The sequence below is a fragment of the Arachis stenosperma genome, chromosome 6 (assembly GCF_014773155.1).
Source record: "Arachis stenosperma cultivar V10309 chromosome 6, arast.V10309.gnm1.PFL2, whole genome shotgun sequence".
Lineage (NCBI taxonomy): Eukaryota > Viridiplantae > Streptophyta > Magnoliopsida > Fabales > Fabaceae > Arachis > Arachis stenosperma.
The window spans coordinates 133,574,856-133,646,944 of record NC_080382.1 but is presented as its reverse complement, the minus strand read 5'-3'; the positions used below and the strand labels follow the sequence as shown (position 1 = coordinate 133,646,944).

Genomic DNA, 72,089 nt, shown 5'->3' with positions numbered 1-72,089 from the left:
CATTTGTGTTTAACACACAGTGTCTGCAGGCATTTGAGACCCTGAAAGCCAAGCTGGTCACAACACCAGTCATCTCTGCGCCAGACTGGACATTACCATTTGAACTAATGTGTGATGCCAGTGACCATGCCATTGGTGCAGTGTTGGGACAGAGGCATGACAAGCTTCTGCATGTCATTTATTATGCCAGCCGTGTTCTAAATGATGCACAGAAGAATTACACAACCACAGAAAAAGAGTTACTTGCAGTGGTCTATGCCATTGACAAGTTTAGATCCTATCTAGTGGGATCAAAGGTGATTGTGTACACTGACCATGCTGCTCTTAAGTACTTACTCACAAAGCAAGATTCAAAACCCAGGCTCATAAGATGGGTGTTGCTTCTGCAAGAGTTTGATATAGAAATAAGAGACAGAAAATGGACAGAGAACCAAGTAGCAAATCATCTGTCCCGAATAGAACCAGTAGCTGGGGCGTCCCTCCCTTCTACTGAGATCTCTAAGACTTTCCCAGATGAGCAACTCTTTGCCATTCAGAAAGTTCCATGGTTTGTAGATATTGCAAATTATAAAGCTGTGAGGTTTATACCCCAGGAGTATAGCAGGGTGCAAAGAAAGAAATTAATTTCAGATGCCAAGTACTACATATGGGATGATCCATATCTCTTTAAGAGATGTGCAGACGGAATGATCCGCAGATGTGTACCCAGAGAGGAAGCACAAAGGATCCTGTGGCATTGCCATGGATCACAGTATGGGGGACATTTTGGAAGTGAGCGAACAGCCACTAAGGTCCTCCAATGTGGCTTCTACTGGCCTACTCTCTATAGAGATGCCCGGGAGTTTGTGCGTAACTGTGACAGTTGCCAAAGAGCTGGTAACTTGCCTCATGGATACGCTATGCCTCAACAAGGGATCCTAGAGATTGAATTGTTTGATGTATGGGGCATTGACTTTATGGGTCCATTCCCACCATCATACTTAAACACTTACATTCTGGTGGCAGTGGACTATGTATCTAAATGGGTAGAAGCAATTGCTACACCCACTAATGATACTAAGACCGTGCTGAAATTCCTCCAGAAACACATCTTCAGCAGGTTTGGTGTTCCCAGAGTACTAATCAGTGATGGGGCACTCATTTCTGCAATAAACAGCTGTACTCTGCTATGGTCCGATATGGAATTAGCCACAAAGTGGCAACCCCATATCATCCACAGACAAATGGGCAAGCTGAAGTCTCTAATAGAGAGCTAAAAAGAATCCTAAAACGGACTGTAATTGCCCGTAGAAAGGATTGGGCAAAGAGCTTGGATGATGCTCTGTGGGCATACAGAACAACATTCAAGACTCCAATAGGAACCTCTCCATTCCAACTTGTGTATGGCAAGGCCTGTCATCTGCCCATGGAACTGGAACATAAAGCCTACTGGGCAACCAGATTCCTAAACCTGGATGCTAAGTTAGCTGGTGAAAAAAGATTGCTCCAGCTAAATGAGCTAGATGAATTTAGACTCAGTGCCTTTGAAAATGCAAAAATTTATAAGGAAAAGGCAAAGAAGTGGCATGACAAGAAGTTATCATCCAGAGTCTTTGAGCCAGGACAAAAAGTTCTGCTCTTCAACTCTAGGCTCAGACTGCTCCCAGGAAAACTTAAATCCCGCTGGAGGGGTCCGTATGTGATTACAGGAGTATCACCATATGGATATGTTGAGCTTCAGGATACTGATTCTGACAAAAAGTTCATTGTTAATGGATAGAGGATCAAGCATTATCTTGAAAGCAATTTTGAGCAGGAATGCTCAAAACTGAGGCTTGAATGATTCTCAGTGAAGGTCCAGCTAAAGACAATAAAAAAGCGCTTGCTGGGAGGCAACCCAGTCATTAGCAGGTTATCTGTTTTGTTTAATCAAAGTTTGATACATATTCTCAAAGGGCAATTATCAAAATTGAAGGAATTCACAGAGTTACAGAAGGATTCAGTGCAAAAAGCAGAGAAAAAGAGCTTGCTGGCGAAAAAACGCCAGTAAGGGGTACTTTGGGCGTTAAACGCCAGAATGGGCACCATTCTGGGCGTTTAACGCCAGTAAAGGTGCCATTTTAGGCGTTAAACGCCAGAATGGGCACCATTCTGGGCGTTTAACGCCAGGTGTGCAGCATCCTGGGCGTTTAGCAAAACGCCCAGTGATGAAGGGAATTCTGGCGTTTAACGCCAGCCAGGGTACCTGGCTGGGCGTTAAACGCCCACAATGGCCAACATTTGGGCGTTAAACGCCAGAATGGATACCATTCTGGGCGTTTAACGCCAAAAAGGTGGGGGACAGAGATTTTGCTTTCTAATTAAAATTTTTTCAAATTTTCCTGTTTTGATCCATATTTTCTACATAAACACATTTCAAACTTTCATCATTCACCTTCAAATTTTTAAAAATTAAAATCATTCTTCAAATCTCTCTCAAATCCTTCCCAAATCTTCTTCAAAAACTCAAATATTTCTCAAATTCTTTCCATATCTTCTCAAATCTCCTTCAAAATTTTCGAAATCTCTCCCCCTCCCTTATAAATACACGTTCGGCCATCCCTTTCTCCCCACCATTCGAATTTGCTCTCCTCCTCTCTCCCCTCTTTCCTTTCTTTTGCTTGAAGGCAAGCAAAACTCTAAGTTTGGTGTGCTTTTCCGTGATCACTAAGCCAAGAATCATCAAGATCATGGCTCCTAAGGGAAAACAAACCAATTCAAGAGGCAAGAAAGAGAATAATCCAAAGAGTCTTTGGAATCAAGAGAAGTTCTTAACCAAAGAACATGAAGACCATTATCACAAAATAATGGGTCTGAGGTCAGTGATCCCGGAAGTCAAATTCGATCTAAAAGAAGATGAATATCCGGGGATCCAAGAGCAAATTTGAAATAGAGGATGGAAAGTTCTAACCAATCCTGAGATAAAGGTTGGAAGAAATATGGTTCAGGAATTCTACTCAAATCTGTGGCTGACAGATAAGCAGAGAATGACTGGAGCCGCTTTCCATACTTACAGAACCATGGTCAGAGGGAAAGTTATCTACTTCCATCTGGACAAAATAAGAGAGATCTTCAAATTGCCTCAACTGCAATATGATCCTGAATAGGAGAATGGTGAGAGCAGATAAGGGGTTGGATCAAGTTCTAGAGGACATATGCCTCCCTGGAACTAAGTGGACAACCAATTCAAAAGGTGTCCCAAACCAACTCAAGAGGGGAGACCTCAAACCAATTACAAGAGGCTGGCTAGACTTTATTGGGCGTTCCATATTGCCCACTAGAAACCGTTCTGAGGTTACTATCAAGAGAGCAGTGATGATTCATTGTATTATGCCGGGAAGAGAAATGGAGGTTCATCATCTGATTGCTTGTGAGATCTACACAATTGCAAACAAGAATTCCACTGAAGCCAAACTGGCTTACCCAAGCTTAATCTCTTTGCTATGTAAAGATGCTGGGGTGAGGATGGGAGTAGATGAATTCATCCCAATTGAGCACCCAATCACCAAGAGGTCAATGGAAGGACAAATGCAAGATAACTCTATCAAAAGGAGGGCGCAGGAGTTCCTCCCTGAATTTCCTGAAATTGACTACTGGACTCGTCTAGAAGCATCTGTTTCCAAGCTGCAAGAAGCTATGGAACAAATTAAGGAAGAACAGCAGAATCAAAACTGCATGCTCTGCAAATTGCTGAAGGAACAAGAGAAGCAGGGGTGTGAGCTACAGGAGTTGAAGCGCCAAAAGCTCTCCTTTGAAGGGTCAGATACCCCACAAGTTGAGGGAGCATCCACTTCTCAAAATCAAGGTTGTTGAGTCCTAACTCTGTGATAACCTCTATCATTAGGAGTCCATTTAAATTTTCGGTTTCTATTACTATTAGTCTTATCTTATATCTATTTTTGAGTCTTGTTCTTAATTCATGATTAATAAAATTTAAGGTTCATGTCTTAAAGCAATGAATGTCTTATTAGTCCATCACCTCTCTTAAATGAAAAATGCTCTAATCACAAAAGAACAAGAAGTACAGGATTTCGAATTCATCTTTGAAACTAGTTGAATTAGTTTGATGTGGTGACAATACTTTTTGTTTTCTGAATGAATGCTTGAACAGTGCATATGTCTTTTGAATTTGTTGTTTTAAGAATGTTAAAATTGTTGGCTCTTGAAAGAATGATGGAAAAGGAGAAATGTTATTGAGGATATAAAAAATTATCAAATTGATTCTTGAAGCAAGAAAAAGTAGTGAATACAAAAAAAAAAAACAACGAAAAAAAATAATAAAGTTGTGATCTAAGGCAAAAAGAGTGTGCTTAAGAACCCTGGACACCTCTAATTGGGGATTTTAGCAAAGCTAAGTCACAATCTGAAAAGGTTCACCCAGGTATGTGTTTGTGGCATGAATGTATCCGGTGGTAATACTGGAAGACAAAGTGCTTTGGGCTACAGCCAAGACTCATAAAGTAGCTATGTTCAAGAATCATCATACTTAACTAGGAGAATCAATAACACTATCTGAGTTCTGAGTTCCTATAGATGCCAATCATTCTAAACTTCAAAGGATAAAGTGAGATGCCAAAACTGTTCAGAAGCAAAAAGCTACTAGTCCCGCTTATCTAATTGGAGCTAAGTTTCTTTGATATTTTGGAGTATATAGTATATTCTCTTCTTTTTATTCTATTTTGATTTTCAGTTGCTTGGGGACAAGGAACAATTTAAGTTTGGTGTTGTGATGAGCGGATAATTTATACGCTTTTTGGCATTGTTTTTAGTATGTTTTTAGTATATTTTAGTTAGTTTTTATTATATTCTTATTAGTTTTTAGTTAAAATTCACTTTTCTGGACTTTACTATGAGTTTGTGTGTTTTTCTGTGATTTCAGGTATTTTCTGGCTGAAATTGAGGGTCCTGAGCAAAAATCTGATTCAGAGACTGAAAAGGACTGCAGATGCTGTTGGATTCTGACCTCCCTGCACTCGAAATGGATTTTCTGGAGCTACAGAAGCCCAATTGGCGCGCCCTCAACGGCGTTGGAATGTAGACATTCTGGGCTTTCCAAAAATGTATAATAGTCTATACTTTGCCCGAGATTTGATGGCCCAAACTGGCATTGCAAATCAGCTTCAGAATTCCCGGCGTTTAACGCCGGAACTGGCACAAAAATTGGAGTTAAACACCCAAACTGGCATAAAAGCTGGCGTTTAACTGCAGAAAAAGTCTCTACACATGAAAGCTTCAATGCTCAGCCCAAGCACACACCAAGTGGACCCCGAAAGTGGATTTTTACGTCATTTACTCATTTCTGTATACCCTAGGTTACTAGTTCACTATTAATAGGACCTTTTGATATTGTATCTCTACCTCATGACACTTTACACGTTTCTCATTGTATCTTCTACAGCATGAGTCTCTAAACCCATGGTTGGGGGTGAGGAGCTCTGCTGTGTCTTGATAGATTAATGCAATTACTACTGTTTTTCATTCAATCATGCTTGCTTCCATTCTAAGATATCACTTGTTCCTAAACCTGATGAATGTGATGATCCGTGACACTCATCATCATTCTCAACTATGAACGTGTGCCTAACAACCACCTCCGTTTAACCTTAGATTGAGTAGATATCTGTTGGATTCCTTAATCAGAATCTTCGTGGTATAAGCTAGAATTGATGGCGGCATTCAAGAGAATCCGGAAGGTCTAAACCTTGTCTGTGGTATTCTGAGTAGGATTCAAGGATTGAATGACTGTGACGAGCTTCAAACTCCTGAAGGCTGGGCGTTAGTGACAGACGCAAAAGAATCACTGGATTCTATTCCAACCCGATTGAGAACCGACAGATGATTAGCCGTGCTGTGACAGAGCGCGTTGAACATTTTCATTGAGAGGATGGGAGGTAGCCATTGACAACGGTGAAATCCTACATACAGCTTGCCATGGAAGGAGTCTTGCGTGCATGAAGAAGAAGACAGTAGGAAAGCAGAGATTCAGAAGATAGAGCATCTCCAAAACCTCAACCTGTTCTCCATTACTGCAAAACAAGTATTTATTTCATGTCCTTTTACTTTTTACAATCAACCCTGATAATTATTGATATCCTGACTAAGAGTTACAAGATAACCATAGCTTGCTTCAAGCCGACAATCTCCGTGGGATCGACCCTTACTCACGTAAGGTATTACTTGGACGACCCAATGCACTTGCTGGTTAGTTGTGCAGAATTGCAAAAGTGTGATTGCAATTTCGTGCACCAGAGGGGTCTCAACAACTTTGGATCGAGAGGAATTTGAATTGGTGGTGTTAGCGGCTTTAGAAGCAGAATCGGAGTCTGAAACCGCTTGGTTTTTTTCAATTAAGGCAGCTTGATTGTTTGGTGAAGATGATTCAAGTCTATGAGTCTCTTCTAGAGAATGCTGTAGGGGATTTTCTATCATATCAATCACTTGTGTTGTGTGAAGAAGAGGTGGATGAGCAGCAGAAATTGATTGCAAGGATCCTGTGAATTGAATTGAATCATGTGATGTAGAGTGCTCTGGGTCATTTTGTTACTGAGGAATTAGTTTATCGGGAGCTCCAGTGGAAGAAGCCGTCTGGGCAACATTAATGGGCTAATATAAAAGGTACACATTTATGAGATTAAGATTCATTTTTAAACCAAGTAAGAGGTGGATAGTGATGAATGTATTACTTGAGGAATTCTAGATCTTAGTATTAGCTGAGTACTGGGATCAGAATCAGCTGCATCTTTCGATTGAGGGGAAGCAGCAAGAGAATTCTTGTTGGTTGGTTCACTTTCATCAGCGCTTTCGCTTGATGATTGCAAAACCAACTATTAAAAATCTAGGATCAATTATGTTTTAAAAATGTATAATAGTGATATTCGAAGGATATTTCGAATTTGAAAGTAGAGTTATGAATAGAAGAATTACTCTGCGAGAAGTTCTAGTAGGAGTCCTTCTGATCTTATGTGGTGGTGGCTGAACAGATTCAGTTCTCTTTTTGTGTGTCATTTTTGGAGAGCTTTTAGTAACAGCTGCTCGAATAACAGTTTGCTGGATGTCTTCAAAGGTACGGGTATACCTTGAGTAGTAAGCAGTCCACCATTCAAGGCAGGATTTGGTGATAAATGAACTGCGCTCATAAATCAAGAATTTGAAGCAATCTCTTCATTTTTTATTTTTTAAGAGACAAGTGTTGAAATCTTCTTGAGAGGTCAGAATAATCTGACAGAACTGTTTACTGTGTCGAGGTTGAGGAGTTGGGATAGGCTGAGAGAATCCCAATTGCCTTGCAATCAAATTAGGAGCATACAAGGTTATTTTAAACCTTTCCTTCTTGTATTGTGGCATCCCTATTGGTATTACTTGAACATCCAATAGATGTGTCCAAGTTTGATTTGCAAGTTCGCTTTCCTCATTAGTGTTTGGAAAGAGCAAATGATCAAGCCAGGCAGGACCACAGTTGCGGCGCAAAAAAGGAGTGAAATTGAGTTGATCATTATCAAAATTTTTGCAATAATGAAAAAGAGAAAAAACAGCCCAAATTTTGTCTTTATTTGATTGGGCATTTGGAAAATTGGATTTGTAATTAGACAAACGAAAACGCTCGATGTGTTGTTTATCAGTGTTGCCTCCTACATGTTTTATCATGTAGTTTTCAAAAGTGGCATTCAGCCATAATTGAAGAAGCCAAAGTGGATCTCCTGTGTTGATTATTTTGTTGTCCCGGAGGTCACAGACAAGTAGGCTAAGTTCTTCAAAAATATGTCCAAGAAGAAGCTTGGCCAAGTTGAGAATTTTCCCCTCATGTAAAAGAGCGGCTAGGGGAAGGAAGAGTTTTGACATCTGTACGCTGTGGGAACAGAACAGGACTGCATTTAACCAGTAAAACATGAAGGCAACATGTTTATTATTGGTGATTTCTGTACCATCTGCACCCATATTATGGATAATAAAGTCACTGTATGAGGTGTTGAAGGTGATATTGTATTGGCGCTGGGATTGCATGTCAGGGGTGCAATCTCGAAAATTTATAGGGAGTCCTGTAATAGCAGCTACGTCGAGGAGAAACATCCCGATCATTCCACAAGAAAAGTGGAAGTTATTGGTAGTTCTGTTCTAGAAATAGGTCACTGCTCCAATTATTCAAGGGTGTGTAGTGAGTGAAAAGTAGGAAAGCCTTAACAGTTCTTGTATTCCTAGGGCTCCCCAGCTAGCACCCTTTGTGGGTTCGAGGCGTTGGTACCAAGTTGTAAAATCAAACCCTCGATGTTTAATTTTTGGATTATTTTGGAAGGATTTTTGGTTGATGAAGTGAGAGATGTTAAAAACTTGATTTATTAATAGATCTTCTCCTTCAGCATTAGGTAAAAAAGAAAGCTTTTGTTGTCCCTTTCAAGAGTTTCAATCGGCCCAAAGAAGTAATATGTATCTACATCGATTGTAAAAGTGATAAGAATCCTGGTATCATTGACTGGTAGATGGGGGTCATCAATGATGTCATCATTGATTTGATTAAGGATGCGAAGAGCTAGTGGAGATGGTGGTGCCGTTGCATGGCCTTTACCCTTATCTTGAGTAGTGGCACGAGAGGAAGAACCAGCCATTATTAAGAAAATTGAAGGTTGGGAATTTTTTAGAAAGTTCTTGATGCGAAGGGAGTTCAGAGAATGATGAGTTCAAGAGATTCAGATAAAGAAGGGAGAGTGAAATTTAAAAGTGTCACTATAGCCGTTACTGTGAAAGGAACGCAAATAGAGGTAACTTCGTGAAGAAGATGAAGTGGTAGAAAGAGAAAGCGCAAGTCTCAGGAGACGTGTTGAGTGGCTTGGTAGTAATGGGGAGTCTTAAATGACAATTATTACTGGTTTGAAAACTGACGTCTTTTGGATTAAATGTTTTATTGTTCGACAATAATATCGAAGACAACCACATTAATCCAAGGGGGCAATTTGTTGATCGAAAAATATTTTTTGATAACAGTGAGTTAAATCGAAATGAGTTGAGTATGGTTCTCAAAAGGGTATGCTTGTAAACCTGAAGTTGGAGGTAATCGGTGCTGATGTGTATTTTGATTGTGTTGTTGATCGAGTGAGACAAATCGAATAGAAGATTTGATTCAAAGAATTGAGCAAAACCTTCGAAAGAGTTGATCGATTAGTTGTAGAAATGGAAAGTTAATAGTTTTTATTGCACGAGGAGATTATGGAGAATATCTACAATCACGCGGCGTGAACGATTACCAAGAGAGACTGCATTTCAAATTTGAAATGCCGAATTTAATTGTAATTAATTGTAAATTAATGAGCAGTTATGTAAGATTAGCCTATAAATACTAGGAAATCTTAGTGAATAGGGGTTGGAACTTTTACTCAGAAAACAACACTCTTGCACTCTCACATCCCAAGAAATTCCTGTGTTTGCACTCGAGTTATATTTTCTGTAGGGTTCCTTCCACCTTCCTATTTCTTTCAATTTATTTTCTGTGTACACTTAACATTCCAATTAATCTTATCTGTTAAATGTTCTTTATTTCCTTTGTTTGAATTTATCCTTTTGCATTTTAACATGATTTTAATAGTATTTTGATCTCTTTAAAGGCATTTTTATTGTTTCTTTCTAATTCTGATACAAACTTTTTCATTTGCCATGTACTTAGTTTTTTTCTTTGAAAACTTTAATTTTCGAATCTTTAATTTTTGAATCTTATTTATTAGTTCATAAATTTCTCTTGTTTTCTATTTTCAATAATTTGTCTAATCGGAGACGTTTTGATGTACTTCTAAAAATTGGTACTCGCACAGAGGAGTAGGTTTCACTCCCAGACCATTAGATATCGAACCACCATCGATTTACTAAAAATTGATAAAACATATATATATATATATATATATATATATATATATTTGAGTAATTGATATTTTTAATTTAAAAATAGAGTTTAGTTAACAATATTATTATCGAGTTCGATATCTCTCGAATGTGTAAACCCCGTAAAATTAGCGAATAATTAATTAATAAATCAAATTTTAATAAAGAAAATTAGAATGTAAATTTTATAGTAAAATAAGATAGAGCTAATTAAAATAAGAATTTTGACACTAATTTAAAAAAAATTGGCCCAATATTGAGTCGAATGGGTTGAACCAGTCGAATTGGGCCCGAAATGGGCCCAAGGCCCAACCTTTCAGCCCAAAAAATTTAAAGAAAATGTCCCTCTTCTTCCCCATTCAGGCAAGAACACTGAAATAAGCCACGTGGGAGAGAAGAGAAGGGTTCCAACCCTAACATTCAATCAAACCTCCATAACTTTTCGCTCTGAGTTTCGATCGCCGCACCATTTACGGTCGCGCGACCACCGCATCGAACTCTACGAAATTATCAGAACAATTTTATAGATATGCCACACTCTCACTCCAGTTTCTCTACCCCCTTGAATTTCAAAAATTGTGAGTATATATGTTGAGATTTTGTTGATTTGGGTTATTTAGGTTCGATTTAGCTTGCGAGACTTGTTGGGCCTGGTTCGTTTGGTCCATGGGTACGGTAAGGATCATTAACTCTAGTCAATTATTTGACTTTGTGTGTTGGAGATTAAATTTGGCTATGTATATGCAAAAGTTGTCCTAGGTATATGTATATATGTGATAAGAAGCAAAATTGAAAACATTAGAGGCTTGGTTGGAAGCTTGGGAAGCTAAATTGTGGTGTTGAAGGCTTGTGGGCTTGCTTTTCGCCTAAGTGGGTTGCCTTGAAAAATAAGTGAAAATCGACCAAGGTATGGTTTAGGTTTCTCGTATTTAATATATAATGTTCTGTGAAAAGTTAGGTTAGATGACCATAAGATAGGTTGGAATGCTTGATTGTGCTTAATGCTTAGTAAAATTTGTGAAGGATGTTGAATGAGTATGAGAATGGGTTGATGGTTAATGCTTGTGGTTGAAGATGTTGTAGTGAGGAGTTATGCATATGAATCATTATTATTGTTTCATTGATGTTTAATGCTATTTTGGATATGGATTGTTAGATTGGAGTGGTTGAAATTATTTGTTGTATGCTATGGAAAGAATGAGGATGTGGAGAAGGTAATTTGAATTGTTTTAATATTGTGTAGAACCTTGGAATTTTTGGGTGAAAATCTTGTTTTGGTAAAAATTGAGGTTTGAAAATTTTGTGTAAAACGGATTTTTGGCCGAACTTTGACGAGTCATAATTCGGCTTCCAGACTCCCAAATTATTTCAAACTTTTTTCATATAAAAATTGGGTCCGTGAAGTTTACGCCGTTTGAAGAACGGATGGAAAATGTTTTAAAACGAAAAAGTTATGCGCGTCGGATATTTGGTCCTAAAAGGTGAAATTCTGCAATTTAAACATTTTTCTGATTTTGCATAACTCGCGTACGCGACCACGGACCACAACATGCGACGCAGCCATTCCATTCGGGTTGGACGTTTCGCGTACGCGGGGTGGTGCATGTGTACGCGAGCAAAGGATTTTAAAGGGGTTGCGTACGCAACCATTTGCACGCGATGCGACCAACCCATTCGGGTTGGGTATCTCGCGTACGCGAGCAAGGGGATGCGTACGCAAGCAAGGAAAAACCAGTCCTTGCATACGCGAGCAAGGTGCTTGCTTACGCGATGCCCCTATTTTCTGCGAATGAGTTTTTATGTTTTAAAACATAATTTGAGCCTCTAAACCTCTGTTTTTACTCTTTTAGCCCTAGATTATAGTAGGAAGCCTAGTAATAAGATGAAGCTAGGAAATGGTGGTAACTTGGGGGTGAAGTAAGGTTGGAAAATTGATGAATTATATAAAGAAATGTGAATACTTGGAGTGCATTTGGTGCTATGACTTTGATGATATGAGTATGTAATGTTTGCAAATGATTATGAATATTTATTGGCTTATGCACTCAATTATCTGAGATACGAGTTTTCCTAGGTAAAGTACCGTGACTGGTCACCATGTGTTTCATGTTGAGACTTGATACTCTGTTGACCCTACGTTGTAAGAGGTGACCGGGCATTTATAAATTCCTGGGAAGTTTGACCCCCCATTGAATAAAGTTATATATATATATATAAATTATGAATGATAAGAGAAAAAGCTATGCATAGACTCATGGGGATGCGCGACGGGGGAGAGTCCAGGGTTTAGCAGCCAGACTTGTCGGGTTGGCTTGATAACTGACAGATGAGACTCATCAGCCATAGGACAAACATACATCATGTGCATATTATTTGCTTTGCTTGTTGTGCATTAATTGGGAATGCCTAACTGATTATAATATGCTACTTGTTATACTTGCTATCTGTATTACTTGTATTCTACTTGTGTTTGTCTTTGTCTGCTTGTATGTTTATGCCAATTTACCAGAGATGGAGGAATTGAGGAAAGGTGGAAAGACTTGGTGTTAAGGTTAAGCTTTAAGCTAGGCTTAAATATCCTTAGAAGACCACTCATTTAAAGGTTTCTGTTTTAGTCCTTTAAGCTTTATAATCTGAGTGTCGGCATTCTAGGATTGCCTCTGGCATTCCCAGGACCTTATATCTTAGGTGCGTGGCACCTTTACCATACTGAGAATCTCCAGGTTCTCATCTCATACTATGTTGTTATTTTCCAAATGTAGGTCGAGAGGTACCCCGGTAGGCGTTTAGAGTTCTACAGCAAAATGGATATTTTGGGCCCTACTTTTGATATTTTGATATATATATATATATGTATAGACTCTCCTCATGTGTATATATATACTTTGCTCTTGTACCTCTTAGAGGTTTTATGGAGAACTAGGATTTTTAAACATACGTTATGGGTTAAAGGTTGTATATTTTATATGTAAATATTATCCGGTCAGCCTTAGCTTCGCAGGCTGAGTTAGGAGTTTGTTATTTTGTATTCTTGACCCTCTATTCCTACTTTCTGTTTAGTTATGCTTATGAACCTTAGTTTTCTTCGTATGCAAGTAATCTTGTTTCCCGAGCATTGTGCTTTTTATTTTGCATTTTCGCTTTGTCCGTTTTTCAAGGCTCCTCGTATACTGTATCATTTTCAATATTATTATATATATACTTTTTATTTTAGAGGTCGTAATACCACACCACCTCTATTTTATGGCTTAAGCGTAAAGCTCTATCTGGTAGGGTGTTACATTATGGTATCTGAGCAGTTTGTTCCTGTAGAGCCTGAGGGACGGACTGACTATGTTTTTGTGCATTCTCTGTGTATGTGTCTATGTGCTATTATGATATCTGATTGATATATGTGGCATAAACGTTCATGAGCATGCATTTGGGACTTGAAGCACTAGACTTGCAATATTGAGACTGATCAACTTGATATCACTTGTTTGGTGTGTATAGGAACCAGATGTTGACACGCAGAGCGGTCGCGGGCGAGGCAGAGGTAGGATAGGAAATGCTAATCCTAAATCGACAGGGAACAACCCTGTAGAGCTGCACTGGGAAACATGACTGCGGCTATGCATGCGACAGTCGAAGCGCTGGGTAACCAAATGAACCATGGGAACAATGGGAATAATGGCAATGAGAGTCCAATAATGCTTGCCTCTTTCCTGAAGGTTCACCTTCCGACCTTCAGGAGAACCTCAAACCCCATTGATGCGGATAACTGGATTCAGGCGATGGAGCGGGCACTGCAGGCTCAGTAGGTTCCCGAGGAGCAATGGGTCAAATTCGGGACGTATCAGCTATAAGGCGAGGCCCAGTACTGGTGGCAGGGAACACGACGTATCCTGCAACCAGACGGTGTTGTAATCTCTTGGGAAGTGTTCCGCACAAAATTATACAGAAAGTATTTTCCAAACTCAGTCAGAAATGCCAAAGAACTTGAATTGCTTCATTTAAAATAAGGCCAAATGACTAATGTTGAGTATACTAACAGATTCAAAGAACTATATTGATTTTCTCACATTTGCCAAGGTGCGCCTGAGAATTTCGCTGAATGGAAATGCATTAAGTACGAGGGAGGCCTTCAGAGTGATATTCTGAGCTCCGTTGCACCGATGGAGATTATAGTGTTTTCGGAACTCGTGAATAAGAGTAGGGTGACTGAGGAGTGTGTGAGGAAGGCGGCAGCAGAAAAGGAAAGTCTGAGGATGCCATTCCAGAGGGCTCAGGGAAGGAACTTTGCACCAAGAGGAAGGAACTTTAAGCGTGAAGGTTTTGTTCCACAGCAGAATCAAGGTCAAGGCAGTTTCAGGAGGCCGAATCACAATGCTAATCAGGGCAGAAGGTTTGAAAAGCAGTCACAGAGTGATCTAAGCTGTCAGAGGTGCGGGAAGCATCACCCAGGGGTCCCGTGCAGAGTAGGACTGGGAGTGTGTTTCTTCTGCGGATTACCCGGGAACTTGGCCTGGAATTGCCCAGAGAAGAAGAAGTATGAGACTGGTAGAGTGCAGCAGCCAGAGAGAGTGTACACCACTTCTGCAGTAGGTACCGAGGGATCCGAGACCTTGATCAGAGGTAACTGTGAAGTAGCTGGTAGAATTTTAAGTACTTTATTTGATTTGGGAGCAACACATTCATTCATTGCATTTGAAATGGCTAATGAACTAGGATTGAAAATAGAAATCTTGGGTTATGAGTTAAAGGTGCATAGTGCCACTTCTGTTCGGATCACTATTATGATCACTATCATAATGATAAATCACTAAATTTAACCAAGAACCTTATTAAATTAACATTTTAATATAATAACAATAACAAATTATTTGACACATGATTGATTAGATTATGGTCATACTATTTATTCCCAACATAGGGCTCGGACTCCTGTTCAGGAGTCCGTATCTTTTTGATTGGGCAGATTGGGAGTTATACCTCCCTCTCCTGTCATGACCGCCATGCACTTCTTCATAGTGAGGAGATCTTTTCCAAGCTTTGAGGTAATCGTCCTCACACCAGTGACCTCGGGACCTTTCCGGGGTCACTCTTTCTCGACTACGTGGCTGATCTTGGGTCGTACGGCTGTGAGATCGAGTTCTTGGGGACTGCGAACGCTCCTCCAACTTATGCTCTAACTCCATCTTATTTTGTATTTTCTGCATCTCTTACATTTTCTGGCGCATCTCTTGCATCGCATGGTCATAATCTTGTGGTCCCAAGCCGACGATTCAATGTTCCCCAGAGTTATGCTCGATACCTAGGGGCACTTGGTGTTCCTCGACGGAATTAGGATCAGTTTCATGACCATTCCCATGAAGCGTTTCTTTGAGCGGAATATTTGGATTATTGGTTAATTGGATCATCTTGTGTTCAGCCATGTTACGAAACAATTTTAGGGATCCTCACAGATAGCACCAATGTTCGTACTTGTTTTAGTATATGTACTGAAGAGAATCCGAGATCCCGACGTTGATTGTTCACAGACCAAGCCGAGTGGACAACATACAATACCACTCTGAAACTTAAGTCAATAACGTATGACTTTGGATAGCTGGATTCTTATTACTGTTATTGTCTATAATATTATCCAAATTAATTTAATTATTTTTATTTCAAATACTGAAATTGGAGTTAAGCCTCAAAGTGATTCTTGAAGTTACATTCAAGCGTCAAAGTGATCCCTGAAATTAATAGTTATCCAATTTCATCCTTGAACTTGCTTTCTGGGACTCATACTAGTCCTTAAGACACTTTCCGTTTATCGAAATACTAAAACGATGTCGTTTTGTATTAAAAAAAAAACCAGAGCCTCCCCTTCCGGCCCTCCTATTTCCCTTCCTATTTTTCTTCTTTCCCCCTTATTCTTTGTTCCTTGGCTTCTTTGTTGCGGACCACCAGCACAACCCATAGGACCACCGAAGCCAGCCCCTTTTCTCCACAAGCTCGCTATCGGCTGCCACCACCCTGGCGCCGTCGTCGAACCCAAACCGCTGCGACGTTTCCTTCTGTCGTTCCTTCCCAAGCTACCAGCCACTAGCAACCCCAGAGACCACCCCACGACCCCTTCTTCTTAGCTTCTCCTCCTATTCTTCTTCTCAATGTTTTTCTCCTCCCCTTCATGCAAGACCAACCACCACTGCCACCACCCTACACCGCTGGCCCGCCCTTTTCCTTCGGCCTCATCATCACTCACAGAACACGTCCCCCAACCTCTCCCTCTAGATCGCCAAAAAAATGCAGAGATAATGGTTTGACTACACCAGATTCTCGTCATCGAGGTAAAGATGAAGTCTTTTTCAACAAATTCACAATTGTGTTTTCGTTGTTATGTTTTGGGGGGTTAGATCTGTTGACGTGCTTTTCAAGTTCTGATTTTTATTCATCTTTGTTGCTGTGGGAGAAGGAGAAGGGGAAGGGGAAGAGGAAGGAATTTAGGTTAGAAAATGAGGAAGGAAAAGGAGAAGGAAAAGAGAAAGGGGGAGAAAAAGGGAAAGAACCTTAAGTTGGGGAAGGAGAAGGAGAAGGGAAAAGGGAAGAGCCTCGGGTTGGGAAAGAGGAAGGGGAGGGTGTTTTTATTTATTTTTTAATAAATATAAAACGATTCATTTTCAGAATTTCGATGAACGGAAAGTGTCTTAGGGACTAGTACGAGTCCCAAAGTGCAAGTTCAAAAAGTCCGTTTGGAAAACAGAAGCTATTTTTTTTACTTTTGAATTATAAAAAGTCATAATACGCGTGTTTGGCACCATTAAAAAAAAGTTTTTAACTTTTCGAAAAGTAGAAATATATGACTTCTCATTCTCGAGTCATTCTATCACTTTTTTGAAAAAAATTGACTTCAAAACAAAAAGATTTATTTTCATTCTTGGCTCTGTGAAAATATTTTCTACCACTATTTCTACGCAATATTCTATCTGTTAGAGGCACTAGCCTTCTATTGTTATTTTTACACAATGTTTCTTAGAAATATTGATCCTCCACCACCATTTTAAAAAATATTTGTTATGATTGTTATTTTAATTTTTATTTTTATGCGTAAAAAAAATTATATTTTTTTAGTTATTTATCCAAATGTTACAACTTTAAAATAAATATTTTTATAATTAAAAATTTAAATACAAAATAATTTATTTATAAGTTATTATTGGTCTTTTATCCTTTAATTTTTTAAAAAAAAAAATTATTTAAGTTGTTTAGCAAGTGCACCTAAGAATTAAATTCTAATCTTTCCGAACTTAAATATCTATTGGATAAAAGAGGAGGATCTATTTGTCCTTTTTTTTTTGTTTCATAGTTTATATAACCCAGCAAATTTCCGACTCTCGTCTCCTACCGCGTCTGCTGTTGTGGCAGACTTGTGCAAAGAGAAGAAACTGGTCACCTCTCGATTCTCCTCCCTATTATCATAAATTTCTCTCCCCTATAACACGCTCTCTTCGCTCTCACACGCAAAAATGGGCGACAAGAAGAGAAAGCGACCACGAAAATCGAAACCCGCAACTGACGAAGAAACCGCATCCCCAGACCATAACACCACCACCACAAGCAGCAACGCCACCACCTCCAAGAACGACGTCGTTGTCATCCCTGCCCCCGAACCCGCCGAAACCAGTGACCCGGAGTCCCATGGGCTACGCCGTGGCCGGTCCAAGAACAAGAAAAAGAAATCGCCGCCGACCTCCGCGACGGTGCCGGATCGGCGTAGCTCCCGGATTGCAGAACAAAATGGGGACTACGCAGCGACGGGGTCAGTGGCAGAGCCGCCGCTGATGCCAAAGTGGGAGGGCAGCGGGGCCGCAGCGAAGGTGGTGCCGTCAATGGACGCGGTGGTGAAGGTGTTCTGCGTGCACACGGAGCCGAATTTCTCGCTACCGTGGCAGCGGAAGAGGCAGTACAGCTCCAGCAGCAGCGGGTTCATCGTGGCGGGTCGGAGGGTGTTGACCAACGCTCACTCTGTTGAGCACCACACTCAGGTCAAGCTCAAGAAGCGTGGGTCTGATACAAAGTACTTGGCCACCGTGCTGGCCATTGGGACCGAATGCGATATTGGTAACTGAAAATTTTCGGTCTTTGTTTAATGTATTTCTCGATCTGTATTTGAACTCCTTGATAGCATTTAGTTCTTTTGAGGGTTTGCGTTTGTTGAGGTTCCTTCAATATTAGAACTTTTCTGTGTTGCTATCCAAATGGAAAACTTGTAGCACTACAAGGAATTGAATGAAAATGACAGTGACGATCTTTACTTCGTGTTGAATATATAATTGCATTAGGGAGAGGAAAATATTGTGATATGCATGTAAAAGAAGAATTATATATCATGTTACAATTTATCTTTATTTTGAAGCATTCCTTTTTATTTTCAGTTTCTAAAAATTGGAAAAACGTTTATATATCATGGAATGGATCCTCTCAATTGTTGTGTGTGCAATCTTTTACTATTCAACATCTTCTCTAACATGTTTTCGGTTGATCCCACTTAAAGAGTATATGGTAAGAGATCATACTTGACAAAATAATTGAGAGGAAAAAATTAAGAGGATTCATTTCCTGTTATCAGGGTTTTGGATGGTTTCTGCTGTAATGCTGTTAATTCCTCCTACTCTCTTACATTGGGCAGGAAGTGTTAATATACCTTCTAATGGTGTAAGCATTGATTCATTGTAGTCAACCCCACTCAGTTATTTGTACTAATTGTTGTATTATTGTATGTTTGTGGATGATGTTAGGCTACACATACACGTGATTTATTAATTCATCTACACTTCTTTTTTCCTTCTGATAATGTTTCAGCATTATTGACGGTGAGTGATGATGACTTTTGGGAGGGAGTTTCACCTGTTGAGTTTGGAGATTTGCCTGTACTGCAAGATGCTGTGACTGTTGTAGGCTATCCTATTGGAGGAGATACAATATCTGTGACTAGTGGTGTTGTTTCACGCATGGAGATACTCTCGTATGTTCATGGTTCTACCGAACTTCTGGGACTTCAGGTAATGGAAATTCTCAGTTCTTAATTTAACGTTGTATTTCTTGAGTTATCCATATATATGTGTGTGTGCGCGCGCGCGTTACACTGACTATTGCTGGTGACTCCTCAAATACCTCTACAGATAGATGCTGCAATAAATTCTGGGAATTCTGGTGGACCTGCATTTAATGATAAGGGAAAATGTGTGGGGATTGCATTCCAGTCTCTTAAACACGAAGATGTGGAAAATATAGGATACGTAATACCCACTCCCGTTATCCTACATTTTATCAAAGACTATGAAAAGAATGGGGCTTATACAGGTACTGAGAATAATGCTTCACTTGTCAAGCACATCATCCCTCTCTTTTCTTAAATCCTAAAAAAAAAAAAAACACAAATAAAGATCCATCCCTAACTAGAAAACCAATAATATAATAATAATAATAATAATAAAAAAAACTGTAGATGAGAAAGTGATTAGCTGCTTAGCTGGAGAATTCTATTTTCAATTTATTCTTGACTTTTTTTTTTGGGGGTTATACCTTTTGGTGCCCCCTTCCTTCTCCTGGTTGGCCTTCACAATTTAATGCATGTGTGTTTAGTTTTTACCATTTTTTACTGGTTGACCTTAACAATTTAGTGCATTTACTTATTGTGTGTTTGACAGCTAGATCTCACATCTTAACTGAATTTATCTTCAATGAATTGCTTTTCAGGATTTCCCGTTCTTGGAGTTGAGTGGCAGAAAATGGAAAATCCTGATCTGAGAATGTCAATGGGGATGGCATCTGACCAGAAAGGTGTGCGTATTAGAAGAATTGAACCCACAGCTCCAGAATCTCATGTTCTAAAGCCATCTGATGTGATTATTAGCTTTGACGGGGTCAATATTGCCAACGATGGAACAGGTAATCTGCCATGTTTTTACTTGGTTAGCATTCTCAATATCTGTAAAATGTAAATTTGCTCAACTTTCCACATATCATTCCCGTGTTTCCACCTATCATATCATTATATGGATTTGTGCACAACTAGAAAACCTGCTAAGAAATAATGAATGTTTCTGAATTGTTATTTGGTTCCCCCTTCATATGAAATATCTTTTGAAATCTTGAACATTTATTATAAGTTTGGATATGGTTTATCCTTAGTGCTAGTGGAAAAGTATTTGAAAATGTTACTCTGATTTCTTCTTTATTGTGACCATTGATGCTACAAAATGGGATTGAATTTATATATCTATATTATGGAATTCATTTAATGTGTAGAAACCTGATCCTGTTTTGCTTTAAAATTCATTAAATAAGGTTAACTCATTGTTCCATTGGTTTACAGAGCTAACATTCTAATTCTGGGATATATTGTAGTTCCGTTCAGGCATGGGGAGCGCATTGGTTTCAGTTATCTTGTCTCTCAGAAGTATACTGGGGATAGAGCTCTAGTAAAGGTTTTACGTAATTCAGAGATACTTGAATTTAACATAAAACTTGCAACTCATAAGCGGCTTATTCCAGCGCACATCAAAGGCAGGCCTCCTTCCTACTATATAATTGCTGGATTTGTTTTTACTGCCGTTTCAGTCCCATATCTTAGATCTGAGGTTAGTAATTATTGTTGTTGTTGTTGTTGTTGTTATTATTATTATTATTATTATTATTATTATTATTATTATTGGTGTAAAACAAGTATCATTAACAAGAGAAGGATATTACAAAGGTATGAAGGATAAGCAATTATTACAGTCTCCCCGAAAAAGTTCATGCAGCTTGCATCAAGTAGAAGCAAGATGCCTAATCTTATCCCACATGGCTGGCTTGTTTAAATGTCTGTCGTTAAAGATGCTGGAGTTACATTCCAGCCAAATACCCCAAATAGTAGCATAAATAGCATACTGCCACAAATATTTGGCTTTCTTCCTCGTCCTCCCAAAACCAACAAATGCAGTCAACAAGAATTGATTTGAGTATCCGACACTCCCAATACTAAGTACTTAATAATGCATTCCGGAAAACGTTTGTCACTGGATAATGGGAAAACAAAATGATATTTGATTTAGAATTCAACGCAAGTGTTAGCATAGCTAAAATAACCATATCTGATCTGCGAACCTACTAAACATCATTGGTATTTTGGTATTAAACCTGTGAGGTATGGTTTCCAAATGAAGAATTTGATGCTAGCAGGAGCTTTAGATTTCCAAATAGGTTTATTAAGTTGGAAGGAGGATGTATTTGTGGAATGAGTTAAGAATAGAAACAGGAACAGAAAGTAAGATTTACAAGAAAACAATTTAGAGGGATTAATGGTCAACAATGTTTCAGGATGACACTGAATTGTTTGGGATTTGAAAATAATGGAAGTCCAAAGAAAGGTATAGTCCTAAAAATTTTGGATTGGAGAGTTATGTAAAGAAGACAGGTGAGAAAGGAAAGAGGAGCCTCAGAACCAATGATCCTCCCACAAATTAAAGTGAGAACCATTACCTACTTTTAAAGAATGCAAATATCTATGGCCTTTGGGAAATAAATTTCCAATGGCTAGAATGAGCAGCTTAATAGGAAGTGTTAGCATCCCACCCTCCCTTTTCTAAGCCATTCTTGTTCTGGGTAACCTGATGCCACAAAAAGAGTGAGCTTCATAGGATCTAGTTGAAGACTTGAAGGTATGAGACTTGATACCTACATCAAAAGTATGGGATTATAGTGTGGAGTTTATAAGGATTTGGACTTTCAAATAACAGTAGCTAGCTTTTTTGATAGGGAGTTCTCCTCAGATTTTTATCAATTGATATCAGAGTCTTCCACCATGTTATGGCTAAACGGCATGGCTGGTGATGCCAACATTGTAGTGTTTGCTTGTTATTCACAATGGAGGGAGTTGTATCTACAGGGACTTGACACTAGAGTCAGGCATGAGTTGCAAGGGGGTATTAGGTTTAGAACTAATACCTGACACATGCATTATGCATAATATGTGTGGTTAGGCATGGCTTTTAAACCTAATACCTCTTGCAACCCTTGTCAGACTTGAGCATTAGATTTCTTACTGGTACTCTCCATTGGGAATAACGAGATTGGTGCGAGAGGATCTATGATGGTTGTGTCTCCTACCCATCTCTCTCCAGTGTTGTTCAAGTAACTTCGTATACAAACAAATGGGACCATTTCAATGATTTTATACAAACCTGTCAGGTTTTATTCAATATATATTTGTTTTAACCCTAAGCAAGGTATCTATTTTCGGAACAAAAGTGATATATTTGGATTTAATATTCACACCGATGTTATCAATCCTATGAAATTCTTTAAGCATCAATCCTATGGAATTCTTTAAGCATTTCAAAAGGATCAGCTTTGATGATCAGTGGTAAACAAATCAGGACCCACTGCCTTTCCCATATCCATGCTCTAAACTACTTCACTTCATCTTATTCAGGGTTTCTCTTAAGAAAGGATGCTACTTTGTGGGTGGCAGGATACCAATATAACCCTTCAAGCAAAGGTCTAGAAGGTTCCCGTTGAAATAACTGTCCTCATAGAATCTTGTGATGTCTTTCGTGCACACTTTCTGTAATTTCCAATGCCTTTGATTACTAATAGTGTTTTTCCCTTTCTCCATGCCGCCGGATATGTCACTCAGAAAAAAATCAGAACTTATATCTTCTTTAGCCCATTGGATCCTTTTCTTTTGCTTCTAACTTATTTTTCCTTTCAGCAATATAATGTCATAGTCATTAAGCTAAGAGACCTTCTCTCGGTAATCTCTATTCCCTAGTTCTATCCAAATTCAATTTGTTGAAGGGGAGCCTTGGAGCAACCATTGAGTTGTCTTCATGTGAGTTCAAGGTCACGTGTTCAAGTTGTGAAAACAGCCATTGATGTAATTATCAGGTTAGGCTGTGTACATTACACTCTTTGAGTGCGGCCTTTCTCGGACCCTGCGTTAACGTGTGCACCGGGCTGTCCTTTTATATATACTAGTGGCTTAGCAGGCACTATCATGCCTGTTCAGCCGCTTTTCTATTATTTTTAAGAGATTAATTTTTATATTTTTATTTTAAAATTATAAATTTAATAAAATAATTTAAACATTAAGAATAAAAAATTTAGAAGCAAAAATATTGTTTTTAAATTATTTAACTTTTAGAATGTATAAAATTTATAAATTTAAATTAAATAAGATATTAAAAATTTTTATTACGTTGTTATTATGTGTAAAAAAATCAAAATAAAAATTTAGAAATATTATTTACAAATTAACTATTTATAAATTTTATTAAGTATATTTATTTATTTTTAACAGTATTTAATTTGAATTAGAGATAAAAAATTATATTCAAAGTATTTTTTATTTTTATACATAATTTTAATTGATAAAAAATATTTTTTAATTTTATTATTCACTTTTTAAAATTATCTTTAATTTTATTATTTTTTTAAATTATTAATTTATATTTTTATTATTGTCTCAACACCACTGTGATATTACATTGTTTTCCTTTTTCGTCTTCTTCTACTCGATGGTTATTAATTATCACCAAATATCGTTATCAAAACTTTTAATTTTGTCTATCACTTTGATTAATAACCAACTATTCTGTTAGCTTTTATGAGTTGTTGAAGTTTTGCTAAAAGAATTTTTGTGTCTTTTCAATATCTAAATGTATAAAAATTATAATTTTTTCTTGATGTGCGTGTTAGTTGTCTTATTTTGTTCTAGTAAAAAGAAATTTAAGACAAAAAAAATATTCAAAATTTTTGTTATATTATCAAAAATGGATGTCAACAATTCTAAAACATAATATCAAAATATATATTTTTTTTGACTAAATAATAAAAAAATAATACACCATTGTAAGTTTTTTAACTAATAATTATAAATTGAAGTCGCAGTTTAATATAGTACGTCTGTGAATATTTTTAACTTCCTATATAATAAGCCAAAAGAACTATTCATAAAGCATCGCTTCCAATCTCTCACCATGTCAGGTAGTCTTTAAATGAAATCATGAACTTTACAGCAAATGAATGCTTAATGTCTAATCCTATCCCATAAAACTTGCTTGGCAGAAAATTTTTCATTGAATGTACGCGAATTGTGCTCCAACTAAATACTCCAAATTGTAGCATATAAATCATTTTAGATTGTCATGAACTTATATCGTTCCAATCCTTGGACTGCTGTAGTGTTGTCTAGATTTAAACATCTTTCTTAACAGGAACATAACTGCTACAAGAAGTTGCCATATGTTCTCGTATCCAAAGGTGTTTGACACTTTGACCTCATATCATCATGCAGTACTCCAGGTGGAGCACTGGTAGAATCTTATTTCTTTGTTTGAGCATTGTATGTGGATTAAATCCTATATTTAGTGCTTGTGTCGCCAATTAGATTCCCCAATTAGATCTGAATTTTCTTTATGGAAGTTCAAAATTATTCAATGTTATGATTGTTTATCCATCAAGTCCAAAGTGAAAAGGCATCTATCATTTTGCAACAGTGCATATAAAACCAATGTTATTGTGATTTCTGGTTGCAAGTTGTAAAAGTAGTGTTTTAAATATCTTAAATTTGTGTCTATGATTACAGAAAATTTTATTTCTGGAAATTATCTTTTGTTGTTCGAGTTTATATTTGTTACTAACTTTATTATTACTTCTTAATTTGTATGATCCAGTATGGTAAAGATTATGAGTTTGATGCTCCAGTGAAGCTCCTAGAGAAACATCTACATGCTATGGCACAATCTGTTGATGAGCAACTTGTTGTTGTTTCTCAGGTCTTGGCCTATGCTATCCCTTATTTTAATTTTTTCTTTTTTTTTTTTTTTCAATTGGATTTGCTGTTTAACATTTGCTCTTAAACATTACTATATAGGTTCTGGTGTCTGACATTAATATTGGATATGAGGAGATAGTTAACACTCAGGTAAGAGAACATTTATTGATATTAAATTATTAATTGTTATAGATCTTAATCAATGGTTGGTTTGAAATGCTTACCCCTTCTCTTTTTGGATTCATATAGGTTCTTGCTTTCAATGGTAAGCCTGTGAAGAATCTGAAGAGCTTGGCCACGATGGTTGAGAACTGTGATGATGAGTTTCTAAAGTTTGATCTGGAATACCAACAGGTTCCCTCTCATGGACTCAGTCGTGTGAATTTTTTTTGACTTTCTAAAGTTTTCTGAATTAACATTTAATCTATTTCACACCTTCTAAAGTTTTCTGAATTAACATTTAATCTAACTTTCGTGTATCAGTAAGCTGCCCATTCTTCTCTTTACCCATTCTTTACATATTTCGTTTAACCATATATTTTTTCTAGTTTCTTATGTGGAATTTGATTTGTCATATCAATTAGAAGTTGTTTCTTTCTCTATCTTTTACATAACTACACTTTAGTCCTAGGAAAATTTTCATTTAAAAACTTAGCCTGTAAAAGATTAAATGTACTCACTTTAGTCCTTGTAATATTTATGTTTCAACACTTTAGTTTGTAAAAGATTATAGGCTTAAATAAGTTTTTGGTCCCTGTAAAATACTCGATTTTTGGTTTCGGTCTACTAAATTTGAAAAGTTGTCTATTTTAATCCTTCTTGTTAGTTTGCTTTAAAGAGTGGTTTCTATATTGTAGAAAATTTAAGAAATATAAAACTGCTAAGAATGAGACAAAGGTGGCAATAAGAAAGTCAAAACAAGAGTGTATGAGAATCTTTATCAGTCTTTGGGTACGAAGGATGAGAGATTTGGATCAAATTAAGTCATTAAGGACAAGAATGGTGAGATTTTGGTCACTGACGAAAGTATTGACGAAATATAGAAGAGCTACTTTTTCACGAGTTATTTATGGAGGGAGAGGAGACTCTTGTATTTTCAGTTACATACAAGAAAGAAGACCAAAATTTTAATTATTACCGAAGAATTTGAGACGTTGAAGTAAAGGAAGTCCTAAAGCTGATGAAGAATGAGAGGGCAGTAGGCTTAGACAATATTTGGATTGAAGTTTGAAAAGATTTAGGAGGTGTTGGTCAAAATATGCATGCGACAATAGATATCTATAAAAAGTTAAAAACACAAATGTTTAAAATTTTGATCAAATTGCTGCAATATTTTATTTTTGGGTAAGCCAAAGAGAGAGCAAAAAGAAAAGTACACAGGTCTAAACAAGGAAGCCCCGATGAGATAACTACTTTAATTCTCGAATATTTTATAGCTCAATAACTTCATTATGAATCAGATGAATGCTTATTCAAATTTTGAATGTCCCAATTTTGCAGATAGTAGTACTAAAGACCAGCACTGCCAAGGCCGCAACCTTGGATATCCTCACAACACATTGTATACCGTCGGCAATATCTGATGACCTGAAAGCATGAAATGATTTGGCGAGAGCTATTTCAATTTTCACTGTTGCTTTGTGGTACGTTTTTCGAGGGGTACTAAACACGCGTTATCAGATTTTTGTACCATGAGATCTATACAGTAGACGGTGAGCTGAACAATGAAGCACGCAGAGGAGATATTGAAATCTGACGGGGAGTATTTGGGGGAATTTGAAATGCATCAGCTGCTTAGATGCATCTTGTCATTTTCATTGGCGGTTGAATGCTTTCTACTCTATTCATGTCTATCATTTAATATCTTTCCTCATTCAGAAACATTATATTCCTTGTGGAGGAATGGATAGGAGAGGGTAGGGACTAGGGAATATTTTTCCCTATTTAGAGAAATTGTTCCCCCCCAAAAATTTGACATTGTGGTGTATTATTTTTCTTTAGTTAGGACGAGGCATGTAGACTCTTCATATTGAGGATATTAATGTTTGATTTGTAATAAAAGGCAAATAATTTGAAATATTCTGCATTTTTTAAGGTATACATATTTTATTGTCACTTTGGGGTATAGTTTTTGGTGGAGAGACAGAGACGGAAAGACTGAGACTGAGAGACAGGGATTGAAATAAATCTCAGTATTTTGTTTGGTACAAAATGGGAGACAGGAATTGAAACAAAAATAAAATTCTAATTTAATTTGTACAAAGGATAAAATTGAAATTAATTCATTGAAATGAAAATATTTTAGGTATAAAATGTTATTAAAGTTTCAGTCTCCATCTCTATAAATTTCAGTCCTCCTGTGTTCCTACTTTTTGGAGGTACTGAAATACTGAAATTTTAGAGATAGAGACACAAATTCTAGTACCAGTCTTTGAATTAACAAACACAATATTGAGTCTCAGTCTCTCAGTCTCTGTCTCAGTATCTCAAAACAAACGTCTCTGTCTCAGTACCTCAGAACAAACGCTACCTTAGGATTGTATTTCTCTCTATTTTAGGGATTACAACGGTTCTATGGGGATGGGATTTGTCCCCATCCCCAGTCTGTTTTTCAAAACTCTCCGTCCTTATTACTATTCGGTTGGGAAAAGAAAAACTTTCGATTCGCTTGTTAACTACACTCGATACAAATTCATGCCATACATAAGATACAAAATTTTATTGTGGCATCCATTAAAAAAAAGAAAGACACAATGTTACTCTTACTCTTTTTTTTGTATCTCTGCACTCTTTCATTCTGTATCAGAGTAGGCACCACTGGTTATTACTGATTTTCAATTTCTTTTTTTGGTTTATTTAGCAATATTTGCTGACTTAATACAAATTAAGCTGCACAGAAGCTTTTGGAAACCTATCATGGAAAATATGTTACAACAGACACACAAGCTTGCTTTCTTTTCATATCTTCAGAATACACGTTCATATTACTCCCACTTGCTGATAGAATTCTTTCTCTTTAGAAATTTTGGTTTATGTTCCTTGCTTTGTGGTGTAAGTACACTACTCTCATTCAATTGAACTGTTCCTGATGGGATTTTTGATCCTTATATGCTTCTATATTTGTTCTTTCTGATTCTGTCTTCCATCTACTCCGTTTCTTTTCTGGCTTCTCGTTTGGGATATTTTTCATTGCTTAGAGCTTTGAAGAGTAGTTTGGTCAGTTATATAAGTGAATGTTTTTCTTCAGATAAATCACTTTTATAGCTTTGCAAGAGAGGAACATTGTTCTCTGTAGTTGGTAACACCGGGTTTGAGATGTTTTCATCCACCTCTTCTGCTGCCTTACCCCACATTACTGTGTAAAATCCAATTGATATTATTGTTGCTCCAATTAGACTGCAAAGTGGAGAAACAATTTAGTGGCATTTGCAGATGTATACATGTAACCGAGTTTATCCGAAAAGCCAAACACATACCTTCCAAGGTGAAGAGAATCACCAAGAAACATGACCCCCATGGCTACAGCTATGACAATCGAGAGTGGCTTGAACATTGCGACGTAGACAGGTCCCTTTATGCGTAATACCCATGTGTGGACAGCATTGTTCAAGAACGATCCGAAAATTCCCTAAACATGTGAAATGCATCATCAAAATTTTTTTTTTCAGATAAATAGCATACACTATACCATAAAGTTCTCTTCTACTTTGTGTGTATCTTACAGAGCAAAGGACAGATGCCAACGCTGTATCTACTCCTATTTTCCAAGCACCTGGATTTGTCTCTGTAAAAATGCCAACAATTGCGGCCATGATGCTTACGCATAAATTGTAATAGAAGACAACAGTTAGTTCAGCAGGGTACACCTTCATGATTTGCACCTGTAAAATATATTTAGTCCAAAATTAGATAAACTTTATTAGAATTAGCCTCTCTGAAACTTCCTATAGCAGCCGGGAAATTCGTACTTGTACAATGTACCACATAGGAACCAATATATACTCAGCCATCAGTAGAAGGCCGCCGATGGCCCAACTTTGATCCACAGAACTGAGATTGTTAATTGGACGTTGAATTGAGAACGAAGGCGCATGAATAATGATGATCGGTGGTCCTTTGTAAAGAGTTACAACGAATGCTCCTGATATTGATACTATGGTGCCCAAGACTTTAGCTTGGCTGCTTGAACTTTTCAGAGCCACTTTTTCCATCCTTAAAAACATTCAACAGAAAACATGGTGTACAAAGTCAGAATAACAATATGAATCATAAAGAAATCATTCATCTGAGTAGTTTGAACTTTAAACTTAGTCATTAACTATTCTTCAGTAAGGATGTGAACTAATGAATGGGGTGACAGGATCATCAGCTTTTCGGAAGATGAAATTCATTTATTGCATTAATTCAAATAAACCGTTTACATGCAGAAGAGGTGGTTTAAGTAGTATACAGTTAACAACTTGTAACAGAAAACAAATTACTCTGACCAGCAATGTAAGTTGAAGCTAAATAAATACTCCAAGCTGGCTCACACCAAGTTAAACATACGATTTATACTTTTCCAAAATCGAAAACAAAATTTTCTTAGTAGTAATTACATTAATTCTTTGGATAACTGTAGAACTTCAGAGGATCGCTTTGAAAGGTTTTGTCATGAATTTGGTTATAAGAAGCTAGCAAGATCTAATAAACTGTCAAAATAAAGACAAAATTTAAAAATAATAATTACATACAAAGAGATTGTTAAGTTCAAGTGAAGTTGGCACAGTGGTAGGGGCACACTACGATCCCTCTAAGGAAAACTTAAGGGTGCATTTGGTATGCATTTCTATTCTCTGTTTTTATTTTCACTATTTTATGTTTTCAAAATTTTGTAGAAATTTTTTTTTTCTTTTCTATTTTCACATCTAGTTTCCTGTTTTTTCTTCAGAAAATTCTGAAAATAGAAGAAAAAAGGCAAACCAAACACATTCTACTTATCAAGATAGCAAGAGTTAGAAGAGCATGTTTATCTGTAAGTTTTATCAATTCACTCTTTTTTTTTTTCAACAAAAAATGTCATTGTAACTTATAAAAAGTTATGTTTCAATTAAAAACTGCCAAAAATGGAAAGTTATTACTACTTGGGAAATCTAGGAATCAAAGTTGGACATAAAAAAGTAGTTAACCAAACGTAAAAGAAAAACACGTTAACCAAAACTAATGATTGAGAGAAGTCCTTAACCATTGAAAATGCAAGACAGCGAGATTCTTTTGCTATTCATATCAATGGAGGTAAGGAACCTGAAAGCGATGGCGAGCAAGAAGGTAAAAGCCGGCACCAAATTGCTGATCGCCGAAGAAAGAGTTGGCGAACTGAAACTGATTCCTGTGTACCCCATTATCTGAGATGAGCATCTTCAATTTTCAACAATCCATCAGTAAAGACCAAAAGAAGTAACAGAAGAAATCCAAGATCCATCAAATTAAATTACAATTTGCATGTACCCGATGAGACCAAGAAAAGCAATTTTAGTTGCAACTGGCAAAGTAAGAGGAGGAAGCACTCTTGATCTGCAAAACAGAGAAAGTAACACAATATAACATATTTTTGTTTGCAAATGAAATGATTGTAAAAGTCAATAATAACCTTGAGGAGAAGAAGGGAGCAGGAAGAAGCAGAATAGCAGCAACAGCATAAGCATAAACAACAAAGACATGGTAGCTCATGCCTTTCATGGTAGCTGCTTTGAACAGAGTGTTCAATCCAACATTCACGCATTCCATGCTCACCATGGCACCCAAAGGAACCAAATCATTCAACAACTTTCTCGCCATCTTCCTCTTCCCCTCAAAAAACTAACATGCAAATGCAATATTGCGAGACTCAAGTTCAAGTTCGGTAGTCAGGGAGGAAAAGGCTTCTGTCAAATGATGACAACTGACAAGTCGACCATTTTTTTTATTTTATATATATTATTTAATTTATTTTCAATATATATTTTATACAAATAAATTAATTTGGTAAACCTGGATTATTTTTGTCAGACGAAAATTTTAGATATGTGGACAAAATTTTTAGGCAGAGAGAGTAGTAGAGTGGAGTGTTGCTATGAAAATACTCATTTTGGTTTGGTGGCATCACTTTCAAGATAATGCTGAAAAAAGCTTTGATCATTTGGCGTATTTGTGTGTGAGAGTGACTTTGGTTATAATGGGTGACGTAGAACACAAGCAGAAATATTAAATTGTTGGAAGATAAGAAATGTGATGTGAAACGGATCTTCATTGCAATAATTTAGGTGGATATGGCTTGCTGGTCTTCACTACTTCATAGTTCATACTATACTAATAATCAACTTGTGTGCGATCCACAAGACAGCTTTACTTTAATTTTAGTAATTAAAATTTAAAATATTTGGCTAAAAATTTTTTGTGAATTAATTTAAAATATTGCTCTTTAATTTTTGTATCATGCTACTTTAGACCAATTGCCGTTTTGTCAAACTGTATACGACCGTATACAGAGAAAGCCCGCACTTTTCTTTTCTTTTTTTGTTGTATTTTATTCTCTTCCTTTTTAACCTCATTTTTTCCATTCATTATTCTCCTACTCCACAAGTTTTTCTTTTTCTTTTCCTTTTCTATCTCGATCAAACCGACTTGTATAACCAATATGAAGGGACTTTATTAGTGGCCATTGTCCATGATGAATATTAACATGAGAATGTTAATTTAGTATTTTTTTTAAATTATATTTTTATTTTAATATTTTTAATAATTTTATTTTTAATATTATTCTAAAATTCAATGTTTATAATTTTATTATTATTTATAATTAATTTTTATTTAATTTGTCTTTTTTTAATAAGACTATAATTTATATTATAAAAAATACATTAAAATATAATTACACTAAAACATAGTATATGAGAATTACAATTATAAAAGAGAATATTAAAAATAATTAAAAAATTAAATCTTTATTTTAGTAGTGATCAAAACAAATTTAAAAATTTTTTATGATATTTTTTATATATAATTTTTTTAGTATTATTAATATTTTTTTAATACACTATATTTTTTTTATTATTATTTACGGTTAATTTTTTTTTAATTTATTTTACCTGATGAAACCAATAAACTATATTATAAAAAGATAATAGTAAAATAATACAAAAAATTATAATTATAAAAGTGTATAATATCAAATAAACCGTTAACAAAAAATAAAAATAATAAACAATAAAAAGGAGTTTATATAAATAAAAATAATAAAAATTTTATAAATAATACAATAACATGTATAAAAAATAAAATTAGTAAAAAATAAATAAATATTTAATATCAATAGTAAGAATCATTAGTTTCTTATAAACTGTGGTTTTAAGTAGAAAATCACTTCTACCTTTATAAATAAAAAAATTAGTAAAATCGAAAGTTAAAACTTTTAAAAAATTTAAACATATTTTTTTCCTTGTCAAATACATCCTTTTTCTTTTACGGTTAATTTCAGATAACAGAAAAAATGCTACCAACTTTATAAAGCTCTTCAACTTGCTCAATATAACAGGAAAGATGCGAACACAGTCATTATGAAATGAGTGCATGAATTCTAAATTTGTCATTTCTTTTGTTTCATAATTGATACAACAAATCATTAAAGGAACCTTACTGTCCAACAAGGAGTTTTCATCTTGAAACAATTCCTCTTCTTTTGTTTTTCTCCAAATAACAGAATAAAACTCAGTAGACACTATCACTGCTCCAACAACACTAAAGTTCAAGAGAAAAAGATTATTAAGCAACAATGGAAAAGTAAAATTAACTAATTAAGTACATAATTTGAGTTGATCAGAAATTAAATAGTTTTAATTGATAGATAATATACCTTCCAAGATACAAAGCTTCACCAAGGAATATTACAATCATAGCAGTAGCATTGGCAATTGAGAGAAGCTTGAAGATTGACATATATACAGAGCCTTTTCGGTGGAGACACCGAGTGTGAACCACAATGTTTAACAACGTGCTACACAATGCCTGCAACATGTGTATATTATGATAGGATTTTTTTCTACTATAAAATGAGAAAAATATTATTTTTTCAAAAATATTATCCGAACTTTAAAGTGTGGAATACGTTTTTTATTTTATTTTATTTTAAATGAGTTCGTCACATCCTTGAATTTTAGTTTTATATGAATTTCGTTTTATTCCACGGCTAACTTTGAGTTAAATCCTCTGTAAACACCTATAAAAAAAATAAATAGACAATATACAAAAAAATTAAAGATAAAAAAAGATAATATAAATAGATAATACAATAAATATGATTTCTTTAACATTGTTGGTTACAATAGTAACTAATAATATCGTCTCTAATAATATATAGGAGAACACAATAGTACACAAAAATAAAAATCTAGTTTGGTTTAATTTAGATGAGAAGAAAAATTAGAAAATACAATAACCATAATTTTTTTAACATCGTCGGCATCAATGACAACCATTATGAACGTGTCTCAAGAGTACACCAATACGCAAGAGTACACAAATAAACCTTTTTCAACTCGAAAACATAGAAATTTAAGATTTATCGAAAGTGCTGTGAACTTTATGAATTTTAGAAAGTTTGTCGGAGTACGGCAAACTTGCCCCATAAATAAAAAAATTTGTTAAATTTTGGAATATAAAATTGGATTTTTTTTTTAAATTAAGTTTTTTTTTATTGTATAACAGAAAAAAATACTTTTTTCTAACTCTTATAACATTATTTTATGGGAATGCTAAAAAAATATTATTTATATATTAAAATTAATTATTAAAATTAATTATTATATATTATATATAAATATGTGTTATTTAATTTATTTTTAATATATATTTTATATTTTAATATGTATTTTATACGAATAATTAATTTTAACAATTAACTTTAATATACACGTAACTTAATTATTAATCGATGCTAACGAAGCGTTCTTTATTATATTATTTTTTACTAATATATAAAATAGTATTTTATTGCAAATATACAAATATATTATTATTCTGTTCCAATAGATAATTTCTTTTTATGTTTTCTATACTTTCTAAATAGAAATAAAAACTCTAAGTAGAGTTTGTTTTGTTTGTTTTTTTTTTATTTTTTTGTTTTTAAAATTTTATAAAGAACAAGAGAACAGGAGATAAATAAAAAAAATACTAAAAAAATAAAAATATAAATCAAATATATTCTAAGTTTTTATATTTTTATTTTTAGAAATAAAATCTAAACTCAACACAAAAAAATCAATTTTAAAAATAGCTCAAGAGACGTGATAAAAAGTGAATAAATTATTCAAGAGACTACTCGAATATAAGGTGTGTTTGATTTATATTTTTAATTTTAATTTTAATTTTTAGTATTTTTTATTTTTTAAATTTTATAAAAAAATAAAAATAAAAAATAAAAACAAAAAATAAAATTTTATTGTTTTTATTTTTTATAAAGTTTAAAAAAATAAAAATATTAAATATAAAAACAAAAGATAAAAACGCAAACTAAACGGGCTCTCAAGTTTTTGTTTCTATCTCGTTGTGAGAAGATATTTTGATTCCCAAAATTTGTGTCTGGTATATGTCTCACATGAGTAACAAAATGATATCTTAAGAGAATTATGGAGGTGCGTACCGAGTATATAATAGCCACCAATGTTATATCAGGTTTTAGTCTCCAAGCACTCCAATTCCTTTCTGCTGGAAAACAGACTGGGGCAGCAATCATAGTCCCAAACAAGTTGAATAAGAATACCACAGTTCACTTTGCTTGATACAATTTCATGATATGGGTCTGTTCATGAATGCTATACACAATTCAACCTTAGAGTTATCTTTTCCATCCTTCAAAGTTCAAACAAAGAACCACAAAGATATCACATTAACGTGAACTCAGGGATGATACTAATAAAAGTCACATTTAGCAAATGATCCTCTTACTATATATATTGACATCAAGATCCTTTTCTAGTAGTCAATGCAGGCATATGTTAAATATGAACATAAACATTTTTGTAGAAATTCTCTATCGCTAAAATTGGTATCCTAAACTCATCAAATCACACTTACCACATAGAGTCATAGAGTATAGAAAGTTATTTTTTAATTAATTAATTTTATTATAAATTCAAAACTGATTAATTTTAAGAATACTTAGCTTTCGTCCCAATCTTTTTTTCATACAAAACTGTTTCTAAAGTTTAACTTGGTTTTAAAATCGTTCTTATTTAGGGACTAAAATCGTACAAAAATGACGACAGAAGCAGAGACAAAAGTGGATTGTGCCATTGTGGACAGCTTCTTTTTCTTCTTTCCTTGCTCTTGTTCTTTTTTCCTTCTTCTTTGCAGAAGTAGAAATATTCTTTTTTTCTTAATTTTTTATAATTTTTTTTGTTTTGAATAATTTGGTCCAAAATTTTAAGATTTAAGTAAAAAGATCAATTTTAAAAGTTGGTGTTAAATCTTAGGAACGATTTTATATGCGAAAAAAGATTGGAGACGAAAAAAATTTTCGACCTATATCTTAAGGACAAAATTCATATTTAACCCGAATACTTATCAATTGACTTAGTAATATCCCTAGTCTATAAGAAATCTTATATATATAAAGAAGAATACCAAAATAAACTCGAGGATTTTTATTTATGTTTATTTATTTTATTGGTTTTTATAATTTTACCAAATTTTTAATTAGGTTTTTATACTTTTTCTTCTTTTAATTGGGTCCATATACTACTTTTAATTTTATAATTAAATCCTTTCTAGTATAAAAATTATTAAAATTAACTGAATATTTCTTCGTAAATTAAAGGTATTCATAATTAAAAATCTAACTAGATATTTGACCGCATGCATTTTGGGAGAAATATTCGATTAATTTTAACATTTTTTGTATGAAAAGATATAATTATAAAATTAAAAATAATGTAGAAACTTAACTGAAAAAAAAAACATAACACTTAATTAAAAATTTAGTAAAATTATAGAAAATAATAAATTAATTAAATATTTTATTTAATTAATTAATTTATTTTTAGGGGTAATATAAAATAAACTCAACGTTATGCTCGCTCATTATATCCTGCTAAATAGGTTTGATTTCATACACTTAAATTTAAGGCAAAATGATATATATTGCAGAACTAGCTAGCCATTCATGTTGAACTACTGTTGAAGCATCTCTGGTGATAATTAAGGTACTGTTGAATGAGAAGCAGGAGCAAACCTAAAAAGGACAGCAAGTATGAATACACTTAAAATTTTAATTTATATTTTATATAAATAATTAAATTAATAATATATATATATATATATATATATATATATATATATATATATATATATATAACTTAAAATTAATATACTACTATGTTAGTATCTATTTCGATGTCATCTCATGGCCTAACTAAAAATATTTTGAATACAAGTCTGCCCGTCAAGTCCTCAACTTATCTTTATTCTATTCCGAGTAGAATAAAAAGCAATAATAGAGGTTTATTCTATTTCAATGCTACGCATTCGTGTACAAATTTGTGCAGATGAAAATAGAGATGTGAATGGGACAGGGCAGAAGTGGGGGATGTCTTCTTGCTTTTTATTTTTGTCTTTAGATTTGTTCTCCATCTTTGTTTTTATTTTCTGCCGTAGGAGAATATTACTCTCCATTTCTATTTTTTACGGGGTCTCATTTTTCGCAAGAACCCATTCTCCATCTATCAGATAGTTCTAACTAATTATTAATTTTTCATATGATTAGAGTTGCAAGCATCCATCACATACAAAAATAGCAAGATTTTATACAAAAAGTCTAAATAACACGATGGTGACTTCTTTTGAAATAACGCAGTGGGGACTGGGGAGACGCAACGACGAGCCAAAGGACAAAGCAGTGGACGAGGTGAGAGACGCGGCAACAGAGAGGAGAATGGACAGGACGGCAGAGTTACGAAAAGGAACGCTGCAAATAGAAAGTACGACACGGTGAGGATGATGGCACGGTGAGGTGTGACGATGCGATGAGAAGGGAGAGTGGCAAGGGGGTGGCTGCAGAGAGGTTGGATGGAGTATGAACAACGTTAGAGATCTCTGAATTGAAGAAGGGTTATGTAAATGAAGATTAGGAATTGTGTGTGTGTGAAATAAACTATTAATGATAATTCAGTAAATTTATAAATTTCGGAGAATAGTGGGGACGGGGCGGGGATCCCCACTCGGGTCCCCGCGCTTGCCTCAGGGGGATTTTGTCCCCCATCCCTATCCCCGCAGAAAAAATTCCCCACAGTCAGATCCCTATTCGAGGCAGTTCCCGCATGGATCCCCGCGTCTCGGGAAATTTTGCCATCCCTAGACCAAATAACACGAATATCTCGGCTAGTGAGTCTATTTCTGCCGTAGAAGGCTTAACGTGTTTAACAGAACAAAATCTATTTGGTAGAAGTATTAAGCATTTAGAGACTAATTATAAGATAAGAGAAATTAGTTCCCATCAATCTTTGATCTATGGTTGCTCTTTTTTTCTCCTAAGATTTTTTTCTCTTCCATCCTATTAGGCCCAATCCTTCATCGTACGGAATGAGTATGACTTGGCTACAAGGGAAAGAAAGCGCCCAAGAGATCTAGCTTCTTGGAGGACCGGTTGCTAGCCCCATCATCATCCCGAGCTTTTCCTAAGGCGGGATTGGCGGTCCCATGCCCATATTGAGAAAGGACGAGCCCTATGAACTAGCTCTTCGATGGCTATTGGTTGTTGGGCATTCACAGGATACCCAATGGTCACATGCATATTTGTGGCCTCTTCATATTCGTTACGCTTTTGATGTGAGGAGTAAAACATTTACACTCGAGGATTTTGAGATAGTTAAGGAATTGAACCTTAGTAGAATCTTTTGGGGGGGGGGGAGGGGATAATGTATATCATCTCTTTTTTTTTATACCCACCCTTTTCTTTATTGGCGGTAGTTGAGATGGATGGTATATCTTGATGACCTTTTCTGAGAGTGTGGCACGGGTTACTTCAGTGCTATAGTGCTTGGTACTCGAACATTGACTCGAGGCATTTTTTCTACCCATTTTTACCCTGAAAAAATAGAGGCACCTTGCGTCCTTGAACCGATAACTATTTTTCGGCTCCCTTCAGGTTAGCTTAGAAATAACTCCAACTCCTTATTGAAGAAGTTCATTAATATCTTGACTCTGCTAGCCTTCACTCTTTTTTTTCTGGTACTGCTTGTTGAGATTGGCATAAAAGATAGGGATTGGATGGAGTTTTTTCTGCAAATCTCACCACTTCATCAGCAGGTGATGATAACTGCCATCTTTTTAGGTTTTTAAACCATCAGGACAGAATGCTTTTAGCGGCAAATAGAATGAAACAGACAATATAACGCAATCTATCAATTGTTGAGCTAAACCAGCCTTTTACCCTAAAGATCACAAGTTTTATAGAATCATCAGTAGCTTAGATACAAAATTTATATACTAACTAGGTGAGTTTGATTTCCTTTTCTCTTTCTTTTGCTTTGGCCAATGACACCAAAGATGAGATATAAAGTCCCTAGATCCTTGTCGTTGGTGGAGAACAGCCATCAGACAAGATTTTTAGATTGGCTTGAATACATTCTACCTGTGATTCATTCAAGCCTTGTGAGGCTGAGGCCTCTTGAAGCCGTCTGACCGCGGTCTTTGACTTGTGAATCTTTTTCTCTACCCCAAGTAGCTAAAAAATATCTATTTTTTCAGGAGCGCCATACTTACATGCACTAAAAAAAACATAAACTTTCATATTATTTTGTCCCGTTCATCTAACCTAGTGGAACAGGTACTTGACAAACTGTCTAAAAGCATAGTATCTGATAATATAAATTGGATATTACTAGCCCTACCTAATAAAGGGATTAGGGGTGGCAGTAGAACCCGAACCCGCGGGTACCCGACCCGCCCCTACCCTGTCGGGACGGGTTTAAACCCGACCCGGAGAGGGGCGGGTAGCTGAGCGGGGCAGTGTCAGGTTCAAGATAAATCCGCCCTTATCCGCCCCGGAGTGCACATATATAAATACATAATTTTTGGGATTAGGGTTCAGCCTTCAGATCTCACCCACCGCCACTTACCTTTAGTTCCCAAATCCCAACCCTCAACTCACACCTCTTCAGACTTCATCTCTTTTCCAAGGATGCCGCCCTCTTCAGCTCTTCTCCAAGGCCGACCGCCTCTGCTCAGCTGCACCTGACCACCAGTCAGTCACCATCAAAGCTCGCCCGTCGCTGCAGTCGGTCGACGTCGTCACAGCCACCGTCGATCACCTTGCCACTGTCCCTCATCGAACTAACATCGGTGTCGCTCCCACTTTTCTCTTCAGCGTCACTATCACTGTCCTCGCCGGCTCGCCTCTCCAATCTGCGATCTCTGGTCTCTGCTCGCCTCTCCCTCATTGTCTTTCTGCTAACTGGTAAGCACTCCTCTCCGACTCTCTACTTCAGTTTTTTTAAGTTAATCTTTATGATTTATTTTTTATGTTAAAATGGTTAAACTAGACTCATAATATTATTTATGATTGTTGTTGATAGTTGATAATCTGATTTTGTGGTGTTAATGGTTGATTTTTTTATGTTAATTGTTGATACTTTGAATTTTGATTTTGTGTTGTTGATGTTTTAAATCTGTAAATCTGATTTTTGATTTTGTGTTGTTGATGTTTTAAATCTATAAATCTATAAATCTGATGTTTTAAATCTGCAAAACTGTAAATATAATTTTTTATTCATTTCATCTGCAACAATTTTTTTTTGTATGCAACATGCAGCTATGGATTATGCTGCTTTTCAGTTATAAATGAATAAGGCAAAATATATGGTGCTAAACCTTTTTTTCATTTTCATAAGAAATATTACTTGAAACTATACTCCTAAAAAAATTCATGTTTAGCATAACCATAGAAATTACCATCAGCATCTAATCGAGAAAGCTTGCCTTAGAATAAGTAGTAAATATACATCTAATTGTGGGAATATTTTTCGATATAATTGAGAAATTTTTGCTGGAGTAACACTTGATTGGTTGTGGTTAATAGGTAAAGGGTGGTGAGATTGGCTAATAAGATTCATTTTTTATATATTTTTAACTTGAGGCATTACTAAGATTGATTTTTTATTTATTATTTTACAGAGTTAGAATTAGAGTAAATATTTTTACATAGTTATCTAGTAATTTTTAATTGCATCATCATTAGAGTTATTTTATTGGTTGACCATGGAAACTATATCTTTACAAATTAAGTTTAATTCTGAAATTAGTGTTGGCTGCTTCTATTTTTGTTTACCTTTGCTTTGAAATTTTAATTTGGTGTTGCTTTCTTCTCAAAGGTATTGTTGTTACTTCCAAAAGAATTATTTCACATTTTTCTCAAAGATAGAAATTTTGATGCGTGGCCAAAGTTGGTTGGGACAAATCTTAGGGAATAAAAGTGATATATTACTTAATATTTATTTATGTTAATTTTTTACATAATACTAATTAATCTATTAATTTCTATCTCTTTTGATTTTTAGGTTTGAATCTTGACCTTCAAACTTTTAATGATGATGAAGATATGGAAAGTGATCAAGAATAATGATTGAAAACTCTTTTGATCCAATTTCTTTATTATGCTATTAAATTTGTAGTGATGAAACATTAATTTTTTTTTAATTTCAAGTTATTTGACACTATAGCTTCTGTTTATATTTTTATTTAGTTATAAATTTTTAATTTTTATCTTAATTTATATATAAATGTGTAAAAATTAAAATGTTATTTAATTTTTATAGGGGCGGGTAGGGATGGGACGGGTACCCGTGAGGGCGGGTTAGGGTAGGGCAGGCTACTACCCGCGAGTAGGAGTGGGAGGGATAATAGTGGAGTGCAAGGAGGGTGGGGCGGGGTCGAGTAGGGCAAAAACCCGTCCCTACTCGCCTCACTGCCACCCCTAAAAAGGATGTCTATAGAGAACTAAGGTCTATCAACAAATATTATTATTTTTAGTCAATAATAATTTATATCTATATTTATAAAATTTTGTACACAAATAATATATAATTTACATATATAAATCAGATTATATTCATATTTTTTAAAATTTATACACATAAATTAATAAAATTTATTTATTAAAAATAATTTAATATTTATATTAATCAAATAATAATTAAAAATACTAAAAATTTACAAACTCCTACAAGTTTTTCTTATTCTATTTGCAAATTGCAGTTTCTTTTTTCTTTAATTTAGTATTTCTACTTGCAATTTGATAAAAAAAAATAAAACAGAACTATTAACAATGCTTTTTCGGCTGTTCCTTATTACGGTTATATTGAATATGGAAAAAGTTTAGTAACCAAAATTTTTCAGTCATAATCAGTCAAAGTTTTTCATAATTTACTTCGTTTATATTTTTTAATAACAGTTTTATTTTTTATTCCACTGTCTTATCATTTAACTTATCACCGTTCTTATCAAATCTGTTTATTAATGATATTAATTATAAAATCATATCCCTTTTTATTAGACACTATTGTAATCAATACTTAATATTCTTTTTTATAATTTGATTTTTATATATAAAAATATAATAAAAATTAATAATAATTATATTTAAAAACGGTAGTTATTGGTGCGGAATTTAATACCCACACTTACTAACCGGCAAGTGCACCGGGTCGTACCAAGTAATACCTTACGTGAGTAAGGGTCGATCCCACGAGAATTGATGGATTAAGCAACAATAGTATTTAATAGAATTAGTTAGACAAGCAGAAAAGGATGTTGGAAGTTCAAAAACATTAAACAGTAATGTTAGACTTTCAAAAAGCAAAAGCAGCAATGAGTTGGGAATAAAATATGTAGAAAATAGTTAAGGCTTCAGAGTTATCTATTTTTTCGGATTAACTTTCCTTAATAACTATTTTAATTATGTAGGATTTAATTTATGGCAAACTATATGTGACTAGACTCTAATTCCTTAGACCTTTCTAGTCTCCTCTAAAGTTCATCAACTGCCAATTCCTTGGTCAATTAATTCCAATTAGAGGGTAAAAATCAATTTTCAGTTTTCTTGCCACAAAAACTCTAATTACCCAAAAATAAGGGGATTATATGTCACGTATCCCCTTAAATCCAAATAATTAAAATTTAGGAGAATATGTTTTCAAGCTATTGTTCAAGTATAGAGCTTTTTCAAGTTATACAAGAACTCAAATAGAAAGAGAGTCATACTTCCGTTCCACCCAAATTCATAATATAAAGAACGAAAACAATTCTTAAATATAAATCCAAAACATAAATTAAAATAGAAAAAGTAATAAAATCAATCCATACAAATAGACAGAGCTCCTAACCTTAACAATGGAGGATTAGTTGCTCATGGTTCAGAGTAGAAAATAAGGATTATCAAAAAATTCTCCCCCCCATGTCTAAATGTACAGAATTCCTATTTATAATTAATCCTCATAAATTTAAAATCTAATTTTCTAAAAATAAAAATAATATCTTTTCCTAAAAGATAAGATTTGAATTTAAATTTAAATTAATTAACAGATCTTCAGTTGATGGGTGGGGACCACTTGCTTTGTCCATTCTGCAGCTTCTAATCTGTATTTTCTGGGCTGGAAAGTGGGTCAAAACAGCCCAGAATTTCCCTCCAGCGTTTTTCTGTATTTTCTGCACGTGGCGCATGTCATGCGGACGCGTCAGGCACGCGATCGCGTCGATGATCTTTTCTGCGAGTCACGCGGACGCGTCATTTGTGCAAATTTCAGCCCACGCGTTCGCGTCAGGCACGCGATCCCGTCATTGCGCTTTCCTCCATTCCGCGCGGTCACGTGAATCATGCGTCCGCGTCGGTCTTCGCTGGTCATCTCTTTGGTTTCTTCTTTTTCTCTACAGAAACTTCATCAAATCCCTCCGAATGCTACCTAAAATAAATAAAATTGCACAAAACTCAAAATAGCATCCATAGTGGCTAAAATATAATTAATTCTTAATTAAACTCAACAAATTAAGTGCAAATTCACTAGGAAAAGATAGATAAGATGCTCACGCATCACAACACCAAACTTAAACTGTTGCTTGTCCTCAAGCAACCAAAACTAATATAAGCTTAGGATGTGAATTTGCATGAGAATGAGAGTTCAATTAAGCTCATGTCTCTTTTTATAGTGGGGTTTATAACTGTAATCCTGAATAGTTTTTGGCATCTCACTCTCCTTTGAATCAGAAGGATGTCATTGTCATTCGGAATTAGAATCCGGATAATATTATGAATTCTCTGATTTTTATAATTCAGTTTAATCCTTGAACACAGCAAAAATTTAGTTTAATTTATTTTTTTTTCTTTGGTGCTTTGCACCTTGAGCCTAGCCGTGACTTTAAATGTTTTGTCTCAAGCTTTACTTGACACAGAAATACCACAAGCACTTAACTAGGAAACTCTCTTTGAGTTCTGATTTTTCTTTCAGTCACTCCCAGACAGTGGTGCTCAAAGCCTTTGGCATACTCTGTTAAACGCACTTGGTCTCGACTCTAAGTGTTCTGTCTCAATGATTACTTGACACAATCACACCACAAGCATGTGACTAGGGAAACAACTCTTTGAGCTTTTAATCATATCTGACCTCCCTAGTCATTGATGCTCAGAGCCTTGGACCTTGCTTTTATCATTATTTATTATTATTATTTTTTTTCTTTTGCTGTTTCTTTTGCTTCAAGGATTAAATTTTTGTTTATAGAGAAGTCATAATAATTCTCTAAATTCCTGTTCCTTATACATTAACATCCCTTGATTCAAATTCAAATATGCACTGTTTATATCATGCATTCAAAAATTACAGAAAATACCACCACATTTAAGTAAATAAGACTATTCTTAGAATTAACTCAATTTCTCATGCAATACATCACTTCTTTTTCTTTTATTTTTGGATTCAAGTTCAGTGAGTGGTACATGAAACATCTTTTCAGCATTAAAGATATTAAAAAAAAACTAATTCTATGATTCTAACTAATAAAAGATCATGCAACAGACAAAGTAAAATAGCAGAAAGCCAGAACATAACATAGAAAAAAAGAGGGGAGGAATAAAAATGAAAGGAACTCAACCACCTTAGTTATCCTAGCAGTCGCTTTATTCTTCAGGTTGTGCTCCTTTGTGAGGATGATTTGCCTCCCTTTTGTGTTTTAGAAAACCCATAAGCGCAGTGGCAACACCAAACTTAAAGGTTTGCTTGTCCTCAAGCAAATAAGAACTGAAAATAGAAGAGATAAATATTATGATGAGAGAAAAATAAAAGAATAAGAGAGAATGAGGATTGGGAGAGAGAGCGAGAAAGAAAATGGGCGGCGAACTAGTGTGGCACAAGCGACGCGAACGCGTGAAGCACGCGGTCGCGTGGGTCGCACCTTTCCAAAACGACGCGGGAGCGTCAGGCACGCGATCGCGTGCCCTGGATTTTATGCTATTCGCGCGAAGCCAGCGGCGTGCCCGCGCGACTTTCTGTTCGCATGGCTTGGGATGCCTATTTTCATACGACGCGATAGCGTCGATCATGCTAACGCGTGTATGACTGTTTGTGCAATCGATGCGATCGCATTGGTCACGCGTCCGCGTGACCAATTCCGTGCGTTTAGCACGACTCTTGCCCCAAGCCAGCACAACTCTCTGCCCAAACACTCTTTTACGTCGATTTCGCAGGTCACGCGGCCGCGTCACTGGGTGGCAAAAAATCACAAGCGACGCGAATGCGTGGGGCACGCGATCACGTGGGCTTCTTTGTGCGAAAGGCTCCATTCTCGCGCCACTCCCGCGCAACTCTCTGTCAAATTTATTTTTCACACACATCCATCTGACGCGAACGCGTCAGCGACGCTTTCGCGTCGTGTGTGCGTTTTTTTTTTTTTTGAAATATAGCTTGAGGTGTTCGGTTCCTGGGAGAACATAGCTGCATGATCAGAAAATTAGTAAGAACTCAATAAAAATAAAATAACTAAGAGAAATTACTACGAAAAATAGTGAAGGATACGAAATTATCGGGTTGCCTCCCGACAAGCGCTTCTTTAACATCACTACCTTGACGGTTAGTTCTGCTAGTTCAGCAGATGAGTGGACCTCTGGCGGTCAATCTCGCCTCCAAGATAGTGCTTCAATCTCTGGCCATTCACGGTAAATTTCCTGTCAGAAATTTCTTCCTGTATTTCCACATGACCATATGGTGAGGCTCTGGTAACCACAAACAGCCCTGACCACCGGGATTTCAGCTTCCCGGGAAAGAATTTGAGCCTTGAATTATATAAAAGCACTCTTTGTCCTGGCTCAAAGACTCTGATGGCAATCTTTTTGTCATGCAGTAACTTGGTTCTTTCCTTATAGAGCTTGGCATTCTCATAGGCTGAATATCGGAATTCATCAAGCTCATTCAACTGAAGCATCCACTTAATTCCTGCAGCTTCTGAATCAAGATTCAGATACCTAACTGCCCAATAAGCCTTGTGCTCCAACTCAACTGGCAAGTGACAGGCTTTGCCATAGACTAACTGATATGGAGACATGTCAATTGGAGTCTTGTATGCTGTCCGGTATGCCCAGAGAGCATCATCAAGCTTCCTAGACCAGTCCTTTCTTGAAACACTGACGGTCTTCTCCAGAATCCTCTTAAGCTCCCTGTTAGAAACTTCAACCTATCCACTTGTCTGAGGGTGATAGGGGGTTGCCACTTTATGACAGACTCCATATCTCTGTAGAAGAGAGTCCAGCTGTCTGTTACAGAAATGGCTTCCTCCATCACTAATGAGTGTCCTTGGGACACCAAACCGGCTAAAGATGTATTTCTGAAGAAAGCTCATTACCACTTTGGCATCATTAGTGGGTAAAGCTACAGCTTCCACCCACTTGGACACATAGTCAACTGCCACTAGAATATAGTTGTTTGAATGTGAGGGTGGAAAAGGTCCCATGAAATCAATACCCCACACATCGAACAACTCAACCTCAAGAATCCCCTGCTGTGGCATTTCATAGTTGGCAGGGAGATTTGTGGTTTTCTCACATCTGTCACAGTGCTTTACAAATGCTCGTGAGTCCCTGAAGAGAGTCGGTCAGTAAAATCTGCTCTGAAGGACCTTTGTAGCTGTCCTTTCACCACCAAAGTGGCCTCCATACTCAGAACCATGACAGTGCCAAAGAATCTGCTGCTTTTCCTCATCTGGGACACATCTCCGAATTATTCCATCTGAACACCTTTTAAAAAGGTATGGTTCTTCCCAAATGTAGTACTTTGCATCAGTCAATAGCTTCTTCACTTGTTGCTTACTGTACTCCCTTGGGATAAAATTCATGGCTTTGTAATTTGCAATATCCGCAAACCATGGTGCCTGCTGAATGAGGAACAATTGTTCATCCAGAAACGTCTCAGTTACAGCTGTAGGTGGTTGTACTCCTGCTTCAGGCTCAATTCTGGAAAGATGGTCAGCTACTTGATTCTCTGACCCTTTTCTGTCTTTTATCTCAATATCAAACTCCTGAAGGAGCAACACCCATCTGATTAATCTTTGTTTAGAATCCTGTTTGGTTAGAAGGTACTTCAAAGCAGCATGATCAGTATAAATAACAACCTTAGAACCAAGTAAATAGGACCTAAACTTATCAACAGCATACACAACAGCTAATAATTCCTTTTCTGTAGTTGTGTAGTTCTTTTGGGAATCATTTAAAACACGACTGACATAGTAAATGACATGTACAAGCTTACCATGCCTCTGTCCCAAAACAGCTCCAATAGCAAAATCACTAGCATCACACATTAATTCAAATGGTAAATTCCAATCAGGGGGAGCTATAATGGGGGCAGAGGTAAGGTTTGCTTTTAGAGTTTCAAAAGCATGCAAACAATCAGAATCAAAGATAAAAGGAACATCAGCAATCAAGAGGTTGCTTAGAGGTTTAGCAATTTTAGAAAAATCCTTTATAAATCTTCTATAAAATCCTGCATGACCCAAGAAACTCCTGATTGCCTTAACATTAGTTGGTGGTGGTAATTTTTCAATTACTTCTACCTTTGCTCTATCAACCTCAATTCCCTTACTTGAAATCCGGTGTCCAAGAACAATACCTTCTGTAACCATAAAATGGCATTTTTTCCAATTTAAAACAAGGTTTGATTCTTGACATCGTTTCAAGACCAGAGATAAATGCTTAAGGCAAGACTCAAAAGAATTACCAAAAACAGAAAAGTCATCCATAAATACCTCAATAAACTTTTCAACCATATCAGAAAAAATTGAAAGCATACACCTCTGAAAAGTTGCTGGAGCATTGCAAAGTCCAAAAGGTATTCTTCTGTAGGCAAATACTCCAAAGGGGCATGTGAATGCTGTCTTCTCCTGATCTTGAGGGTCCACTGCAATTTGATTATATCCAGAATATCCATCTAGAAAACAATAAAATACATGACCAGCTAACCTCTCAAGCATCTGATCAATGAAAGGCAGGGGGAAATGATCCTTCCTTGTAGCAGTGTTGAGCCTCCTGTAGTCTATACACATTCTCCATCCTGTGACAGTTCTTGTGGGAATGAGCTTATTCTTTTCATTCTTAATCACTGTCATCCCTCCTTTCTTGGGAACCACCTGCACAGGACTTACCCAAGGACTGTCAGAAATAGGATAAATAATTCCTGCTTCCCATAGTTTTATTACCTCTTTTTGGACCACCTCTTTCACAGTTGGATTGAGTCTCCTTTGTGGTTGCACAACTGGTTTAGCATCATCTTCAAGGAGGATCTTGTGCATACACTTGGTTGGACTAATCCCTTTCAAGTCACTAATGGTCCACCCAAGAGCTGTTTTATGGCTCTTGAGCACAGAAACAAGCGCCTCTTCCTCTTCAGGCTTCAGGGAAGAGCTAATAATTACTGGATAGGAATCATTTTCACCCAAAAACACATATTTCAGAGAAGGGGGTAAGGGTTTGAGCTCAAGCTTGGGGGCTTCCTTCCCCTTTATAGGCGTGTTCATCAGCTCCTTTTGGGGTGGTGAATCATCAACTTCAACTAATTCATATTCAGAGATAGGATCCAGAACATCATCAAGTACCTCAGCTTCCAGTACTTCTTGAACAAGTGGTTCAATAACATCTATCTTTATGCACCCCTCATAATCATTAGGGTGCTTCAAAAACATTTAGGACCACCTGTTCTTCATTGACCCTCAGGGTTAATTCACCCTTTTGTACATCAATCAGAGCTCTACCTGTAGCTAAAAAGGGTCTACCAAGTATAATAGAGGGTTTTACCTCCTCTTCCATGTCTAATATAACAAAATCAACAGGAAAAATAAATGGTCATACTTTAACAAGTAAATCTTCAACCACACCTACAGGTAATTTAATAGAAAGATCAGCAAGTTGAAGAGAAATCCGAGTAGGTTTTACCTCCTCAATTTGAAGCTTTTTCATCACTGAAAGTGGCATGAGGTTGATGCTAGCTCCAAGATCACATAAAGCTCTCTGAATGCCGACTTCTCCAATGGTGCAGGGAATGACAAAGCTCCCTGGGTCTGGCATTTTCTCAGGAAGGGTGTGTTGAATAATTGCACTGCATTCCTTAGTTAATACCACGGTTTCTTGCTCTTTCCAATTCCTCTTGTGGGTCAACAATTCTTTCATAAATTTGGCGTAGAGAGGCATTTGCTCCAGAGCCTCTGCAAAAGGGATGTTGATCTGCAGCTTCTTGAAGACATCTAAAAATTTAGAGAATTGCCTTTCTTTGGACGCCTTCTGAAGCCTCTGAGGATATGGCATTTTTGGCTTGTATTCAGGGGCCTTTGATAAGGTGGGATAAGTGTCAAGAGAGTCAGGAAACGGGTTGTCTGCACGCTTAGGTGGGGCGTGCTCTACCTCTTCCTTTTTCTCCTCTGGAGCTTCCTTTTCAACTAGATCTTCATTGACCTTGGTCTCAGAACCAGCTACCTTACCACTTCTCAATTGAATGGCCTTGCAATCTTCTCTTGGGTTCACCACTGTATCACCAGGGAATGTATTTGAAGACCTTTCAGGTAATTGCTTGCTCATTTGACCCATTTGCACCTCCAAGTTTCTAATGGAGGCTCTAGTTTCTTGCATGAAGCTCATCATCATCTCCCATTTAGAATCTTCTTGAGATTTCGAATTTGTCTGCTGAGATGGTTGTTGTTGCTGAGACTGAAATTGACGGTTATTATAGTTGTTCTGTTGAAAACTGCCCTGAGAACTATTGTTGAAGTTCTGAGGTCTCTGAGGTTGATCTCTCCACCCAAAATTTGGGTGATTCTTCCATCCCTGATTGTATGTCTTAGAATATGGATCATTGTTGGGATTTCTAGGACCACTCCCCATGTAATTCACCTGTTCAGAAGAGGGTTGAGCATAATCATAATTATCATTTTGCACAAAGTTACCTGTCATGTCATAGGATGTATCTTGGGGTGGATTTTGAGTATTGATAGCTGAGACTTGCATGCCACCCATCTGTTGAGTAAGTAGATTTATCTGCTGAGACATAAGCTTGTTCTGAGCAAGAAGAGCATTAACAGCTTCTACTTCCAACATGCCTCTTTTCTGAGCGGCCCAGAGTTCACAGGATTCCTGTTAGATGTGTATAAATATTGGTTGCTTGCAACCAATTCAATCAGCTCAATAGTCTCCTCTGGTGTCTTCTTCTTGTGCAATGAACCGCCTGCAGAAGTGTCTAGGCTCATCTTGGATATCTCACCCAGGCCTTCATAAAAGATATCCAGTTGGGTCCATTTGGAGAACATGTCTGGAGGGCATTGCCTAGTTAGTAGCTTATATCTCTCCCAAGCTTCATACAGAGTTTCACCATCCTTTTGTCTGAAGGTCTGAACCTCCAACCTAAGCTTAGTCAACTTCTTAGGTGGGAAAAATTTTGTGAGAAACTCAGTAACAACCTTGTCCTAAGTATCCAAACTCTCCTTTGGTTGGGAATCTAGCCATAGCTTTGCTTTATCCCTCAGAGCAAATGGGAAAAGCATGAGTTTGTACACCTCTGGGTTTACTCCATTTGTCTTCACAGTATCACATATCTGCAGAAAATCAGAAATAAATTGATTTGGATCTTCATGAGGAAGTCCATGATACTGGCAGTTTTGTTGCACCAGAGTGACCAATTGTGGCTTCAACTCAAAGTTGTTTGCAGTTATAGGGGGCACCACAATGCTTTTTCCATAGAGATCCACAGTAGGGGTAGAATAAGAGCCAAGCACTCTTCTCTGCTGATCATCCCCATTCGGATTTACCACATTGGCATTAGCATTATTATTTGCCATAGTGGATTCTGCAGCCTTGCAAAGTCTTGCTTGTTGTAAACGTCGCCTGAAAGTTCTTTCAGGTTCAGGATCAAAGTCTAAGAGATGTTCTTTGTCTCTGTTCCAGCGCATAAACAACCAGAAGACAAGAAAAGATGGGACTCTCTACGTCAGAGTGTAGAGAAGTCCCTGTGAGGTAACCTGTGTAAAATAATAAAATAAAAATACTAAATAAATAAATAAAAAATGCGAAAGTTTTAAAAATAAAAATAAACAGGAATAATTAAAAAAATAAAAATAAATAGAGAACACCAAACTTAATTTCAGAAATTAAAAAAATATTAGTGCTATTTATTTATTTAATTTATTTTTTTAAATTAAAGATAAAAATAAAACAAAACTAATTATAGAAAAAATTAATAGCCAGAAACAAAAAACGAAAACAAAAAAAATTAAAAATAAAATAAAATAAGAAAATAAAATAAAAATGAAATAAAAAAAATTAAACGGACTAAAGGAAAAAATATTTAAAAAAAAAACAAAAAGAAATAAACGAACGGGGGAACGAAAAAAAGAAAACAAGGGAAAATTTTTTTAATTTTATTTTAATTTTTTTTGAAAAATAATAAAACAATATTTTTTTTATTTAAAATTAAAATTAAAACGCCTAATCTAAACAATCAAACAGCTAATAGTTGTTAATCACAATCAATCCCCGGCAACGGCGCCAAAAACTTGGTGCGGAATTTAATACCCACACTTACTAACCGGCAAGTGCACCGGGTCGTACCAAGTAATACCTTACGTGAGTAAGGGTCGATCCCACGAGGATTGATGGATTAAGCAACAATAGTATTTAATAGAATTAGTTAGGCAAGCAGAAAAGGATGTTGGAAGTTCAAAAGCATTAAACAGTAATGTTAGACTTTCAGAAAGCAAAAGCAGCAATGAGTTGGGAATAAAATATGTAGAAAATAGTTAAGGCTTCAGAGTTATCTATTTTTCCGGATTAACTTTCCTTAATAACTATTTTAATTATGTAGGATTTAATTTATGGCAAACTATATGTGACTAGACCCTAATTCCTTAGACTTTTCTAGTCTCCTCTAAAGTTCATCAACTGCCAATTCCTTGGTCAATTAATTCAAATTAGAGGGTAAAAATCAATTTTCAGTTTTCTTGCCACAAAAACTCTAATTACCCAAAAATAAGGGGATTATATGTCACGTATCCCCTTAAATTCAAATAATTAAAATTTAGGAGAATATGTTTTCAAGCTATTGTTCAAGTATAGAACTTTTTCAAGTTATACAAGAACTCAAATAGAAAGAGAGTCATACTTCCGTTCCACCCAAATTCATAATATAAAGAACGAAAACAATTCTTAAATATAAATCCAAAACATAAATTAAAATAGAAAAAGTAATAAAATCAATCCATACAAATAGACAGAGCTCCTAACCTTAACAATGGAGGATTAGTTGCTCATGGTTCAGAGTAGAAAATAAGGATTATCATAAAAATTCTCCCCCCCATGTCTAAATGTACAGAGTTCCTATTTATAATTAATCCTCATAAATTTAAAATCTAATTTTCTAAAAATAAAAATAATATCTTTTCCTAAAAGATAAGATTTGAATTTAAATTTAAATTAATTAACAGATCTTCAGTTGATGGGTGGGGATCACTTGCTTTGTCAATTCTGCAGCTTCTAATCTGTATTTTCTGGGCTGGAAAGTGGGTCAAAACAGCCCAGAATTTCCCTCCAGCATTTTTCTGTATTTTTTGCACGTGGCGCATGTCATGCGGATGCGTCAGGCACGCGATCGCGTCGATGATCTTTTCTGCGAGTCACGCGGACGCGTCAGTCATGCGGACGCGTCATTTGTGCAAATTCCAGCCCACGCGTTCGCGTCATTGCGCTTTCCTCCATTCCGCGCGGTCGCGTGAATCATGCGTCCGCGTCGGTCTTCGCTGGTCATCTCTTTGGTTTCTTCTTTTTCTCTACAGAAACTTCATCAAATCCCTCCGAATGCTACCTAAAATAAATAAAATTGAACAAAACTCAAAATAGCATCCATAGTGGCTAAAATATAATTAATTCTTAATTAAACTCAACAAATTAAGTGCAAATTCACTAGGAAAAGATAGATAAGATGCTCACGCATCAATTATAATATCAATTACATTAAATAATTGCAATTGATTCTTTGTTCGTTATGGTATTTATCATCAATTATTGGAGATATAAAACATGAAACCTATCCTAATATATACTTTATGTTAATTCAATCATAGTCATTCAAAAATCACAAGAATAACAACATTTGCAAGCACAATAGTGTATAAGCCAAAAAATTTTACAAATTTTTTTTTTATTATTGTAATTTGTATGGCAATTGATTTCGACCTTAATATAGTACCTATGGCAGAAGGTGCTGAAGAATATGAACAACAGACGGACTCACCCAATGAAATTGTTGCCAGTCAATCAAGTTCTGAAAATATGAAAAACTACACTAGCTCTGATGAGGTATGATAATAACCCGGATTATTTTTTGTGTATTTTTTAGCATTTTAGTTATATACGTAATATTCTTGATCATTATTTGTTTGCTATTTATGTCAAAGAAAAAATTAATTTGGCACCGACAAATAATACATGATCACTCATGTTATATATATATATATCCCCCTTCACTTTAGCATCATCACAAACAAAAATAAATCGTTATAAATAAACTGAATTTTTTACTTTTTAAATAGAACCGTGCAAGTTTGTACTTTATATATAAACTGGACAGATGGATTCTATTGGTTACACCAAAACTTAATATGAAGGATCTGATACAGCAAAATGACCAAGCTGGCATTAGACCGAGTAAGACGTACCAGGCACTAGCCAATACCGTCGGTGGCCCTGCCAACCTCACCTTTACAGAGAAGGATGTTAGAAATTACATTAGTCGTCACTTACGCATTTTCGGGGATGAGACAGATCCAAAAGAGTTACTTAAGCACTTCTCACGGATGAAGGAGCTCAATCCGAACTTTTTCGTTGAAATAGATGTGGACGAAAACCATAGCATTAGAAATGTGTTTTGGGCCGATGCTCGGTGTAGAGCTGCATGAGAATATTTTGGTGATGTTGTGACGTTTGACACTACTTACAAGACTAATAGGTAAGAAATTATTATTTTTCTGTTGGACTTAATTAGACTTTTTTCCATGAAAGGCATTTGTAGTTTCCACCTACATTACATGTTTTTATATTTCTATTATTTAGGTACGACATGCCATTTGGGTCTTTCGTAGGTGTCAACCACCATGGGATATCTACGCTTCTTGGATGTGCATTATTGCGGAATGAGGACACTCGTACATTTGAATGGCTTTTTCGTACTTGGTTGAAGTGCATGGGTAAGGCCCCCATATGTGTTATAACAGATCAGTCGCTGCAGATGCGTTCTGCATTAGAGACCACATTACCACACACATGCCATAGATGGTGCATATGGCATATCCTAAACAAGATACCAAACAAGCTGGTAGGTTACCGTCATTTCGATAAGCTTATCACATGCATGAAGAGGATTGTGCTTGAATCAAAATCTAAGGACTCATTTGAGAGAGATTGGCACGATTTCATTGAAGAGTATGACCTCCACAATTCTAGGTGGCTAAATGGTAGTATAATCTTCCGGTTCATTGCTGCCTATGTGTGACTTTTTTATAGATGTTATTTTATAGTCAATATGGATGTTGCACTTATGGGTTAACTTATGCTATTTGTTTTTTTTTTGTATTTTTTTCTATTCATTTGCAGATATGTTTGCTGACCGACACATGTGGGTGCTAGTATTTTTCAAGGACGAATTCTGGGCTGGCATGAGGAGCACACAGCATAGTGAGAGCATGCATTCAGTTTTCGATAAGTACTTAAATAATAAGAGCTCTTTGTTGCAATTTGTTCGCCAATACCAAAACTATGTTATAGACAAGGAGCAAAAGGAGGTTGAGTGTGACGCTGCTGATTTAAGGGGTATTATCCCTTGTGTTTCTAGCTCACCAATAGAGAAGCAGTTCCAGAGAGAATATACAAACTCCATGTTTCGAGACGTTCAGGATCAATTTATAAAAAAGGCCGATTGTGACATCTCCTCAGTCAACCATCATGGCACAAGTATAGTTTGTGAAGTTGACCAACAAAAGATGGTATTTGACATGTCAGTGTATAGCAGATACCAAGTCGTGTATTGCTCGCAGTCATCAGACGTTCAATGTGATTGCTTTATGTTCCAATCGAATGGTATTCTATGCTGCCACAATCTTGCTGTTCTCCTACATTTTTGTGTGACAGCAGTGTCCTCACAATACATTCTATCCCGATGGAGTAAGAATGTTAGTCGGAGACACACATACATCAGGAGTAGCATTGACATGGACCGTTCTGATGAAAGCATGACCATTTTTTAGGGAATTGTGTTCTGATTTTTACAACGTTGCTCAGGATTTTGTGGCGACTCTGGAGGTTGCTGCTATATTGCGTGATGCCATGGATAGTGCTCGGCAGAAGCTCAAAGAACACAAGGAATCAGAGCATCAAGCTGCACATGTACCAAGTGCAGTTTACTCACATACGCGTGATGAGTGTCCCGTTAGTATGGATGAGCTACATGGCCCACGTCGTGTTCCTACGCGAGGTCGTCCAACGTCCACCAGACTTGGGGCAGATCTAGAAAAATCTATTAAAAAGAGGACACGCAAACACAAGAATACTCACAATCACAACAAGATAAATATGAGATCTACCCCCTTTTTCACGTCATTTGTTTATTTTAAGTGGGTTGACTGGATGATAAGTGATGATGTTATTTTTTAATATAATTTGTGTGTTAAGGGACCTAATGGTAATGCACAACCATCTCCTACCAATGTGGCATCTTCCTACAAAGATACGCAATGGGCTTGTTTAGAAATGACAGAGAATTTGGCTACGCATTCTGGCTCCTTCATATCACTATTGAATTCATTCCATAACGTCGAACAATTGTGTATGTGTACCTAGTGTATTTTTCATAGCATTCATGTCATATCCATTTACTTATTGTTTCCTCTTTTGTTTTGTTTTAAATTTTTTTTTTCACAGGAAGCATTTTGGAGGATTCGAAGTTTAACAACACTACAAATCATAAACATTAGAATTTAGCAATTACTTTGTGCTTAGCCCATGCTTCAATGTTATTTTAGGTTATCATGATTTTGGTGGTTTATTGGGTTTATTTTATGTATTTTAATATACTCAACTTTTATTTTACCTTGCTAGAGCTTCATCTACCATTATTAAACAAAATACAATAACAGACTTGGGCAACTAAATTATAACTTTTTTATTCTTTTACTCTTTCTTACCGTTATTATTTGTTACTAATATTTTGTCTTAATAAATATTTAGTTGATAATTTGATCATTATGATAATGTGTTGCAATACATGAATTTTAAAATTGAATACCAAAAGTATCCATACAGAATAAGGTCTTTTTTCATTATTTAAAAAATTAGACATCAAAAAGGTATATCCAGACATGTATTTTATTTACCTCCAATAACATCCTTTAATGTATTAGAATAACAACCACTTACCTCTAATAACATCCTTTAATTTATTAGAATAACAACCACGATCGAACATTTATTGCTTGGGCATAGATATTATTAGCTGGCTGTTAAGCATGGATAATTGTAAAGTCCATAAATTTTTAGCAGATATTCGAAAGAAAGTTCAAACTTCAATCAACGTGATCTCGATTTGAGCAAAAAAAAGTCAAACATGTATAAAAAAATAATCTAACAATTTAAAAACAATTTTTTTTATTACATAATTATTAACTGGGATATTGAATCCTCTTTTTTTTTGTTCAGTCCAAATCCAAATTCATTCGCAAATATTTCATGATAAAAATCACGTAAATCCTGCAACTATATCAACCGTAAATACACACAGCAACTCTAGTCCTAATTAATTGTTTGTGTATATATTTACCCTGCTGTCCAATATAGGTAATCCTTTAATAAAGATGCACCCGGTTTTGGTTTATATCCGATAACATCCATCTGTATTCCATGATAATATCCATTAAATTTTGAAAAAAATTAACAAAAAACACATACCGACCAGCTCCAATATCAATTTATAGCTTATAGTTCCTTTTAGCTTTCTTGGCCCGTTTTGCCCTTCGAACCAGTGATCTTGTCCGTGGGTTCGTCCAAGGATCTTCAAGATTTTTCTTCTTTCCCCTATCCTCCACATGACGACATGGTACATTGAGTACACCATTTATCTCACTCCTAGAGATGTTGTCTTTGCAAATTAGAATGTCAGTTACAATTTCTTTCCGAATTTGTTGCAGCTGGGCCTGTGGTCACAAACAGATGTATTTGTGTTTGGTATAGAACACTCTAAAGACGCAACTATAAATCCAGCCATCATAAGTAGAATTCATCCAAGAAGAATTATTTATCAATTATTAAATACGCAAATAAGCATCAGTATATATTTTGGACTTCACTAACCGTATTCCAAATAGGCATGTTCAATTCATCCTCCGCCAAGCTCTTTGGATCCCTCATTTCCATTAATTTAATGACATATATGCCACAGTCTCACCTATGCAACACAAATGATAAAAAGTCGTGCCAACATATTAAAATTTGTATGGGTTGATTTTTTAAACCTTTCTTCATTTTCATCTCGAGACTTACCCATTTTTTAAATCTTAACAATTAAGTGCTCTTATCTGAGCTAAAACTAAAATAAAGAAAGTTGTGTAACTAGTATAAGATTATATGGATAACATCTATTATTGATTAAACATTCCACCTCATAAGAAGGAAAAAGTCAGAGGTAAAAGATTCATGCATCTAATATAATTTTCAATAATTCGTATTATTGTCAAATTCATCTAACTTGCGTTTGCTTTGCAGGTCCTTCATCGACATTATCATCTGTTCCATTTTCAACAGGTGTGTCAGGCACTGTCTCATCCCCTTTGGGCATTTCAGCACATGTCTTCCTCATACTCACAGTATTTCCCCTAATGGACCTGTTTTTGGACTCTTAAATAAATTAGAAGTTGAGCACCTATAAATGATAATAACAAAAGACACATGATACAAATCTGATGTAATCAAGTCAATCTAGAGTGCTTAAATACGTAAATGATGTTAATTCTAAAGTTTACCCAAAGCTTATTCGTGCAGAATAAAGTAAAGAATAAATAGTAACATCCACAATGCCAACAGGTTAGCAGCCATAATGACAGACAGATAACATTTGGTATGAGACATGCATAACATCCGAAATAAAATGATAAAATATTAGCTATTCAAACTCCTATTCAAGATAAATATACCAATTACAGCCCCTAATGTTGTAATCCTTCTCAAATAAGCATAATATTATATGTAGGTAAAATATATTAAAATTACTTTAGAGATGGTAAAATTTTATATGCAAACAAATGTAATGATAAATTATGTCAACGCAGTTGCCCAAAATTAGAAAAAAAATTATACTAGTATACTATTATAATGAGGCAGGTTAAAGCATTAAAACTCTATGCGATAACTGAAAATTCAGTAACTTGCCTTTCCTTTGAAGGCTCGTCCTTAACATTATCATCTATTACAATTACCACAGGTGTGTCGGCCACTGTCTCCTCCCTTATAGGCGTTTCCATACATGTCTTGTTCGTACACACTTTATCCCCTCCAATGCATCCGTGTTGTGAACCTTGGCTACATTTTCTGTTTACATAAATTGGAAGATGAACAACTATAAGTGATAATTAAAAAGGTCACCTAGCACAAATATAATCCGACCAAGTAAATCTAGTACATCCAAGTATAGTATAGAATGGACACTAACATCCGTTATTCCAATCAGTTAACATCCGTAAGGCCACACGAATAATATCAGGTGTCAAATATACATAACACCCAAACTAATAAGACAAGAATTAGGTCTTCAAAATACTATTTAAAGTAACTAGTATTGGCATTACTTAATGGGAGAGGACACAAAGTCATCAAATTTATTATATTATGGAATGAATGTTAAAACACAAGAAGATGTATTTACATGTGTAAGGTCTATGGCCATGCTCAAAATAAGTATCTCCAACAGTTTTTAAAAGATAGATTTACTAGCTACAGCATCAACATCACACTTCTAAAATTAGATAAATAATTAATTACTCTATACATGGTAAAATATTTTTATACTATAATAATATTAAAAGGACGCAGGTTAGAGCAATAAAAGTTTATAACAAAACTAAAAAATCATGGAATTGCCTTTTTTTGGAAGGTTGTTGATCAAATTTAGTAGATGATGCATGACCAGCCGATATGTCGGTCTTGTTTTCATCTGCCGTGGTAGCTTCTTTACGAGTCTTTCTATTAGACTTTCTTTTTTTCCTAATGCTTCCTCTCTTTGATACACGGTTGGGCTTGTTCGGTAACTTGGACATCTTCCCAATTAAATTTAGAAGCCCCTACAGTGGACAACATATAAATTTTATTTAAGTAAGAGTTTAAAAGCAGTGATCCGATTAACATATCTTTCACACTTATCACTATTAGAAGATTATATATATATATTATGCCTCACCGAGTGAGATGTGCTTTCCTCTTCATCCTTCTTCTTCAGATCAACAAGCGATCAGTCTCTGATCTACTGTTCTCTCCCATTATATCTTCCTAAATCTCCATGCTTGTTAGCATGGAGATATATAATCTGAAAGTTATAGTAATTGCTATAAACAAGGTATACTATAAAATAACAAACAATAAATTAAAGGTGAGGGATATACGGCTCACTAGTAATGCAAACATATATCCATCCACTGTCTTCTTCCTTACATCCTGAAACATCAGAACTCCATCAATTAAAAAAATCATAAATGTACCTCGCCCAATACATTTTCCTTGGGTTTGATACATTAATGGCAGCCCTTATATGTATGTCTGAAACAGTAGCCTTTGGCGAGGGAAAGAAGAAACACTTCGCTATCAACATGATGAACTGTCTCCGGAAGTTCATTCTATCGACATCGGACTGCATCGAGCATGTGATAACATCCCTTTTCAAATCTGATTGTGTCTTTCCTGTGAAGCTGTTAACAAGTTGGTGCTCTGCTGCTGTTTCTGGACTTTTGAAACTATTCCCTGCCAAGTACAAAATTGAATCGATGCAATCCAAATCTTGGCTAATTTAACCGAAAACATATACTCAACGAAAGTACTGTGGATCTTTTTTTTCTTTTCTCCCTATTTTATTTGATGATTGCTTACCATGATTTGGTAGTCCAAAACACCGTGCAATTGATTCAACCGATATGGGAATTTTTCTTGTTCTGACGACCAAAGACTTCTCATCCCGACTATATGATGATGCTAACGCAACCATCATATCTTGGTTGACAGCCCATTCAGGCTCATATTGCAGCCAGCCAAGTCCCATGTTCTGCACCTCCATTATTTTCTCTCTGCCCGCATCTGAGTCTAATTGCTTCATAACTGAAGCCACGCAATATGGCGAGCACCTAGATACCAGTGTTTTCTACACAAACATACATAATTAGCACAAAGTGACAACGAAGGAGAATGTCGGCTTTAACATTTACTATCAGAAAATAATATCCCAAGTTTACAGTTAATTCACCGCTAATCATTCAAGGTACCTTTTTTGGTCCACCAATTTTTTTCTGCGATCCTCTTTCGGGATTGTTATTCTTATGTATCTCTTTTTTGCTCCTGGTACAAGCCATACCTACTTCTTGTTTTTTGAACACCTATTCACAAACAACTGCTATATATACTCAAATAACTCACTTAAATTAATCATTAACATACCAACATGTTTATCAATAGCATAGATACGCTAACATACCAAGTACGAAAATTCCATAGATAATGTTATTATTCATTTATGATTTCTTTTATTTACATGGGTGAAAAAAATGCCATGAGTGATTGCATTGAATTGAGTGTTTTCAAATCTCAAAGACTCTGTATTGGGTCACTCTCGTTCGTAGTAACTAGCACATGCAACAACCATGTTCATGTCCGTGAATTGTTGTTATTATCAAAATAAAGTGTGGAATTGTGACAATTATTCATGTTATGTGTTGAGGATTGTTAACAAAGAATTCCAAGAGAGTATATATATATCATTACGTCAAACAAATAAAGCTTCTAAAAGCAAAATTCCAAATAAAAATTCCCACTCATTAACAAATATATATATATATATAATAGTAATAAGAAGAGGAAACAATAATGCAATTGTTTTCATACCAAAAAAAAGATAAAGCATATATCTCTCTCAAAGGCAACTGAATGGAACTTTACAAGGAATTTAGTGAAGTCTATTTTATTTATTTTTAATTTTTGATTTATGTGTATGAAATATTTGCTATGGAAAGCCAAGTTGATTTTACGAAAGCGCTATATGAATGAAACTAATTAAATGAAATTAATTAACATACCAACATGTTTATCAATAACATAGATACGCTAATAACTTTGCTTAGTATAATATAAAAATCATGATTACTTACTATGTGTCCATGATGGTCATTATCACTTCACTAAAGTAACTAATCAAAATTCAGTGAATTAATTTGTTTAACTACATACCATTAATTAAATAGTCATATATGTATGTATGTTTAGTATTTAACATACACTAATAAAGATAAAGCACTTCACACTAAAAAATTTCATGCAAAATTCCAACTCAACCTCTTATAAAATTAAAGCAATTCACACTAAAAAAAAATCAAGGCATAATATCTCAATTGCACCATATCTAAAAAGATTTTTTTTCTTCACATGAAGTACAAAAAAATAATTTGCCAATAACTTTAAATACTCCTAACGTACTCCCACTCTAGTCCAAAATGGCATCTTTGCAAGTTTTTCCCTTTTTCCAAACCCAGCAAAGTGAGATAAAGAACAAAATTTTATCATTAACAACGAGTCCAACCACAAGCAACAACTGATAATGGAGCCCCAATATGGCAATTATTCGAAACACAATTAATAGAGAGATAAAACTATATAACATACCTATAGGATTCGGAGACAACGGTATGCGATGCTAGGCTTTTCAAGTTGAGACTTTCGAAATATAGAAGCAACTTGAACGAAATGGCTGTTTCATATTTGTCACATTATTAATTACTTGAAATAAAGCACAACACCAAGTATGAAAAATAGCAATTCAAACCACATAACATATAAAAAACTAATCAGGGAGCCATAACACATCAGAAAATTAATGTATACTTATCACAGTTTGACTTAGCCTGGTCTTATTGGCTGATTTTGATGCTTACTCACAACGCACCCAAACAAGTTCATAGCATTTTTTTTCATTTGTTTAAGAAAAAATATTCATAGAAAATGGGGAATTGAAATACTAATAGAAAGGCTTTTAATAAATAGATTGTCATATTGGATGACATCCATGAAGAACACTTCAAATTCCATTGAAGAGTTACGACAAAAATTTTATATGGTGTCTTGCCATATCCATAATGAATTAAGAGGAAATACTTTCTCCCAAAATAAAAACCAAAAAATACAAAACTCAACCTAACACATAGTATCAAGATTCAAGAGTAATATATACTGTAACATATAATCAGAACATATCACTCTCATTGCAAAACGAGTATATTATTGCATAATAGTGACTCCACAATCCCAATTAACAAAGATTCCAGAGAGCGAAATAAGAATGATTATCATATGAAAGTATTAATAATGCTAGAAGAGAGAAGTCACATTACGACAAACACAACGAAGACAGTTGTCAAAAGCATTATCATGTAACATTTCTAACGGCCGGAATAGTTCGAACAAAAAAGATTTAGTGAGTTGCAATAGACAGGAAAGCATTCAAATAATCAAAGTCCAAAGCCCATAAAGAGAAAACGAGCGAGCGAGCGAGAAAAGGATTTTACTTACCGTGGAAAACGTGAGTGAATGCGAATATGGTGAAGCTGAGAGTGTGAAAGTGAGAACTGGGAATTACGTTGAAGCCGTTGGGTGCCAGAATCGTGCGAAAGAAATAGAGATTAGAGGGAAACACGTATCAGCGTGTTATTAAAGAAGAGAAGCGCCGGAAAACAACAAAAAACGCCCCTTTTTTGCTACCTTCCCTTCATCCCTATGCCCAAACCCATGAAAATAAGATAAAGAGGTAATGACCAATTCGGTACTCGAAAGATTCAAACGCTGACATTTTGGTATGCAACTATTGTTATTGACAAAAAGATACCTGAATGATAAAAAATTTTGCCAAGCGTGTCCAAGTGCTTGCCGGAACATAGCTCCGGTGAGTACGATACTTACGTGGACGCCGGTTTTTGCTGACAAGTTTAGTCTTATATTAGATGGAATTTATAATTAAAATTATGCTTATCCTACCTGAAAATTAACTTAACCTAATTGAACATTGGTTTAGCCCCAAATTAAGTTTGCCCTAAAACCCAATTAGCATATGTTGTTACTAGTTACTGAGTTACTGTGGTTAGTGTGTCACTACTAGTGAAACTCAAAGGTCACGGAGAGAGGGAGAGATGTTGCTCTGGAAGCTTGGCGCAAAGAAGAACGATACAAGGCAAGAGACATTGTCGAATCAAGGGTAACGGTTCTCAAGTGGCATCGTTGGATCACCATTCTTCGCAAGGAGCAACCCTACGAAGAGGTACGTTCTGCTTCATGTTCTTGGTTTAAGTTCTGGTTTTTTGCGTTTGCTGGTGACATCCTGTTTATTCATTGTATCTTCTCTCTACTATTTTTTAGATGGATCGTGTAGTTACGTTTGTGTATTATCACATGGGTTGCTTGAAAAGGGTTAGAGATGGGAATGTGATATACGAAGGGGGTTTAGTAACTGAGATACACAGGGTGAATGTGGAGACATGTATTTATTTTTTGTTGAGGGGTTGTTTTTAGACCTGGGTTACCCTAGATATAATAAGGCGTATTGGCTTGAACCTGGTTTGAAATTAGGTCAGGGTCTTAGAGTGCTTAGGACAGATGCTGAAGTGATGAGGATGTGTGAGAGTGCAATTAAAAATAACAACACTGTCCACCTCTATTTTGATCACCCCATTGATGCCAACCCTGAAATCATTGATAACGATGTGGTGTCTTATGGTAGCAGTGAGAGTGTGGTTGAGGTCAATCCACCTGGTGATGAGGGGGAAACTGAAGTTGTGAGTGAGGAAACTGGCGAGGTTAACCAGTTGAATAAGGCTTTGACAGTTGTTGTTAAGGAGACTTTGAATGAAGTTGTGATTGAGAAGGGTGTTGATGTTAACGAGTCGGATAAATGTGAGGGTGGTGTTATGAATGGGGATAAAGAGACTGAACAACCTGCAGCTCCAGAGAAAGTTGTTAAGAGGGTGAGAAAGAGGCATCCAAGACCACCACCCAGTGGTTTATCACAAGAAAGAAGAGCTACTGAATCTGAACAGCCTGAGGGTGATCCTGTAGAAGCTGAAACAGTAAATGAACAAACACATGAGACGAATGATGATGATGCACATGTTGCCAATGAAGGTGCTAACATTGAAGAACCATTGGTGGATAAGTTGAGGGTAGAGGAAGCAGCTACTCAGAATGCAGCAGGTAAAACTATTATTTCTATTTTGTTATAGCATTTTTGGATAAGTATTGGATTTATTAATCCAATGATTATGATGCACATGTTGCCAATGAAGGTGCTAACATTGAAGAACCAGTGGTGGATGAGTTGAGGGCAGAGGAAATAGCTACAGAAAATACAGCAGGTAAAACTAGTATTTCTATTTTGTTACAGCATTTTTTGATAAATATTGAATGATGGCTGACATATATCATCACCTGATGTATTAACAGATACAGAAACACAGAGAAAGAAAAGAACAAATACAAGGAGAAATCATCCACGGCCTCAACCATCTGGGCAGAGGATTGTACCTGGAAAGGATGATGAAGCACCAAGGGTAGAGGTGCCTAACCCGAACAGAGCAGATGGAGACATGGGACCTGAGATGTACCAATACGAATTTGATGAACTGTATAGCCCTCCTGGATCTGATGATGAAGATGAACCTGTTTTTCCTCAACATAACCCGAACACACCCTTTGGAAAATTACTCTGTAGTTGAACATGGAGTTTGAGACCATGGAACACTTTAAAGCAGCAGTGCAAAAGTACAACAAACAAATAGAGAGATAGGTATTCTATCTTAGGAATGAGAAGAAGAGGTGCAGGGTGATTTGCTACGACCCCGACTGCCCTTGGTTGTGTTACTGTTCTAGGGCCAACTATCCAGCCTCGTTTCAGATTAAGACATTTGTGGATGAGCATACGTGTCCGAGAAGCAACAAGAGTAAGTTAGTGAGTTGTGCCTGGGTTGCTGAGGAGCTTGTGCCAAAACTCAGAATCCATCCTAACATGTTACAAAGGGAGGCACAGGAGTGGTTTAAGGTGGAGTATGACATCTCAGTTAATGAGAGGATGATGTACAAGGCTATGGATAAGGCCAAAGATGTTATTGAAGGAACGGAAAAGGATCAATACCTGAGACTTAGAGACTATCTGAATGAGATCATCAAGGCTAATCCTAGGTCAAGAGCCAACATGGGGACAACTCCACAGCAGGAAGGGTTGCCTAGGTTTAGGAACTTGTATGTTTGTTTGGCTGCTTGCAAGCAGGGATTTAAAGCAGGGTGCAGACCCTTCATAGTGTTGGATGAGACGTTTCTAAAAGGCTACTTTGGAGGGCAGTTACTAACAGCAGTAGGTCAGGACGCGAATAACCAGCTTTTCCCAATTGCATACGGTGTTGTCGATGCAGAAACTCGAAAAAATTGGAGATTCTTTCTCGAGGAGTTACATACTGACATAGGGGACTATAATGAGAATGGCTGGGTTTTCATGTCCGACCAACAAAAGGTAATATGCAGTGTATTCAATCATTGTTGATCTTATATTCCTAATTGAGTATCCTAAGTGTATTAATGTTAACTGCTGAATTTACCCATGATTGCAGGGATTGATACCAGCATTACAGGATGTGACGCCATGTGTGAAACACAGATTTTATTGTATGCATATGTGGAGAAACCTGAACAAACGATGGAAGGATAAGGAACTTAAGGGAGCATTCTGGAAATGTGCAAAAGCAACTACTGATCAAGAATTCAAGGATGCAATGGCTAATGTGAAACGGATCAATAAACAGGCGTGGGAGTATTTGGATAAATTTGAGCAAGAACAGTGGTCGAGAAGCAAGTTTTCTGAATGGCCAAAGGTAGATAGCTTGACTAGCAACAGCTGTGAATCGTTTAATTCAACCATTGTGGGTCTGCGGGGGAAAAGCATACTGACAATGCTTGAGGAGCTCAGGTTCTATATCATGAAGACGATGGCAACTCACAAGGACGCACTGATTCATTTCAATTACAATTAGGAGAACATTACAAAGAAACAAAATTTCATTCTTAAACTCTTAAATTTGACCATTGTCTTCCTACTTAGCCATACAAAGCAGACTCAAAACCAAATTTAACCCAAATAATATACAGATAACAATCAACAACAACTCAACCCTCCTCAACTGCTCCTTCATGTCATTCACCACAGAAAGCACCATCATCATCCTATCCCTTTCCCGACCATCACTACCCTCCTGGTTGATTCTGCTTTTCTTCTTTGGGTCTGCTATGCCCACCATGTTGCTATTCTCCGAAGAAACTTCTCCTTCCACACATTGCTCTTCTATTTCATCCAACCATTGAAAATACCCACAACGTCTTTGTGTGTTCTAGCATGGCACAAAAATTTCATGAATCAGACAAGATCGGAAAGTAAATCTGAAAAAGTGGAGAAAAGAAACCCAGGAAGAATGCATCATTTCGTCACGTATACATCAATATTTTAAGGTTACCTTCCACATAGGGCAACGTAGAAACCATCTATCAGGGTTGCTACTTGTCTTCGACTTCAACGGAACCACCGAAAAGGGACAAAGGCAACACCCATCATAGATTTTACTACCAATTCCTGAACCACCATCAACGTCGAAGGCTTGAATGGATGAGTGCTTTCTCACGGTTCAACCTTTTCCACGAGCCCTAGTTGCTTGCATCTTTCAGATTGGGATCGTGCTCTACGAGTGAGCCAAGAGAGCAAAATTGGGTTTTAGGGCAAAATTAATTTGGGGCTAAACCAATGTTCAATTAGGTTAAGTTAATTTCCAGGTAGGATAAGCATAATTTTAATTATAAATTCCATCTAATATAAGACTAAACTTGTCAGCAAAAACCGGCGTCCATGTAAGCATCGTACTCACCGGAGCTATGTTCCGGCAAGCACTTGGACACGCTTGGCAAAATTTTTTATCATTCAGGTACCTTTTTGTCAATAACAATAATTGGGTACCAAAATGTCAGCGTTTGAATCTTTCGGGTACCGAATTGGTCATTACCTCTAAGATAAAAATCAAAACTTTCCCTTTTAAGATAAAAAAAATGTAATCTTTTTGCAGCTATTCCCTTTTTCCTTTTCCCAAACCCATGAAAATAAGATAAAAATCAAAACTTTCATCCTTAACATCAACTCCAACTACATGCAACAACATATAATGTACTCTCTATATGCCAATAAACGGAAAAATAAAACTAAATAACATACCAACATGAATCAGATACAATGCTATGGCATGCTCCGATGACAAAGCTGCTGGGTTTCTCCTTTCTGCATCTTTTCGTTATCCTGGTTCCTGGGGTTGTGGATGGAATGAAATAGGGGAAAAAATATTGATATCTCACTCTATGTAATTTCTTCATGTTTTCGGATGTTAACTAACTGGATTGAAATTACATTTTATTTGAATTAAATGTTGATAGATATTTTTAGGAATTTGATTGAGATGAAACAGAAATTAATTTTGGGAATGGAATTAATTACTCTAGGAATGAAGAAGAAGGAAGGGTGATAAATATGTTATCGATAAGCAAGTGGAGTACACTCTCTTATCATGAGACTGGCATTTAGTTTCTACTATATCTATACTATACTTTTTTTTTGCTACGTAGCACTCCCCATTGAATATTATGTATTGAATCTGTTAATCACTCCCGTATTTGAATTTTTATTAACCGAAGTATTAACTACTAAATTAGTCACTAAATATTTGTACATATATTTTATATTTATTATGTATTTTATATAAAAAATAATATAATATAACTAATCTTTTATATACATATAACATAGTTGATATATATAATCAACTTTTTTGTTTATTTTATCTTATATTTAAATAAAAGTATTATGTAACATTAAAATCAATCATCATGTATTTATATGAATATATAGATAGTTTAATTTATTTTTAATATATTAATTTTGATACAGTAAAATATTTTACATAATCGTACAATCATATTCGTTATTTTGAATGATTATTCACGCGGTCAAGATCAAGGACTATGTTTGCTGATCTAACGTTATGTAATTAGAGAAAATTCAGGTGCAATTAACTTCATGTGAAGTTGATAGTTTAGAGTCGTTAAATGAAAATTTAATCAAACCTGTCAAGTCATTTAATGACTCTCAGTTATCAATTTCATATGAAATTAACTACATCTCAATTTTTACTTACTTAATTAGATGCACATATAAAATTATTTTATACTGACAGTGCATCAAAATTAAATTTATATTTTATATTTCAATATATATTCTATATTAATAGTAACTAATTTTAATATATATCTAATATCGTTAGTTTTAAATACTAACTCACTCTAATTTTTAACACTAAAAGAAGGAGAAAAAATATTTTAGTTTAAAAAAAACTATATTTCAATTAGATTAAAAGGATAACATATAATATATTTTATGACGTTATATCTGTTAGCATCTTAGTCTAACAAGCATAAGATTGTATTTTGTTATCATAGTAGTGTATATTATACACCATGTTAGAAGGAGTATATTTTAGTAAATTGACATGTTTTACCATCCTCATTAAATGTATATAATACAAATCAAATTAAATTTAACCATAACATTACTCATATAGTCATATTACATAATAGAAAACACAATAAAACTAGACATCTAAATTTTTTTAAATTAAGTATTTAATTAAGTTGTAATGTGTTTTTGTTTTTGAATATATGTATATATGTATTGTTGCTACTTTTTTTTTCTTTTTTTTCTCCTTTTTTATTATCATTTGTCAACGTCATCGTCATCTTCAACAATGTTGTCGTCATTGTGGTCGTTGTTTTCTTCTTATCTTCTTCTTCTTCTTTTCTTTTATTTGATTTCTTTTTCTTCTTACTCTCCGTCATTATTATCATCGTTGTCATCTTCATCTTTTTTTATATATATTCAAAAAATTTGAGCATAGAAATTTTAATGCACAATATATACATTTTTTATACACAATATCAAAATTTTTAAGGACTATATGTCTAGAACATTGACATTCAACCAACAAAATACACACAATACAGAAATTTTAATACACAATGCAAAAAATTTGATGCACCTCACAGAAAATTTAGAGCACAACACAAATTTTTTAAAGGCTACATGTCCAAAACATCGGTATCCAACCAATAAAATACATACAGTATAAAAATTCTGATGCACAATACAGAAATTTGACGCACAAAAAAAATAAACATTCATAGCAAAAGAAAAAAATTATGTACAACTCAAAAATATTTGAAAAACTACATATAGAAAATATTGACTCACCCAATAAACAAATTACCTTCGTAGCAAAAATTTATGTAATATGAGTAAAATTTTCTGTATTATATGCAAAAATTTTTTGTTATATAGATAAATTTGTATTCTATACAAAAAATTTTATACTATGTCAATAAATTTTTATACTTTCTAATAAAAATTATTGTGCTAAGAAACTTAAAGAAAAAAAAACGATAATGCATGCGTATATTTTTTATTGGATTTGTGACAATTTAATTACAAAAGACTTGCCTATATAACACCACCTTAAAAAAATATTTAAAGTATATACAGTCTCTAAACACCAACCCCCAAACAAACTATTTTTCGTTTTAAAATATGGATATCTATCAACAATTATTACAAATTATTTCTCTATTATTTTTCACATTGTAGCTCTGTAACTATTGAGGATATACAAAAAAAAAAAGTAGAATAATAAGAAGAGGTTAGAAGTAATTTTTTGCTTTAGATAGTGTAGCAGCTCTATATATTAGAAGAGAGAGCTATAACTTGCTTAGGTATTTTCTATTCACTCATGTACAACCCTAATGGTTTAGTGCACTATTATTCAGACCTATGATGCACGGACACTGACATGGACACGGGACATGACACGATACAGAACACGCGTCACGCAAATTTTAAAATCTTACATAACACGGAGACACACATACATATAAAATATAAAGTATTTTTTAGATAAATCGTAATAATATTTTAATATTTTATTGATATTAAAATATAAATTAATTTTTTAAATTACTTTTAATGTCTTATTTTAATTATATCAAGTATTTAAAATATTTTTTGTTTTAATAAATAATAATATATACTATATCTAAATTTATTTTAAGAATATATATTAAGAATAAGACCGGACACGCTGACACGTGATGGTATTTAGGTGTGTCCAAGTGTATCCGGAAAAAAATTTTTTATTTTTTATTGAGACACGATTTGGACACAGCAGACACGCGTGTTGGATGAGTGTCGGTGAGTGTCATGTCCGAAATGTGTCTGACACACAGACACGGCAACTCAGCAAAGTGTCCGTGCTTCATATATTCAGAATAATCTTCTCATATTCAATATATTCTTTTCTACTTTATTGTCTTGTGGGTTTTAGCTCTCTATTGTGAATCTTTCGTTCATTTCTTGTTTTTTGAGCTTATGTACTTGAGCTTCTATATGATATCACAAGCTTCTGATTTTTCTCAGCCATGGATGCATCTCCACATTCATCTAACAATTCACTTCCTAGGACTAACAACAACAATTCAAACCCAGAAAATTTTGCCAACAACAACAATAATAATCTTCTTGCTAATCTCATCAATCCCTTTTCTTTCCCACCTCAGTTGTTCAACTCCCGACCCTTTACTCCGATTAGTGATAAATTAGGAGAAAGAAATCACAAGGCTTGGCAATAACTAACAAGCATTGGCGACAGTTCAAGGTCAGCTTTTAGAAAATCATCTCTATAAAGATCATGTTCCTCTCATATTCACTACGATTGAAGATCAACAAAATAGAATCAAGTCATCAGTGTATATCCAGTGGCTTCAAGATGATTATAATCTCCAGTCTTGGCTTTTGGCATCTATTAATCCCGTATTCAAAATCAAAATGGTTGGTTTCTCTATCAGTCATGAAATTTGGGGCAGAATTGAACAATATTTTGAAGAATCAACCAAATATCATGTCAAACAGCTCAAAGTATAAATAAAGATTATCAAAAAGTAAGGTTCAACAGTTTCTGGATATATTTCGAAGATTAAAGAGATTGCAGATTCTTTAGCAGCTTTAGGCTCTCCTTTAAGTGTTGAAGAACATGTTGATGCACTGCTTGAGGGATTAAATGAAGAATATCAAGTTTTAATTCACACTATTAATTCCAAACGAAAAATTTTCAGTCTTTGCAAGGTTGAAACTCAAATTTTAACCTTTGATGATATGCTTGATAAATTCTGAAAATTCACAACTTCTATGATTCAAGCTAATATCTCTCAGAGTTCATTTTCTTTCAATTCTAATCCAGGTCATGGATTTGGAGGAAGAAAAGGTAGAGGTGGTAGGTTTTCATGAGGAGGCAGATTCTTTTTCAATCAGAATAGACCACAATACTAAGTATGTGGTAGATTTGGTCATATTGCATGCTAGGCATTGTTTCAACAGATTCAACCAGCACATACCTACTCCATGACAAAATTCTCAGACTCCCTCTTCCACCTCCTTCACCAATTCTCCAAACTCTTCTAATCTGTCATAAGCGAGTACCACTACAACTACACCTCCACCACCAACACCTTCCTTTCATAACCCCATAGCCTATATGGCAGTACCTACATCAATGACAGATTCTAACTGATACCTGGACACTGGAGCATCTCATCATGTTACATCGGATTGATCATCCTTCATTTTTAGCTCTGAAAACTCTGGCCCAGATCAAATTCAGATTGGAAATGGATCAGGTTTGCCTATTAAGAGTGTTGGTAACTCATTCTTATATTCTATCAACAATGCTAGGGAACCAAAAGGGTATTAGCCAAAAACTAGCCAAATACCTCTGGGTGAATCCAAAATTTCTACGAGTTAATATATATGGATGTTTCTTCTGCTAAGTATCAGAATGTTTCTTTTTCATACTAAATGGATGTTCTTTTATATATTTTTCAAATTTTATTATATTACAAATGTGAATATTTCTATTTCTTTAAGAATTTCATAACTTTTTTTAAATTTTATAGATATTTAATTATTTTTGCTAAAATATAACTGGATATTTCTTTTGTTAAGTATTTGGATATTTTTTTCATATTAAATGAATATTTTTTTTATATTTCTGTAATTGTTCAAAGACTCCTTTTGGTTAAGATCGAGTGTGTAGTTTGCAGTCTCTTTAATCATCAAGTATGTAGTTTGCATTAGCCACAACATATGCTCGAACAATATTAAATCCACATCCACAAATATCACTCTCCTCTCGTTGCTCGTGAAGTGGAAGTGATCCTTCTCCACCTTCTTCATCGAAATTTCCATCAAAACCCTGAATGGATTCTCTTGCAAGATGAAAGGCTCCACCATGAACACCCTCCTCTCTTTCCCAACCACAACAGTCACCAGCCTCTCATGATCATCCAACAGCCCATCATCGCCCACTGGCCTATACCCCATCTGAGAGTTCACGGAACGTCGCCGGATTAACGAGACCGGCATCACCAAGCAATCCATGGAAG

The 72,089-nt window shown here is 35.4% G+C and overlaps 3 protein-coding genes across 7 annotated transcripts; 2 read left to right on the top strand and 1 right to left on the bottom strand.

The window, feature by feature from the left end:
• Positions 1 to 17,235: 17,235 nt before the first annotated feature.
• On the top strand, positions 17,236 to 26,746 carry LOC130935446 (protease Do-like 9). Of its 2 annotated transcripts, XM_057865197.1 has the most exons (9): positions 17,238 to 17,967; positions 18,709 to 18,908; positions 19,029 to 19,209; positions 19,606 to 19,797; positions 20,257 to 20,489; positions 24,567 to 24,668; positions 24,767 to 24,817; positions 24,917 to 25,021; positions 26,168 to 26,746. In XM_057865197.1, exons 1-9 carry the CDS (start codon positions 17,373 to 17,375, stop codon positions 26,264 to 26,266), a joined length of 1,758 nt encoding a protein of 585 aa, XP_057721180.1. In that variant the 5' UTR covers positions 17,238 to 17,372; the 3' UTR covers positions 26,267 to 26,746. The 2 variants fall into 2 exon arrangements, 1 of the variants encoding a protein (XP_057721180.1); XR_009067875.1 differs by lacking the exons at positions 24,917 to 25,021; positions 26,168 to 26,746 and adding an exon at positions 24,108 to 24,206 and having other exon boundaries at positions 17,236 to 17,967.
• A 587-nt stretch (positions 26,747 to 27,333) lies between these two features.
• On the bottom strand, positions 27,334 to 30,639 carry LOC130935447 (WAT1-related protein At3g28050-like). Of its 4 annotated transcripts, none has more exons than XM_057865199.1 (7): positions 30,379 to 30,639; positions 30,155 to 30,220; positions 29,951 to 30,035; positions 28,636 to 28,879; positions 28,390 to 28,548; positions 28,144 to 28,295; positions 27,334 to 28,063 (listed from the first exon to the last, which is right to left on the bottom strand). In XM_057865199.1, the coding sequence occupies exons 1-7, from the start codon at positions 30,482 to 30,484 to the stop codon at positions 27,889 to 27,891; spliced, it is 987 nt and encodes a 328-aa protein (XP_057721182.1). In that variant the 5' UTR covers positions 30,485 to 30,639; the 3' UTR covers positions 27,334 to 27,888. The 4 variants fall into 4 exon arrangements, with proteins under 4 accessions (XP_057721182.1, XP_057721184.1, XP_057721181.1 ...); XM_057865201.1 differs by having other exon boundaries at positions 27,347 to 28,063; positions 30,297 to 30,600; XM_057865198.1 differs by having other exon boundaries at positions 27,349 to 28,063; positions 29,951 to 30,064; positions 30,297 to 30,626.
• Positions 30,640 to 53,304: 22,665 nt separating this feature from the next.
• Positions 53,305 to 55,079, top strand: LOC130934687 (protein FAR-RED IMPAIRED RESPONSE 1-like). Its single transcript, XM_057864229.1, has 4 exons — positions 53,305 to 53,698; positions 53,838 to 54,412; positions 54,522 to 54,626; positions 54,912 to 55,079. The coding sequence occupies exons 1-4, from the start codon at positions 53,305 to 53,307 to the stop codon at positions 55,077 to 55,079; spliced, it is 1,242 nt and encodes a 413-aa protein (XP_057720212.1).
• The last annotated feature ends 17,010 nt before the right edge of the window (positions 55,080 to 72,089 follow it).

Bases quoted from the DNA above. Each gene is read 5' to 3' on its own strand.
- LOC130935447 (XM_057865198.1), bottom strand. From the start codon at position 30,484: ATGGCGAGAAAGTTGTTGAATGATTTGGTTCCTTTGGGTGCCATGGTG. The intron at 28,549-28,635 runs GTACGAATTTCC...TATATTTTACAG, and splicing joins CTATGTGGTACATTGTACAA to GTGCAAATCATGAAGGTGTA. The intron at 28,296-28,389 runs GTAAGATACACA...TCACATGTTTAG, and splicing joins TGGCATCTGTCCTTTGCTCT to GGAATTTTCGGATCGTTCTT.
- LOC130934687 (XM_057864229.1), top strand. From the start codon at position 53,305: ATGCCATTTGGGTCTTTCGTAGGTGTCAACCACCATGGGATATCTACG. The intron at 54,413-54,521 runs GTTAGTCGGAGA...AACGTTGCTCAG, and splicing joins TATCCCGATGGAGTAAGAAT to GATTTTGTGGCGACTCTGGA. The intron at 54,627-54,911 runs GTACCAAGTGCA...TTGTGTGTTAAG, and splicing joins CAGAGCATCAAGCTGCACAT to GGACCTAATGGTAATGCACA.
- LOC130935446 (XM_057865197.1), top strand. From the start codon at position 17,373: ATGGGCGACAAGAAGAGAAAGCGACCACGAAAATCGAAACCCGCAACT. The intron at 20,490-24,566 runs GTTAGTAATTAT...TGTATGATCCAG, and splicing joins TCCCATATCTTAGATCTGAG to TATGGTAAAGATTATGAGTT. The intron at 25,022-26,167 runs GTTCCCTCTCAT...CCAATTTTGCAG, and splicing joins TTGATCTGGAATACCAACAG to ATAGTAGTACTAAAGACCAG.